The sequence below is a fragment of the Parasteatoda tepidariorum genome, chromosome 7, assembly GCF_982258835.1.
Source record: "Parasteatoda tepidariorum strain Cologne lab strain chromosome 7, Ptep-v5.0, whole genome shotgun sequence".
NCBI classification, from domain to species: Eukaryota; Metazoa; Arthropoda; class Arachnida; order Araneae; family Theridiidae; genus Parasteatoda; species Parasteatoda tepidariorum.
Window position 1 is genome coordinate 62,384,932 of NC_141761.1, and position 60,948 is coordinate 62,445,879.

General features: G+C 27.1%; 1 protein-coding gene across 2 annotated transcripts; it reads right to left on the bottom strand.

The window, feature by feature from the left end:
- Window positions 1–28,811: 28,811 nt before the first annotated feature.
- LOC107451582 (putative RNA-binding protein 46) lies at window positions 28,812–57,584 on the bottom strand. Of its 2 annotated transcripts, XM_016067736.4 has the most exons (10): window positions 56,866–57,584; window positions 54,179–54,223; window positions 50,100–50,274; window positions 45,143–45,323; window positions 41,562–41,664; window positions 38,481–38,579; window positions 38,014–38,134; window positions 34,045–34,140; window positions 31,890–32,078; window positions 28,812–28,911 (listed from the first exon to the last, which is right to left on the bottom strand). In XM_016067736.4, the coding sequence occupies exons 1-10, from the start codon at window positions 57,523–57,525 to the stop codon at window positions 28,820–28,822; spliced, it is 1,761 nt and encodes a 586-aa protein (XP_015923222.1). In that variant the 5' UTR covers window positions 57,526–57,584; the 3' UTR covers window positions 28,812–28,819. The 2 variants fall into 2 exon arrangements, with proteins under 2 accessions (XP_015923222.1, XP_015923223.1); XM_016067737.4 differs by lacking the exon at window positions 54,179–54,223 and having other exon boundaries at window positions 56,866–57,583.
- Between the last annotated feature and the right edge of the window lie 3,364 nt (window positions 57,585–60,948).

Genomic DNA, 60,948 nt, shown 5'->3' on the forward strand with positions numbered 1-60,948 from the left:
TTTTAATATGGGTTCCCATCTCTAAATTTGCTAAAAATACGAAAATTTGAAAAGTTCGAATCTTCACGGTTTGGGACGATTTATTCCTGTCACAGGAATCGCGAATGTTTTAGCAATTACTCGGGTGGTAGGTTTGTTTCTTCTATTGATAAATATATTTGTAAAAGCGGGTTTGATTTTAGATTCAAAATCTGAATTATATATTAATCTGAAATCTGCAAGCATCTGTCGAAGAAACTATGCAACATTTCGTACAAAGCACAATTTCATAGAATATTGCGCTTCCCAAAATAAATCCTTGGGAAAAATATTCGATTAAACTATCACGTAATTGCAATTTGAGATATACACACGAATTTAATCAAATATTCGATAAGAACTTCTGCTATAAAATTCTTCACTTTTCATAATGCAATTTAAAAAACCAAGCAAATCACTGCCTATTAAAAATATACATTCATACATTTATTTTAAAATTACATTCGATCGATATTTGTTTATAAATTTATTCTCACTGAGTAAATAATTTTGGTAAAATTATCTCACTGTATGGTTATCAAATTTCTGGTAAAAAGAAAACATAATTTTGGTTAATAAAACCAAAATATATGGTATTTAAACCATGCATTTGTTTGCCGGAGATTCTGGTTTTCAAAATTATAATTCTTATTACCCAGCATTTAGTAAAAAACACATTTTTGAAAAGCAAATTTAACCGAATAGTCAGTGGCGTACGCAGAATTTTTTCAAGGGGGGGGGTTCATAATTTTCAGAAATTTGTGTGAAAAATCTATAACTGGGTTTACTTAAATATCATGTAAAGTGTTTAGAAATGGTACATTGTTTTCTGGGTCATCAGTACTTTTTTTTTCAGGGAATTTCTTCAGAAAAATGGAATTTTTTAAAAAAAAATATATTTCTTTTTTTAAAATCATTATAATTCATCTTCTGGTGTCGCTAGAAGTGCCCTTTTTAATTTTCGAAATTTTTGTTCAACAAACCTATTTCGAAAATATGATTTTCTAGATTTATTGAAAAATGTAATTATATCCTTTTAAAACATTTTTACGTGGTGCATAAGAAATAATAATTTCACATTCTCAAGTTTAAATAAGTTCAAAAATTCGGAAAAATGGTTGTTGTGATTGAATAGTAAATGGTTTTTTGCCATATTCTAAGATCTCATGATAAAGTTAACAAATTTTACTACATTTACCATACATTATAAAACCACATTTTTTTTTGTTAACTTTACCAAAATTTTTGTAAAAATGCAACAGTAAAACTTTTCGAGCTTTTTGGTGCTCTCCTATAGCTAGAAACACGGTAAAGTTTACAGTATTTTGGTAGTTTCGACCATACTTTTTTTCTCAGTGTAGTCTTTCAAAAATCTAAATGTATTCTGAAACTCAATTATTCTTATGTATACTTAAAATTCATAATAAAAAAAACATATACTCCATTAAAGATATATATTCCATGCATTCTATAATCTTTGATTTTTTGAGTTATAGTTTTTGAAAGGATTTAAAAAAACCTGTTATAAAGTAAAAGGTCTAGAAAGATGTTTGAACAAAACCAAGAACCAAAAACAGCGATATGCAAAATCACAAAAAAGAAAGTATACGAATATATTAAGCAGTTTTTGTTGTTTTCAATTCCACCTTACTCAGTTTTGTTTTACTAGATCCCAATACCTTTGTTGTCTTTTACTTGTTTTAAAATAGTTTTGTGTATTATTACCATTCATATTATTTTACGATCTCTTGTGTTACTTAATTTTTGACAGAGGATTTCTGATGTTTACAGAACACTCCGCATAAAATTATCATGAAATATCCTGACTATTTTAAGGTTACTTTTTAAATGGTCTCTGAAAACCAGAACTCTAGAAACTGGAAAATTTAGTTACAAATATTTTTAAATGCTGTTATTTTATCTATTTAAACATTAAACAAAAATAATTCTTTTATTAAGCAAAAAAAAAGTTTTTTTTTACCTGTAATCTTGCAAGAAATCTTGATTTATGAGTTTTTTCATATTTTAATATTAATAAACAATAACCATATTCTTTTTTTTTTCTTCGCTAATTTTTTGGTAAATATCTTTTAATACGAAAATGATTGATTTTGGATGATTGAATCATGAGAGAGTGAAGAAAAAAAATGACCACAACTCCCAACTTCTGGCTTTGAAGGAACAATCATTTTTCCTTTATTTTTACATAATCAACAGCTGTAACTTATCCTCCTCACACGAGCGAAGAAAAAAAAAAAAAAAGATAATTTATATCCCTACCCAGGGGGAACATTACCTCTGGGGTGATGTTGACCCACCCCATGTCTAAGGGAAAGATGTCACCCAGGGGCGTAACCCTCCGACAGCATTTACCAAGACATCGTGGCATGGCGGGGGTCTATATTAGAGAAAAATCACTTTTTTCACCCATCATTTAAAGAGTGAAGTTGAGTAATTTTTACAATCGTTTTTCGTCGAATTTTTCAGGGTGAATTTAGTTTTCAGTTAAGTGAATCTTAATCGCTTTGTCCGGAATCTCGATATTGGAGTAGTGCATCACTTACTTTTGGTAGACTAACTCAGAAATTCAATTGGAAGTTATGGGGGAAGGGTCAAATCCTATTGTGACAAATGTACTTTTCTCCCCTAAAAACATAGTGACTGAAATAAAAATGGGGATTTCGAAATTGACAGACAATTGTGCGTTTCTTTTCAACTTTTCGACGTCTCAAAACTTGGCTTAGAGCAACTCAAAATCAAGAACGATTAAATGGACTCGCATTATTAAACATTCATCGAGAAATTGATTCGGATGTTGAAAAAATCATTGACAGATTTGTTAAAGTTTCTAAAAAACTCATTACATTTATTATTTAAAGATTTTGAAAACTTGAATTATTTATGTATTGTTCTATTGTTCAATTTGAAAAAAATAAATGAGAAGACTAGCATTAAAAACCCGTTTTTTTTTATATTTAAAAAGAAAATTTTTTATAAACAATCTAATTGGGGGGGGGGGAATCAGAGCCTATGACCCCCCCAGGAAGAATTTTTGGTTCCGCCCCTGATGGACAGCGCACAAGTAACGTGAACAGACTTAATGATCAGAGCTTTGCATACAAGCAAGGAACATTAAATATTGATTTCAAACAAAATTTCAGATTATTCTGAATTCGAATACACTATTTACACATTCAATCTATGTTTTTTGAGACAATACACAACAGAAAAACAATATTGCAGACGTCGAGATGTCCAATCGCGCAATAGGAAAAACGTTTTCTACTTTTCTAAATCTTATGTTTTTTTGTTTTTTTTTTTCTGGAAATGACTATGAATTTAACTTCAGTAATTTTTTCTTACTGTATTCAGTTTCCTTCGGTTTTCTTATTTACTTCAGGGAAGAGAAAATAAACCGCAAACATTCGAACTTCAAACATTTTTTTTCGTCTTCATAAGAATTTTCTTTATAATTTTGCCAGTAAAGGAATGAAAATAGTGGTTAGTTAGAATGAAACAAGTCTATTAATACAACCATTGCAAGTAACTTTTTGCCAATAAAACTGACCACGTTGGACCAATAAAAAGAAATCAAACTATTTTTCAGATTCGAAAAGATTAATTCTTACTAAAGATATTTTTTTGTGTTTAACCAGTTGCTACCGGAAATATTGAACACTTAATTTTTACTAATATGCTTGCAAAGAATTTTCAAACTCTTTTCCTTTTTTACTCTCTATCTATCATACAATATATAGTTTTCTTTCCTTAGTAATACTAAAAATAATTAATTATTTTAAAAGATAAAAACGTTAAAAGAAATATCTAAAGCTAAAAACATTTAAAAAAAATTTAAACTGAAATCATTATATAAAAAATAAAATAAAAATTAAGCAAACTGAACCTCATGACTATTTTTTTTATTAATATAAAAATATTATAATAGTTGCCATAAACTGAAAACATCACGCTTGTAGATCAAAGGAAAATCAAATATCAGAACTACGATATTTTAATTTTAGTTTTAAACAGAAATGCATTCAATCTCTGGAAAAAGTAGATAGACCCTGATTTACACTTATCTTAAAATCCGATCAGTAGGTTAAAAATTAATAAGAGTGCAACGCTTTTAGTTTTTTCAAAACTTTTAGGTCTTTATTTTCTCATCTTGACATCTCATACCTTCCATTTGCAAATAACTTCCTCAAAACTCGAAATCTTATCAGGAATAAGAAATGAGAAAACATTAGAAGTAAAATCTGCATTCCTTCCCCCAAAACTCTTCCTTTCACACCCATCAACATTGATCAAAACAACCGCACTTAACATTAAACCCCAAAAGACCAAGGAAAAAAAATCCTTCTTCCATATCATTAAAATAAAAATAAAAGAAATATCCAACTAATCAGCGACGATGGAACTTTGCTCCGGGCAAATAGATTCAGGGTATCTGCATATTTTGTCATCAGCGAATCAAAATTGATTTTTTAAACATGTGATATTCCGGAAGAAGACATCAGATGTGTTGCCATACTAATGGTTCCAATTTTGTAAGTCATCGGCTTTTTCGGAAGTATTTTGATACCCCTGTCATTAAATACAGCTTAATTCAACGCGGAATATTTTACATCAAATTTCGAATAAATTTATTCTTTTTCTTGAAAAACTCAACTGAAAAAGATTGTCAGGATAATTAATTTAATTACAGAGTGGTTATCAACAATTTACTTGATTGAAGTGGAAATCGTTTAGATTAAATTATTATAGCATCAATCGATGTGAAAACCTGATAATAAGTCATATGTTGAAAATATTTTTTATTAGGTTTTAAAGGTCAGACAGCTCCACTAGATTGAAAAATAAGCATATTTTAGAAATTTTTTCTGCACAATAAATCGAAAAAAAAGACACCCTTTATTCCACAAATAGAGAACTTCTTTAATTTTTATAAATGCTTAGAAAATTTAATTTTTATTTGTAAAAAAATGTTTAAACTGTTTCAGTATTGATAAGGAAGCGTATTTTCAAAATCAAATAAGTCATTGAAATTATTTCGAATTCGCAACTAAATTGTCTCTCATTTTTCAAATTATCACTATCACTGGTAGTTGCCTCAAAATAACGCCTCATTCAAATTTGTTTAAAAATTTGTACGTGAGTAGTTTTATACTTAAGGTTTAAAAAAATAACTTGTGGAAACAAAATAAAATAATAAATTATTTGACAAGACATGACTATTTTAAGAAACAAATTTTATGTAAAAGAAAAACTAAAAAAGCAATCTCTTCAAATGTATGTAATGTACAACACATGTAATGTACAATGTAATGTAATGTAACATGTAACGTACTACACATGAAAATAGATCATTCTTTTTTAAAACGTAAAATTTCAAAAATTGTGAGCAAAATTTTTTTAAAAATACTTGAATTAGAGTTTTTATATTCAAAATTTTCATGTTACGCCATAAAATAAGACATACTTAGATTATTTAAATGTAATGAAAAATTTCACTAAATACTCTGAGAATTTTTAAGGTAGGTTATAATTTTTAATTTTTATGGTTATAATAATAATTTTTAAGGTTTTAACAAACTTGAGAAAGGAATATTAAATAATCAAAAATATCGAAAGAATATTGAATGATCAAGAATATAAAAACATCATTGTCAAGCATCATTCAGTACTAAATTGTCGGAAGAAATAATCTTAATACAAATAATAAATAAATTCCACATGATAAGAATAATTATAAATAAATTCTGAGTACTTTTACAATAGAAATAAGAATAAAAAATAAAATCGGAATCATATAAAATAAGAATAAGACTTAAGACCATTCTTTGAAAAAATAGGCGGAATGCGAAAAATTATATTTTCATAGGAAACCAAATAAGCATTTTGATTTTCAGGTTCAATGAATAAATAAATAAATAAAACATGTGTAGAAGTGTTTTCGCTGCTGAGGCATTATCAAGGCAGGAAAACTACGTTTATCTTCTCTGACCCAGCGTAGGTAAAAATCTAACTTTCGCTTCTAAAAGTGTCAAGAAATATTTCTTCGTTAGAATATGTTTCATCAGTAGTATAGTTAAAGTTCTACGATAATCCTGATAATTTTTATTGGATATGGTTGCTAACAGTATATTTGTATTAAATGTAATGCGATAACGTGTGAAATTTAAATTAAAATGATGTTTTAACCACATCGCGCGGATTCATGTATCTGAGAGTTCCTGAAATAACCATCCATATATATTATTAATATCCCTATCAAGGAGGAATAAAAAATATCTATATATTAGGGCTCACAAATCATTATTTAATGATAAACAAAACATATTCAAGCCTCCCCAAAACACTATGAAGGAAGTTTTTAATGTAATCGTCACAACCAGTTTTCTGGAACTGGTGGATTTCCCAATAATCTCTTTGCAATCAAACAGGTATTAATATTTTCAGTTCCGTCTCCCATCGAAGCAATTTGTTCGATAATTTTTTTAATTCTTCTTCCTATAAATATTAACATGTTATGCATAATGAGCATACTTCTTACTTTATTTCATACTAAAGTAGCATTCTAAAAGGACACATAAGTGGCGGTCATTAGAGAAAACATTGTATAAGGGTATGTTTTAAATTTTATCTAACAAGTCATTGAGAGGTCAAATTCGAATTATAAATATCAGTTTGCTTTTCAGTTTGACAGGAAATAAACTCTTGTTAAATTTTGCACCTTGGAATTATAATGCAATTGCCCTTCATATATTTAAAATTCGATTTATTTAAATGCAACTATCGTTCTTTTCTTTAAAAGTAATTTGTTTTTAAAAATTATTTGTCAGGCTCAATAAATTTGTTAATGCAAAATTTTAAACCGTTATGAATATATAGCCTTTTTTTAATTTGGAATTCCAATCCAAAATAAAATTTCGGGAAGTCTTAAGAAGAAGAATGTTCCATACCTATAGGAATACTCATGCCATTTTTAATAACAAATTTGATCAAAAATCATGTATCAAATTTAATAATAAATTTGACAGATAATTTGACCAAAAAAGAATTTGCCTTTTTTTAGTGTTATCAATGTAAGAGTATTAAGTATCAGGTTGATTATATAACTTTTCTTCATTTTCAAGTCTGAGTTATTAGGTTTTGGGTAGTGTAACGAAGAATTATATTTCATTAATTAAGCAATTAATATGTTTATATAAATAATCCCCCCAAAAAATGAAGCTGTAATAATATTACTTATTTAAAAACTTCATTCGCTTCAAAAATATACGAATAATAAATAACAGTTAACATGTCTCAAGCATTTCAGAAATTGCTGCCATCATGTCCGGCAAGTCTTGAAAATGGGCTCCTATTTTTGAAGCGCTTAAAAATCTAGACTGTTATTTACTATTTGTATATTTTTGAAGTGAATGAAGTTTTTTTTATCAGGTAATTAACATACTTTTTCGTATACAACAAATATCTTAGTAAATACAATTATATTTTCTCTATCTTTTATTTTGATTGACAGATCATTAGAAATTTTTATTCATAGTTTAAAAATTTTTAATTTTCACTCCCCCCCCCAGAAAGAATATTTTTAGGATTTTTGTTGATTTTTTTACATTTAATATTAAAGTAAAAAACTTTGTTAAAAAATGACGATTAAAATATTAAAGTATACATTTTTAACTACTTTTAGTAGTTTTTAAAAAATAATCCCGTTCTCAAATTATGGAATCCCGTTTCTCTGCTACTAAAAATTTTAACTTGATGAGAAATCCTATCGTGTCAATCACAAAGAATTTTTCATTTCTTTTTTCTACAATTAGTTTGTACCACTTATCGATTTTTTGGCATACCGTTTATCAAACGACTATAATAGCTAAAGTTGTAAAATTTTTCAATTATCGTTTTATCATATTGTCAGACGTTTCAGTGTGCTTAAAACATGCCACAATCATACCGCTTGCCTTAACCTCAATGCCCCATGAAGGAGCTGTTGCAGAAATTGTTTACCTTAAAAAAACATGTTCTCGAAATTTCTGCCTCTATTGTATATATATTATGCCGTCTTAAAACTAAATTCAATTTTAGCATTTATTGCTGAATTTCAATTTTAACTTTATACTTATCAACTAGTCATTCCCTCTGTCTGTGATTTCAACTTTTAATTTTTGAGTAATTCTACATACAATTAGCAAATTCCTTCCTTCCGCTACCCGGTGTGGGCCTTAACCTTTCTTAAAATTCTATTCCAAGTTGCCCCATCTTTAGCCTTGGATCTCCATCCATAGCCTTGAGGTTGCTCGTGTCTCTTTCCAAACTGTCTAAAACGGCCTCTTTTTCGAATTCTTGGAGGTATAGCAAAGAAAATTTTTTTCGTGGTTTCTGGCATCGGGTATTCTGAAAATGTGACCAGTCCTTTTAAATTTTTGTATATTAAGAATAATTATTAAAATCGAATCTTTGTAGATTCTGCACAGTTTACTTTACCAAAAATGCATTTTACCAAAAATACGCCTTCATCATTTCCTCTCGAAAACTGCAGGTAGTTCATTATCGTTTTCAACTATTGTGTATGCATCAGCTTCATATGTTATACTTAGCAAAATCTGTATTTAAAAACCATTCTGATTTCATAGTTTAAACTTTCATGACATTTATTGTGAGATTTTAAAAAAGAACACTACAAAACTGCTAGAAAAAAATTTTCAGAAAGTTTGGTGTTCGGAATAAAGAAAAAGTTAGGAAAGGGAACACTTTCATATAAAGTTCTATGAAAACTGTCATATATTCAGAAAAGCTTGGAAGAAAGTGGGAGATGACAAGAGAAAAATTCCATTTTCGAAGTTCGATTTTGTCACCATCTGTTACTGAAGATATTCGGAAATTCGAGTGATGATGCGATATACCGTATTAGTATTCTGAAGAGCATTCGCCCCTTGGTCAAGTGTGATTCCGGAACCAGCGAAAAATTGCTTTGAGGGAACAAACTTAAGTATCACAAAGCAGATGTTGCTTTCAGTTATAGAAAATGAAATGTCGCCAAACACCATGCCAAGTGGAATGATGAGAAATCATCTTTACTCATTTTGCACGAGTCTAAAACTTAACAATTAAAAATGAATAATATTATACTATCATCCGATTCTTGAGCAAGTGAAAAAGCAGCTTCAGCTACATAAAATTTAAAATTGAGATTTTTAGATACTTGACCTTTTCGTATAAACTACATTATGCTACGAAAAAAATTATTTCAAAAGATCAAATTTTTTTATTAGTTTTCTGAAATTCTATTTTAACCTCGATAGCATTAGCAAGGGAAAGAAAAATATATTTTCTCGAAATATATTGCAAAACACTTATGTTGTTTTTTCAATTGCGTGGGAGAATTCATTTTCAAATTTTTGAAGAGGGGTTAATTTAGGCAAGTAGGAAAACTTAACATAACCAATACTTTATGTTGATGTTGAGTCGTGGTGGCTTAGTAGATCGAGCGCTCGTCTCCCAATGAGGTGAACTGGGTTCGAATTCCATCGATAGCTGGTCGATATGAATTCCGTCTCCGGGAAGCACCGACCACACTGAGAACATAAAATATCCTCAGTGGTTGACGGATCATGGTTAAGAGTTTTATTGTCATCAGGCTGTCGTATGTGGTTTTCGTGATTTTCCTCTCCATGTAACTCAAATGCGGGACAGTTCCATCAAAAAGTCCTCCACGAAGAGAAATTTCTTCCAATACTTGACCCAGGATACTTGACCCTTGTCTTCTTAACTGGGTTCAATATTACAAGGCTGCGAAGTTGAACATTGGTAGTCGTAAACTCAAAATTGGGTGGGCTTTCACCGACAGTTATAAAATGAAATCAAAATAGCTTAAAGGTAAATGAGCTAATTACAATTAGCCTAAAAAGTGTCAGACTGATTAGAAATGAAACTGATTTCAAATAGCTCAGCACATTACAAAAAAGACTGCAGTCATTTGCAAAGGACTCAATTATTCCTCTATCATACGGCACTTTTTTATTCTATTAATTCTTTTATCTTTTAATAAATTAGTTACAACATCAACATAAAGTTACTTGATTTAATTTAGAAATTCAATTTAATTATCAGTTAAAAATAGTAGTTACATAATTCAAAATTTTAAAATTTCATAGATTTCACATCACAATTACAAAAATTAACTTATCCTAAATGCTAAACCATAAATGGCGATGTCTTGTACTTTGACCAAGAAATAGAACAATTCTATAGTGACTAAACATAATCGTCGGATGCTTTATGTATATTTAATGAGTGAAATAAGGCTCTAATGGTGTTCTCTCCATGTAACGCAAATTCGGGTTAGTTCCTTCAGAAAGTCCTCCACGAAGGCAAATTTCTTCCAATACTTGATCCAGAAGTTCTCTTGTCCTCTGGATTTGGTTCAGAGTTACATGGCTGTAGAATTGAATTTCGGCAGCGGTAAACTCAAAATAGAGTCGGCTATTCAACGACTGTTATAAAATAAAATATTTAATGTTTCATGTAGAGCTTGATGATACAAAAACAAAAAACAAACTGAAGTCGGATGTACAAATGCACCAAATACAAATTTTATTAAACAGCGTGCTCCATTTTAATCACATTTCATATAAATTTCTAGAATGCTTGTCGAAAATGGAATAAAAAACTATACACATAAGGGAATGTTAATTATTAAGTAAGCGAGAATCAAATTACTAGCGAGGAAAGCGGAATAAAAAAAAATATACACATAAGGGAATGTTAATTATTAAGTAAGCGAGAATCAAATTACTAGCGAGGAAAGCTGAATAAAAAATATGAAACCATTTCAATTGTCTGATAAATGGTGTTCCTGAAATTTGCTTTTCAATTCCTTTCAGTTTCCTAAAGTAATCAGACAAGTTTGTTCGTTAAAAGGTTGCAATTGCTTAAATGTTATTTTATATTTAAGTTAGCTCTTAATAAGGCCGTTAGAGGTGTATTTACCTTCCAATTTATTAATTTTTAAATGTCAATTCGAAAATATCTTCTCACGAAAATTTTTAGCGTGCATTTTAACAAAAGGAGTATAAATATAGCTGATTTTATTTTTATATAGCTAATATAGCTGATATAGCTAAATTTTATTTTTATTAACTGCATTCATTTCTTCATCTCCGGTGATTAAATAAAAAATTTCAATGTTTCAAAAGAATCTTCCATGCTTCGATAGAGGATAAAAACAAATCAGATAGAAACAAATTTTGCAGCTCTATATTTTCATAATGCTTATTATTTCATGTTACACACTAATTATCAAATTATTCAAGTTATACATAACCGAACTGCAAACAAATATTCAGCTTTTTGTGCTGACTGTTTGAAGGAAAAAAAACCGTTGTAACATTAATTGAGGGGTGAGTTTATTCTGAAACAATGACAAGACACCAAATAGAAATTAAAATAATAAAAAAGAATTCCAAAATACGGGTTAAGTTTATAAATGGTTTCTTGTCTTTTGAATTTTGAAAACGGAACTCATTTGAAAATAATGGGTTTTCATTATCAGAAGTTTCATGTAAAATGATTGATTTATACGTTATTAAATTAGCCCAGAAACTAAATAAAACAAATTACCATTTTTAATATTTATAATAAAAGAATTTTGGGAAAGGTTTTTTAGAGCTGAGTTTTTTTTACAACGGTCTATAACAGTTCTGGATTTTAAACTTTATCTAAAACTAGCTACAATTCCAAATAAATCCAGCTCTTACAGCTCTTAATACAATTTCTTTAAGCAATTATTAACGCATAGAACAAAAGTTATTATCAGACCACGATTTAACAAGCTAATACACTATTTCTGAAATGTTACCTCTCTTACAAGATGACAAAAACATTTTGACAATAAGTTGCATAAAAATAAAGCTCCTCAGCAAAAAATTATTCAAATTTCAGATCCGTAAACTTCATTCTGACACAAATTATAACTAGAACTTTTATCATCAGATCACGGGCAGAACAAATCGCATAACACAGAGACAGAACAATTTTTTGAAACATATGAATATTTTTTTGTTCATCGTTTAACAATTTCTTTATTAATTTTCAAAATTCAAAGAAAGAATACCTTGTCTTAATGAATGTTTTTTTGTTCATCGTTTAACAATTTTTTTTATTAATTTTCAAAATTCAAAAAAAGAATACCTCGACTTAATGAATGTTTTTTTGTTCATCGTTTAACAGTTTTTTTTAATATTAATTTTCGAAATTCAGAAAAAGAATACCTCGTCTTAATGAAAGTGTTAAAATTTTGTACAAAATGTAAAAACAAGAAGTGGAAATTAATTAAAATTTTTCTACTTTTTCTAAACGCCAAACGATTTAGAACTTTTTTCTCTTTTCTGGCAACCCTTTTGGTCAACTCTCAGGAGTATAACCTTAAAAGGTATTTGAACGTGGTCAGCATTGCTCTGAGCAAAACACTTTTACATTTCCACATCTAAAAAATACAACTGAATCAGAAAAGAATTTTATTTTATTGCTTTTTGTCTTAAAGTGAAAAGTAATAGGAGTAGAGAAATGAAAAAAATCCTATCGTCTAAAAAAAACTCCAAGAGCAATGTTTTTACTAATAGAAATAATAATTAGCTTTGATTTAGAGATTCAGACATTTGATTTGAAATCACATTATTCAATTTTAAGTCTCTTAAGACGCTTAAATGATGAATAAGGCATTTAAAACGTAGCAATGTTTACACATATTTGTAGGAAAGTCCTTTTTACAATTTAGGCAGTGTGAAACGCCACATATCAGTTATTAAAATGATTTAATTTTGAAAATTGTAATTAGTACTTTTTTTCATACACCGAGATATTTCGTGTTTGAATGAATTAAAATATATTAGTATATTGTGTGATGTTTTTAACACTATAATCTGATAAAACTTTAAAATTCAATGATGATAATTAAAAATGCAGAAAAATAATAATAAAATAACTGACATTTTTATCTCCAAGTGAACTTATTCCACTTTGAATAATAACATTTGAGGAGAAATAAAAGCAAGAAGAAAGTTTAGTTCATATTTTTATGTAAATTTAATTTACTGAAATCAATTACTGTAGATAAAAAAATAATTAAAAGAAGACAATAAATGCATGAATAATTGATTTCAATAATAATAATAATTAAACATTCATGGTAAATAGGTGGTATGTAGGGCTGTAATCTCATCATATCGCTGTTCTTATTTTTCTTATAGGTCCTGACTTTGTGTATAATTACAAGGCTTTTTAAATTTAAAAATTTGAGAACAAAATTTCGGAATTATATTTTAAGTATACGACTTTTTTAAAATTGGATAACTTAGAAACTATTCAACCAATTTTGTTAAAATTTTGTATTTTACCTTTTGAAATTACATTGAATTATATTGAAATTACATTGAATTTTGAATCATTTTTTTAAGATGATTTTAATTGTTGTATTTCTTACAATTCAAGTTTTTTAGTTTTTGACTAGTATTGAATAAAAAAATAATAAATAATTTTTTAACTGCATGGAATAATATTTGGGTAGACGAATATGATTTTGTGCAAAACAAAATTTTTTAATTCACTTAAAAAAATTCCTGAGATATGGCAAAATATGGAAAAAGTTGAATTAATATTAAGGGATCTAAACTTTTTACCGCTTTTCTAGGCATATTTTCCAGTTTGCGGTTACACCCCCATTTTGAGGGTTAAGAATCCTAAAACACCGAAAAATATGTATGTGTATTCAGAGAAAGTACGTTTATGAGTCTTATTTCTTAACTAAAATAGCATCATCACTAATTAATGAGAATATTTAAAATAAGGCCCATTCTATAATTAGACGTGAAAAATCCTATCAGTAGATTAAAGGTTATTCAGAGAGTCCACTCTTCTCATTTTGCGCATTGTACAAGTACCATATCATATTCCACATCCGGCTTGCACAGACCACAGTGGTGACATGAAATATCCTCAGTGGTAGACGGATCATGGGTTAGAGTCCCCTTGCCGTCAGGTTAACAGTGGGAGGTTCTTGTGGTCTTCCTCTGCATGTAACGCAAATGTGGTTTAGCTCCATCAAAACGTCCTCCACGAAAGCAAATTTCACCCAATACTCGATTCAGGAGTTCCCTTGTCTTCTGGATTGGGTTCAAAATTACAAGGCTGCGGAGTTGAACATTAGTAGTCGTGAACCCTTAAAATTGGGTCGGCTGTTCAACGACGGTTATAAAATTAAAAAAAAGTAGTATATCATAGATATTCACGTGTTACCATATGAAAGTCATTTAAAAATACAATATATGTATAATCATATGCAAATCCTTTAACTATACAATCCATGTTTAACCATGCATGTATTCATATGGTGTATGGTTAAACATGGATTCAAGTTTACAATAACAGTGTTTGCATAATTTAAACGCAATAATTAATAAATAGAGACTACTTTCAATATTTAACTAATTTAAGGGCTGCTGGAGCTTTTTAAAACATAACAAAAACTTCGCTACTATTTAAGAATGTAAATTTTTTCACCTTTCCCTCCAACCCATGAGCAAGTCATTTAAAAATACTGTCTATGTATTTTTAAATGACTTGCAGTCAAACAGTCAATCATATGCAGATCATTTAACTATACAATCCATGTTTAACCATACATATATTCATATGCATAGTCATATGATCCAAATTTACAATAACAGTGTTTGCATAATTTAAACGCGATAATTAATAAATAGAGGCTTCTTTCAATGTTTAAAAATTTAAGGGCTGCTGGAGCTTTTTAAAACATTACAAAAACTTCGCTACTATTTAAGAATGTAAATTTTTTCACCTCTCCCTTCAACCCATGAGCAAGTCATTTAACAATACAATCCATGTATAGCAAGACTGAACATTAATCAACTTCGTAGCATTCGGCGGTATCGTTTTAACACTCATCTATTACTTCCCAGTGCAAATACTCCACCGCTTAACTCTCCAACCCCCTTTGCAACCAACTCTAAAACTAAGTCCTAAATCCTCCAACCCTGACAAATTTTACACGCAGATGCATGTCACGGGACAGAGTTATCCGGAGTTAAATCCAGTAGGTTAGATATGGATTTGAGAATGCACACGCACAAGCGCACACTTTGGGGGACAGGAGCTTATGCGGCTGGACAGATGGTCTTGGCAAGGCTGAACCGTGGTCTGTCCATTAGAGCAACACCAGAAGCTGGAAGTGTATTTGGATTGCGTAGGTTTACCTCAACCGAGAAATTTTGATTATAAAATCCATTCAAAATGGACTTAATTTCGTTTAAAAGCTTTTAAGTCGGTTTGGTTTGTATTAAAAGGAAATTTGTTAAGTTTCAATGAATAATATTGAAATTCGGTTTTTCTTCTTTCTTGATGATAAAAAAAAATAGTTTTGCAGCGCAATAAATTTTCTGCTGGGAAGAAATATTTTTTTTAAGCAGTGAAAGTCGACTAATTGTAAATAAAAAAAGAATATATATTAATAATAAGAATAATGATAAATAATAATAAATAAAAATGTAATAAAATGTCTACTGCAATTCCTTTAGCATAATTACTGTTCCAATTATTTTGTTCAATAATATAAACTACAGTAGTTTTAATCTCTTAAATAACGCAGCTTTTAATCAACCACTTTAAATATTGAGATATATTAAGATAAAGTTCATCACTCTGACCTAATCGTGCATACGATGACCACAATTCTTATGACTTTTCATCTCTAAATTTTGAAAATTTAGTAATTTTTGTTCCGTAAAGCGTTAATATTTTCTCTAAAGAGATCCTCTTTAAGAGGATCCTCTTAAGATCCTCTCTAAGGAGATCTCAATATTTTCTTAACATTAAAAGAAAGCAGTCTCAATTTACAGAAGATATTATTTATCAAAATCTATTTTCCCAATCAGAAATGGGGAAAAAATGAATTTTGGAATTTCGGAACAATTTAGTTCGGAAAAGTTGCCTATTTTAATAAGAATAAAAACGGCAGAGAAAATTTTAAAATCAGTTAATATCTTCCGCTCGCCCATCGTACTTAAAGTTAATGAAAACTTTAAAAAAAAAATCCCGTTTTTTTTCCTCACTTTTTTAGGTTGGCTAAATATTTAGAAACAAACGCGCTTTTTCATTTTTTATACTTCTTGGATAGTTGAATAAGATAAATAAACTAAATTCTGATCAATAATTTAATTTTTTATATTCTCACAACGTTCCAAAAAAAAAAAAATACCAATTTTACGGAATTTTTACTTCATTCATTATGTCAGATCAGAATAACCCATAAATATTCTTGTTTACTTCTGTACAATTATATCAAAAACGATGATTATATTTATAGTATAAACCAGGGATTTCCAACTTACATGAGGCCGGGGACAGCAATTAAAAACACCAGTCAAATGGCGGGCCGCAACTTCATCATAATTTTATATAGGACTCTTTTATGCTTGAAGGAACATTAAATATTACTGTCAGACTTATATCAAGTTGTACAAAACAAAAGTATTGAATTAGAAATTAAAATAAGAAGTAGATTTTTACCTGAGAAATAAAATTCTTTGCATATGTTAAATTTCACAGAAACGAAGAAATTAGGTTTTTTTAGCGATAGAAAAGTATTTTAAACCTATATAGATTTTTTACGAAAATTGTTCGCAAAAAAATGACAACTAATATATTTTAGTTTGAGGGGAACAAAACAAGGCGGGCCCGGATGTGGCCCGTGGGACGCCAGTTGGTAACCACTGGTATAAACGAATAATGTACTTCTCTGTAAGTGTATGTGCGAGTGCTTGGTTTTAAAGTCGGATTTTTTCTTGATTTATTCCAATAAAGATTGTTAAATGCAGATAAGAGTGCGTAAAACTATATTAGTGCCTTGAAATTTTTCCATATTATGCATTCACGTAAAATCATAAATTTTTTAAATTTCAAATCTTTTATCTCAGATTTTAGTTCTACTATAACTATACGCAAAAAGTGTTCCTGTTATATTTTTATTTAATCTTGTTTTAACATTCTGTATTATAATTTAATTAAATTTTGTGAAATCAGAGATGAAAGAAAACAATCTACGTTTCTAGCGATTTTTTGTACTTTATTCTTCTATTAGTTTAAAAGGATTAATGGTGCACGTCATCCATATAAATATGGATGACGTGGATATATTTTTTCTTTTAGGCATTAAAATAAATTTACGATCAAAGAAATGGTGAGAAATTAAAATAAAATGCAATTTTTTTTTTTACAATACGTACTTTTGACCTCACTTAACACGCGACATCTCTAAAGATTTTACATTTAAGCTTTTCATAAAACTAAAATAACACAAATAACCAAACGATTACAATTAATAATTCAATTAAAAAATTAATAATAATTCAATTAAAAACCTTAAAAGAAAATGGTAAACGCAGATCAATCTTACTAGTAGTAAGACTTTTTGTCAAAGTGCGGCACTGAAACTGTTTGGGCGAAGTGTTACCACTTTTGCTGCGCTTTGAAAGAAAGAAAAAAAGAACACGTCCCTTTTTTTATATACACTAGTATTAGAGTGGAAATTCCTTATAACTTCTCCATATCTTGAAGTAAAACATTAAATCCTACAAAAAGAAAGAAAAAAAATTTTAAATAGCAGTAAAAGTCATTTCAAGCAAAAAGCCTGAAATGAATTGAATGAACACAGAAAAATAAAAAGAAACTTCAGTATGAAAACTACAAATGATAATATTTTGCGAGTATTTAAATATTAGGGAAGATTTGAAATGTGGCTTTCAATCTTTATTGTTAGCTTGTAGAATTTTTGCTTTCTTTCCCCTTTAGTTAAAAATAGTAGATCAGAAATTAAGGATATAATATTTAACTAACATAAGACACAAAATGTTAAGAACCAGAAAAAGACTCCTAATTAATAAACAACTTTTTAACGTTTAGGGATATGCAAATAAATTTTATTTTAATCTATTTAAATTATTTATTAAAAAAAAACTTTTTGTGCGTAATAAAATAAAAAAATTTCAACTTCAACGAATAAAATAAAATTAGTTATTAGTTCACTCCGAAAATCTGCCGTTTCGCGTTCTCTCAAAATTCTGGAGAAAAGAATTCGATTTAGCTGTTATTTTCTTATTGATTCTAACAACTACAGTGACGCCATCTAACGCAGAAATTAAGAAATAAAATATATCTATACACCTTTTCTTAGCTAACTTACATAGACCGATGCTCAATGCCCGGAAGAAACCTCAATGTCACAGTGAAAAAAATTTTAAAACATTCATCCTCAAATTAAAAAATTATCGATATTTATTACATTACTCCAACAGAAAAACTATGTGAAAACGTATTAAAAAGTACTAAAAAGTCAAACATTTCATCCGTGCAATTGCTTTCAAAACTATAAAGAAAAACCTAAAACGTAACATTAAGGACTTAAATTTTAAACTGGGGGGGGGGGGTTAAGAAGCTGTTATAACCACACCCTTTTTTTCCTTTTCTGCTCAAGATTTTTCAAGATTAATACCCTCCCCCGTATTTTTATGATCAAAAGTTTGACTCCGTTGAAAAGATTTCTTCATTAGGATTCAGAAAAAGATTTGTGTCTGTTTCGTAAGTTGAAATATGGCCTTATTTTAGATCCGTGCTCTAAGGATTGTATTTTAGAGTCCGTGGGTGAGGTTTTTTCTTTCTTTTTTTTTTCCTTATTATCTTTCACCAAATTATCTTTTCACTCTTTTGAAACATTTTAAATATTTTAGCCGATTTCATTCAAAATTTGTTATTTAAAGTTTCGTAGTTTAAATAATTAAAAGTGTTTGCATTACAATTGAAATTTATTAAAATGTTTTTGATTATTATTAAGTTAAATAATTATAAGTAATGAAAAAGATCCTATAAGGATTATTTGGAATAGTATTTGGCTAAACTAATTTTATAATTGCGTGTAAAACATTTTTGATTCACTTAAATACAGTTGAACTCGTTTATAACGAGCATAAAGGGACCGTAACATTGTACTCGTTAAATCCGAGTGCTCGTAATAAACGGGTCCTTAAGGCAGGCGTGCAACCAGAAGAGGGGAGGGGGGGGGCTTTGGAGGTCAAATGATTGAGTTTACTTAAAATTTAATTAATACTTACTTACTTTATTTACATTAATTAATTTAATCAAATACTTTTCTTGCTTAATAAATTAATTCTTACTTACTAAATTTAATTAAATACTTTTATCGGTCATGACGTCATGACCGATAAGGCACGAAATCGATACGCCACCGCCTACTCTCACGTGACTTTTCCCATGCTTTAGATTAGAGCGATAAGGGCAATTAAGTTTCTGTTCGCGTTTTTTTTGATTTCGCGCGCATTTCTTATAATTTTGAAAAAAAGATAAGACTAGAAAGATGAGAAAAAAGATTGCAAGACAGAAAAATATTGCTCGCTAAAACCGGGTCTTTCTCGTTAAAAGCGACTTCTGTTCCATAGACTTAACATTGATTCAACCAAATATTCTCGTTTCCCTCGGTAAATCCGAGTTCTCGTTAAATCCGAGCTCGTTATAAGCGAGTTCGACTGTAGTTAAATAATTCCAGAAATTGAGGGTATTACGTAAAAAGCAAAATTAACATAATGAGAACCAAAGTTTTAAACTTTCGAGACCATATACCTATTTCATATTGTTTATACCCCTACATTTAGAGGTTCAAAATTCCGAATTCTCCGAAAAAATAATCAACTATACTATGTAGTTGTAATTCTGGATACCTATAACAAATATATGTCTTTGTTATTTATTATACTATGTTAAATAACATACCTTAAAAAATCATGAAGTTCGTATAATTGGAGAGAAAAAAATTATTACATGCAATGAAAAAATTCATAACTCACTTTATTCCAAAATAAAAATGTATATTATTACTGAAATTTAAAAATTAGAACAATTCAAAATAAAGCAATACAACGCATTTCGTGAAAATAAAAAAGTAATGCTTGTAATTCAATAAATTTTATCAAAAATAAAGAATGATTTTTTTTATTAAGTTTTATAATGAAATTTATCAAAACTTGAAAATTCTCTAAGAAGAGTCGGCACAATAATACTAAAACTGACCTTTTTCGATGTACCTTTCCCAAGAAATTACTTATGATATCTCTTTGATTTTTTTTTTTTTGGGGGGGGGGGAAGGATAATTAAGGGGGGGGGAAGGATTATATCAGTTGCATGCTGTGATATTGTTTTATCGTTAACAGGAATATTTCTTGAGTTATAAAAAAATTTTAATTAAACTTTTTAAAAAATTTTAAAGTTCTCAGTCATAATTTTTTTTCTGAAATTTCTGACAAAGATATGTGTCAACAGTTACAGTGTAAACATGTATATGTAAATATTTAGGGGGAAAAAAACAGTAACACTATCTTGTTTAGATGCTAAGAAAAAGTACATCGGAAAAAGTCAGTTTTAGCATTATATTATTGGTATATGCCCTACCGACTCCCCTTAAATTTAAGGGGGGGGGGGAGAATATTTTGTTTAAAATAATTAATTTTTTATCAAACAATAATTTCTGCTTGAATTTATATGTAAAGTATTGGATTCAAGAATGAATTTTGATTGCTTAAATATAAATCTTTTCAACCTATTTTTTATTTATTTATTCCCCCCTCCCTTCAGTGTGTTATATTCTTTTCGGGGGCTTCTAATCGAGGAAGTTATCCTAGGTATCCTTACACCTCGCCACGCCACTGCAAATTCCCCCTAAAGAACTTTATGAGGAAACAACATTTTGATATTTCAAAGTATGGCAAAGTAAAATGATACCCGACTCTAATTCACAGCTGCATAAATGTTTTTGAGTCGAGTCATTGAAAACCCCGTCCCACATCGATGAGTTATAAAAGATTCGCCCTCCCACCCCTAGGCCTCCAAATTACACGGGTGGTTAGAGGTATTGACAGCACAATATTGTAGCAACTCTAAAAAAGAAAGTCATTCCTTTTCAAATGCCTTACTACCCACATTGGATATGCTTGAAGGAAAATAAAAAAGCCCCAGATGCTAAAAGTACAATTTTCATTCACCGGAGTTTTCGACATTTTGTACGGCACATTTGAGCCCTCGACTATTGTACAAGGATAGGTATCCATTGCTTGATTATCTTCGATTAGCATTTTATTCGGGTGTCAGGGAAGCGAATAATATACGTCCGGTTTTTGTGGCAAGGCATTCTCCAGAGAAGAGTTTTGATGTGTGAGAGACGGACATTTTCAATTGACTACCGCTGCTTGAGTTGACAACACCTGTGGTTCTTTTTTTATTTATTCTTTTCTTATGTGTCAGTTGATCATTTAGTTGCTGTAGAAAAAAATGGTTTGGAAGAATGGTGCAGAAATTAGAAGCTGACTTAAAAGTGAGGAGTAGATATTTAGTGGAAAATACATGCGAAAGTGAAAAATAAGCATTTCTTAGAATAGATTTAGAGAAACTTAAAAAAAAAATCTTCCACTTGCAAATGAGGCGAAACAGGTCTATTGCTTAAAAGTTATGAAAAAATATCATTTCATTTTTCCCCCTATACTATTACCGAGAAATTATTGGAATGATCATCATGATTATATTTCGCACGACAGCTGAGGGTGGACCAAGGTACTGAATGATCCTCCAGGGCAACCTATTTTTCGACCTGGAGCTGGAAGTTTTTTATCCCAATCATTTTAAAATCTCATTCCATAGAATCGTGTCATCAAATTTTAAGCCTTTTTTTTTCTTTTTTTTATTAATTGTGGTCTTTAACACAAAAATTTCTTTACTTGATCTTTTGAAATTATCGAGAATAATGTAAGTCAAAAATTTTTAAAAAACGAAAAAGTTTCCTCTCGAAAAGGGCTAATATACAAGGTATGGGGTAAAATGAGTATAGAATCAAGCTCTTTCAATTTTTCTCTTCAGAAAACTCTAAAACTAAATCATTAAATTTATTTTACTGAAAATTTTGATGCATTTTATATACATTGGATTCATGTAGATAAAATATACATCATAACTTATCTATTTTGTTTGATTGTTTTCTTACATCTTCAAAAGAACATGTTTTGATATACATATTTTACCCCAGAGTGGGGTAAAGTAGGTATAGTTCCAAAATTAGTTTATAACATATTTCATTAAATGCAAATATTGTTTTTTAAAAAAGGCTCTTAAATAAATATATCATTATTATATTAAAAATGTAAAAACTAAAAAATGTTTTTTTTTTTTAAATTACTAAATTAAGGCTTTAATGTTCATGACTATCAAAATTAGGTTTCACTTCGGACGTATTTTGCTGAACTCTACACATTTTCATCAAAAAGCAAAAAAAAACCATAATGTTTTTGGTTTATTTGAAATATAAATGAGAGTGTAAAAATTAATATCTATAGTGATTATTTAAAGCGTTTTAACTATTTAAAGGAGACATACATTTTTATTCAATCGGATTATTTTAATAAAATTGTTTTATTTTCCGTGAAAAACTGCCATACGAAGGCAGAAACTTGTGTGGAAACTCATCCATATCTTTAAATATGCTCACTGACTAAGTTGTACCATTATATGATATTCTGGTAATTTTTTTAATTGTATAATATGTGTTATATTGTTATTTCCCTCTATCATTCTTCTCTTTAAAAAATAAAATTTAAAAGAAATTTTGTTTTCAGTGTTAAAATTAGAAGCTGACTTAAAAGTGAGGAAGAGATATTTAGAGAAAAATGTATGCGATAGTGAAAAATATGCATAACTTAGAATAGATTTAGAAAAACTTAAAAAATCTTCCACTTGCAAATGAGGCGAAACAGCTATTTGCTTGAAAGTTATGAAAAAAGATAATTTTATTTTTTTTCCTATACTATTACCGATAAATTATTGGAATGATCATCATATTTAGCAAGACAGCTCAGGGTGGGCCAAGGTACTGAAGATTCCTCCAGGACAACTGAAGGATTAAAACCAAATAAGTAAACTATTTTTAGCTATTTCAGTATAAAATATAGAGCATTAGATACTTACAAAAGATGTCATAGAAGTTTTAAAAAAATAAATATCCCTATGATGCAACACTCAGCTGAGCCTAACCATACACCCACTTTACCCCACCTAAAAAAAACATTTCATTATAAATAGAATTTTGAAATTTCTATGTAGATGTTCTTTAGATATCCCTCAACCAGTTTGAATTAAAATTAATAGTTTTTGCCAGTTTGAATGATATTAGAAGTAAGTTCATCAACTTCTTAAACTAACATACTGTATAAAATTTGATCATAAAACAGATAGTTTGAAAACATTAAATTTTTTAACAATTTCTAAAACTGAAATAAAAGTAATGGACGCAATCGCAATAAATGCCTCTAAAAATATTAAACAAATAATCTCAATTTAAAAGGAGAAAATAGATGCTTTTTTTAACATATACCTATTTTATCCCACCTGACCCCTGATTGCTCTTGATTTCCAAGAATGAACTAGTAACTCTGGAAAATATTGTGAATTACACACCCATTTATTATTTTGTAGCATTTGATAAATCGCTCCTATGCACTCGTCTTTCTGAATTGCTCTTTAGTTCCGACATTGAAGTTTTTCAAATGATTTTGATATCCTTCAACCTTTTTCTTTTAACAAATTTTCTCAGCTTTGGAAACATAGTCTACAAGAGATTTGTCTGAAGAAATAAATTAGAAGAAACATCTTAAAAATTTAAAGGTTCAAACAATATTCCAGTGGTTTTTGTAATTTTTAAAAGAAAGCTCAAAATGTAAGGGAATTTCCACAAATTTCATTTTGTATAATAAGACAAAATTTAATAACAAATGATACCTTACAATAATCATCCAGACACCAAACTGTGATGGTATAAAGAAAGAAAACAGGCAATAGAAAAATTTTCTTTATGGGGGATGATCCCCAACAATGTCGGTATCATTTTAATACATCTTGTTTAATAGTACAAAATGATATTGGAAAATCGAATACCATTTTGAGCTTTCCTTTAAAAAGTACAAAAACTACTTAGAAAATTGCCTGAAACTTTACAAATTTTTAAGATATTCAAAGCAGACCTTTTTCATTTGTTGCCAAAGATAATTCACTACAAAATTATGAAAAAGAATTTTCACATTTTTTGCATGCATGTGCAGTATAGAAGAACTATTTTAAATAATCATATCTTGCGCAAATTGTTACAAATTTATTTTTAATTTTATAACAATAATTTAGTAATTATTTTTAATTGCTCCAAAAATTTTGTTGAATATTGAATATTTTTACAGTAATAGCAAAAAAAAAAATTTTTAAAAAAAAATTATTTTTTTTAAATCTCTATGTCTGCATAAACATTTAAGTTTATAAAATTTTATGCAGTTATTGCAAATAATAACCAAAGTAATTGGTATAAGTCACAAGCTTATTGCTTGATGTAGGGTGCTCAGAAATACTTGTTTTTTTTTTTTTTTTTTCGAAATCTATTGTCAGTACCTGAAACATTTGAAAATTTTAACATTATAGCTAAGTATGAAAAAACGCATGTACTAATTAGCTTGAAAGTTACAAAATAATCTTTTATACATTTCTTGAGAAATTTAAAAATTTGTCAAAAACTGAAGTGTCTCTTTCATTATTGTAGGGTAGTGTAAGGTACTACACCCATACAGACAGCACCTGTTTTGGGTCTAGATTTTTAAAAAGAATTGATTTAAGATAGAGATAGAACAAAAATAGATACCTTTTTTCTTCATCTCTATTTTGTTCGACAATTTCATTTACTTTAAATAAAAAAAACTTTAAAAAATGTACTTTGCTTTTAACAAATTATTACTATTATTTTGTAATCTGAATAAAAAATAATCTGTAAGTGATGTGAAAATATGCAGCATCCACTGCCATGCTGGAGAGTTTCCAGTTCGGGGCTCGTAAGTAGTTCAAAATATTGAAAACCGGTTGAAAATTTCTTTGAGATAATTACAAAAGCAACAAAATGACTAACAAAATTAATTATTTAAGTTTAATTATTCAGCTTAATTTCATTTAAAATAGGCTGCTACTAATGTTAACTTAAAACTATAAGAATTACCTTTCCTTCAATTTTTAAAAACAGTAAGATAAGTTGATTTAATATATCATTGATAGTATAACCATTTTTATGAAAAAATTTTAATCTAAAAGGATATAAATATTTTCTTTTATTAATATACTTCTCTCTGAGAGGCAAAAATTATGGAAAAGAATTATAAAAACAGAGTATTAAGCACTAAAAACACACACAAAAATGAATAAATAACATTTATTTTCAATGAAAAAATTTTGATAGCTACAGTAATATTAGATAAAATACATTTTAGTAATAATTTAAATAGTTTAAAATACAAATAAATAGTTCCTTTCACAATTCATCAGATAAAGTAACATAAATCCAACAAAAAGTTATATCATAACAGTTTTAATCTAGAATTTTTCAATTTAGCTTTAAAAATTCATTAATACAGTTCCTAGCAATGAAAAATCAATAAGAAAAGGGAAAAATCCATTAAACTTTTATACACAATGAATAAATAAAATAAGAATGCATATAGTGTGTTAGAAGAGTTTATTCTCTAAAAATTTAAAAGTAAAAACATAACTTTACCTTAAAAGCATTGACCTAATATTCCATGCATTCATAAGTTAACAAATATAACAAGATAAAATTTATTCAATAAATATTAAGAAGACCATTTAACATAAACTTAACTAAACTTTTCTGTTTAGCTTCGAAAATTATTAATGTTTAAAAACAAGCAATGCTAAGTGGATAAAAAATATAACATAGGAAAAATTCATTATAGTTTTATGCTTATGATGTAGAAAAAAATTCCATTATTGTTTATTCACACATAAAGAATGTAATAAAAAAGGAATGTTAGAATTCAAAAGGTTTTATTTCTTAAAAATAGAAAATATTAAAATAAATAAAAATGCATAGGTTTAATATTCTATAAGTTTTATACACAAGGAATAAATAAAATAAGAATGCATATAGTGTGTTAGAAGAGTTTATTCTCTAAAAATTTAAAAGCAAAACTTAACTTTACCTTAAAAGCATTGATGTAATATTCCATGCATTCATAAGTTAACAAATATAACAAGATAAAATTCATTCAATAAATATTAAGAAGACCATTTAACATAAACTTTTCTGTTTAGCTTAAAAATTATTAACATTTAAAAACAAACAATGCTAAGTGGATAAAAAATATAACATTGGAAAAATTCATTATAGTTTCATGCTTATAATGCAGAAAAAAAATTCCATTATTGTTTAGTCAGACATAAAGAATGTAATAAAAATGGAATGTTAGAATTCAAAAGATTTTATCTCTTAAAAATAGAAAATATTAAAATAAATAAAAATGCATAGGTTTAACATTCATTAACTCAGATGTTGGCAAAAGTCAATAAATATAACAAAATAACATGTATACAATAAATATGTGAAACAAATACCCATAAGCTGCACTCTTCAAGTAAATAAACTTAAATTCAAGCATAGAGTTATTGTTCTGTATGGCAATAAATAAGAGAGGATAAATATAAAATAACACATGAGAACAAAATTAAATTTTTAGGAAAAACAATATTTATATGAAATGTCTTTTTTAGCATAATTCATTCTGAAAATAATAAGTTGTTAAAAGAACAACCCATTTAAACAATTTAAAAATCTTAAATTCTTTGTTTTTGGAACATTGATAAAATATTAAATTAAATAATAACTATGTCAAAAAAAAAAATTTTTTTTTTAAGCTTGCATTTACCCAGTTTTCTTTCATACTTAAAAAAGTACAAAATATGTTATGCAAGAACGTATTAAAAAGTATAGTGGAATATACTGATTGTTTTAAAGTCATTGATAAAAATACAACTTCAGTCGAATAATTTATAAAAATAAAATTGAGTATTAAAAAAACTTATAAAATTAAAGAAATATTATTACTTCTCTAAAAATCAGTGCTATAAGTATATAAGTGTATAAGTAGTACAGTCACATGAAAAATTTAACATTGAATAACACTTGAATATTGATATTAATAACTTTAATGGCATTATCAATAAATTATCTGAAAACTAAAATATTTCAAAAAACAATATTATACTTATTTTTTTTAATCTAAATCTTTCATGAAAAAACACGCTGAAACTTAATCAAATCAATAATTTCTTTTTGATTCCTTCTTTAAAGTACAATTTAAACACAATATTTCTAACATCAGCACATAAATTCAAGAAAATTAAGTTGAGAAATTGTGTTTCCTCAACTTCATTGAATTTTCATTACAGTCTTAAGAAAATTATTGAAAAAAAATATAAACCAGTTTGCAACCAAATGCATCATACGAACAAGCAAACATATTTATAACATTTGCATATATATTCATGATAACATTAGGTTTTATCAATGTCCTTTAGATTTTCATTACGATTTTAAGAAATTTCTTTTAAAAAATATAAATTTGTTTGCGTTAGATCAACAAAAACCAAAAAAATATATAGATTTTTCTTTTTAAATTAGAAATACGAGTTATTTGAAAAAGAGTGAACATGTATTAAATATTATAAATTTTCAATAGAAAAACTAATTAAAGTAAACAGTAATTTTTTTTAACAGTAAGTAAAATTTGAATCAAATATTATGGAAATGATTATGAAAATTTATTGAAATTATGAGCGGTGATTTAAGTTTTCAAATACTGAAAAGCTCTATTTTTAAATCCAGTTCTTATTGAAAAAATGATGGAATTTAAAGGGATTGTAAACATTATTATAAATTTTAGATACATTTTATAAGCTTAATAACAGCAACAAGTTATATCTAGATATTCAAAATTTAAATAAAGTGCTGAAACCAACAACCTTATATAATTGTTCTAAATAACTTGATCAATACTAAATTTATGACTGCAAAAATTAATCTGTTAATAAACAAGTACATATTTTAAATACAGTACAATACTAAAATTTAGAAAAAAATTCAAAGAATTTTAATATTTTTGTTTAAATTACAATAATAATATTATTACTCAACTAGTGTTCTTAACAGGGATTTTAAAGACAATTTCTTTTACCATTTATTAGCTCAACATTATAAAAAAATTTAGTGCAGAAACTGAGAACACAATTTTGATTATATTTAAAAAGAGTAACAAAAAAAATAATTAACTAAGATTTTGATGAATGGATCTGATGCTTTCAACAATTTTCTTTGAATACCAATACCTCATTAGTATATTATCAAAAAAAGGTTTTCAAAGCATATTAAGTAAGTAACAATTATTAGAAAAAAATGTTAAATGAAATATTACATTTTTGAAAATAAGAATTTGGTATAGTAATTTAACAATTTCTCCAGTTATGGTTTTCAAGTAACGCTACTTCAAAAAACTATATATATATATCAGCAAAATAGTAAAAAGTGATTTATAAATTCACTTCATATAAAACTCATTAACAAATTTGTTGAACTCAAAGTCTTCAAATATAAAGTAAATGTTAAAGGCTCTTTAACAGTAAGTAGAAAATTTATAATTTTGGCTATATCTTTGAGGCAACTAAATAATTTCTTATCAATCAAAAAGTATTCAGCATCACATAAAATATCATGAATTATTTTAAGTATAACAAAAAGAAAAAGAAATCAAGATATATACGAAATTCTTATCAATAAATTCAACAAAGATCTTCAGAGCTTAGGCTTGTTGAAAATAGGAAGATCCACATTCGAGGCAGCAGCTACAGATGCTAGCAATCCAAGAATACTATTAGGCTCAATTGCTAAAGAAAAAAAAATTACAATCTTAATCACATACATTTAATTCTTTTTAGTACTGCAATAACTTATCTCATAACAATTAAAGACAAAATCAACACAAAAGACTTGGATAAAAACTAAAAGACTTGGATAAAGCTGAAAATATTCCTGAAGTGAGCTGATCAGCCACTGAAGGAATCACCAAAGTAGAAATAAACTTATGAAACAGAAAGAAAAAAATAATAAAAAGATTAATTAAACCAAATCTCTCATTTATTTTGTTCAAATGAATGAATTTACAGCTACTTTGGCTCTTGACCGGACAATTTGAAAAGTGCCAATGAAAGATTTTTCAAAACTTTAATCATTCAAATGATTGTTAGTTGACAAAGCAGTTTTTCAGCATTAAAGAGTTTGAAATTTTGAATTTTTGAACACAGATTTTTTTTTTTAAAATCACACCCTAACGAACTTGGCAAAAAAGTGTGACAGAGAATGTCACATAAAATTTTTAAAAATTGCTGGATCAAGGATATGTAACACATAGAATTATACATAATAAAAATAAATATTTTCCATACTTACTAAGAATTTTCTTAACTTATTAATTAGCATTTAGGTTTAGGTTGGTAATTCAAGAGAGAAAAATACATCTTTTTTCTTTTTTTTCTGTAAATTCAATAACAAAAGAACAAGTTGTTTTCATTGTAATATAATGTATTTTTTTAATTATTATTTTTCTACTTATTCATTTATATTTTAAATATGGAGCTTTTAATCTCCATGACTCACCAGGCCAATTATGGGCTAATATTCTACATTTTAGATGGACTTAAAATTATTATGAAAGGCAAAAGTGTAGAACTTTTAAGCAAAACTTTTAATTTATAGAATTTTTTATACATTTATTTTGTTTTGTTAACATAAACAAGAAATTGTATTTTAAAGGAATCAAAGAAATTTTTAAGTTTCTTATTCTTATTGAAAACATAATTAGAACTCTAGGTTGTAATATCAATTTTAAAATTTATATTCTTGATGTTAAATTGCTAACTAAGAAATTTCTTTCACAAAATGCTTTTATGAAAGATAAGAAGTGCCTGATATGCTGTTTATTTTTGTTGTCAAGGTCAATAAAATATCTTCAAAACTATTTTTAATTTTCTATTTCGAAATTGGTACATCATTTTGTGAAAAACTAATTTTAATAGTTTAGCAGAACATTATTTACAATGATATAAAACTTTTAAAACATATTATTAAAATAAATAAATGGAAATATTATATGACAATAAATAAATGTTATCTTAAATTATTATTTCTTGTATAAAAATTTCAATTTTATAATTTTATTTGCTAATTTAAGTTAAAAAATTTCAAAATTCATACTTTGAAAATCACATAAATTTATGAATTTATGTAAGAGGAGAAAGTTTTCAAATTGAAAGCACTACAATTTGCAATTTTTATTCGTATAAAATGAAGTCTATTTCTTTTTTTTAATTTATATATTTATTTATTTTTAAAATTTTGCAATGTCTTAAAAAGCTAGAAAAATATAAAAAAATAGCAATTTAACAGAAATTTGTTTTTTAATTTTTTTATATCTTCTCGAGCCACCAACAAATAAAAACAGTTATATTAAGTTCATTTCAGAAAAAGTTTATCTTAAAATGTGCTGCAATAATTTCTTTCAAAACTTTTTATAAAATGCAAATTCGGTAGTTTATTTGACGTTACTATTATTAAGCAAAAACTGCTGACTTTTTAACAGCTTTCTTTAAATATTTTATAAGAAATTCTTACAACATATTTTAAGGTAAATTCATAAAAATGAACATACATCTGGAAAATTATCACTGCGACTATATCAACTTAATTTTTACAAGTTACACTCTTATTTCTTACTTTTACTAGCAGAACAATAGAAAAGTTTTTTCAAATGATTTTAAGTTTTTAAATTACTTTATTTCCAACTTTTTTGTTTAGCATTAAAAAAAATTGTATTTTATTTTTCCTAAAATTTTCTCATCTTTGTAAATTTGTTACCTACAGTAAACTGCAATTTGAGGTGAGATGCATTGGTTTATCCATAGTGAAACCAACCGTGTTAAATAGAAATAAAAGGTTAAATAAATCTTTTTATCTAGATAATTATTGCTACAAATTATTATTGTTTTACAAATACCAATAATAAAAATTATTACTATTATAATTATTAGTCATTATTAAAATATTGCATAAATGAACAATAATGAACATCAACAATTATGAACTGTGATCACAATATTACTGGCCTAGGATCGAACCCACGACCTTTCTGTAATTAACACAAAGTTACTGAGTTAATGAGACGTGCTTGCAATTGGTTAATATAAATGCATAATAATGACTATATCAGAACTTTGTCAGCAAAAATACTGATCAACAGTAACAGAAAGCTGAAGAAAATAAGGTCTAGTATTTCTATCAATAAAACAATTAGTTGGGTCAGACATTATATTTAAAATTGCAATACTGACTTATGGCAGGATCAAATCCATAACCTTCTTGTTATTAGCACAACTCTTTAACCAACTGAGCTAGGACATTCTTGGAATTGCTTGATATAAATATATAATAATACCAGTGTCAGAGCTTTGTCAGCAAAAATACTGACCAACTGTAAAAGAAAAGCCGAAAAAAATAGGGTCTAGTAGTTGTATCAAACCCATTAATTACATCAGATATCACCATTCATTTTGTTAGTAAGAGATAAACAAGGGGAAAGGGAGGCATTAACCATCATAAAGAGCAAATAACCATTTAGTGAAAGAAAGTTCACATTTTCGAAAAGAATTATCATTGCTTGAACTAAATTAACTAAACTAAAAACTTTGTCTTAGTAAATAACTTAATAATAATTAATTTTAAGTTTATAAAAATATAATGAATACTATATGCATTTAAAATAAAGCTAATCCAGTAAACCAAAAAAATAATGATAAATAAATAAACTTACGAGTATTAGGATCCAACAGAGGGGGACAATTTTCTAAATCATCAAAGGCATTCCCGTCTAAAGACTGAGCAGCATTCATAAATCCATCACCCTGCCCTCTTTCATTCAAAAAAGATGAGAATTGTCCTTGTGTCTTAAAGGGTTGAATAGGAGAACTTTTTTGCGGAGAACAAAAGTCCAAATTACCAACTGTGGGACAAAATTTCAATGAAGAATGAATGAAAGCAATTTTTTTTGAATACAAAAACAACAAATGCTTGTTTTGAATAGAGCAATTGATTTCCATGGAAGAAACAGATATTACTTACAAACAAATCAATTTCAAAATGTCTAAATGTGTACCTTAAAGGCCTGCATTCCTTAAACTTAAGCATTTATTCCTGCCCACTGCTTGAAATTCTGATATATTTCTCAAATTTAAAAGAACCTTTCTTTCAAAAACAAGTACATTTATTTTTTCCCCTCCGCATAAAGCAGATTTTAATAGAGTTCCATAACAAAGTTGACAAAAGTAAAAGATGGGTGATCATATAATAACCAAACAAAATTTCATTAATAAATAAAAATTGAAAGCAAAGTAATTTTGATGTAAGATTATTTATAAAAATAAAGAAAATTATTACTTACCACTAAAAATTATTCTTATAATTTCAATCTGTAACATTTTGAATTTAAAACATATGTATAAAAAGTTTCCTACTGCAAAATCTATTACTTACAATCCTATATAATTTAAAATAGACAGTTATTACTATTTAGTGTTTGTTTTCCTTTGATATCATTTGTCTCCTTAATTATAGTGAAAAGATTTTTTTAAGAAGAACAATATTTTCTAGACTTCAGAAAAATTACTTTATTCCTTAAAAGGCAAGTAAAAAATTAGGTAAATAATAAATTGATTACTGAAAACTACATAAGTTTATTATAATACGGCTGTTTGATATGGTTTATTTAATACTTTTGTCTCTTATTGGAACGTAAGAAATATACTTATTTTATAAATAGACAATGCATTTCTTGGCTGAAATGGGAAAATTTAACCCTTACATAAGTTTTATATTTTTATGGTTACCAAAACCGCTTAAGTCTATTAAAATAAAGTCGAACCTTGATACATTGTTACCATATGTGCCTTCGTGTTTTAATGGTTTCGTTACAAATGCTATTCTTATAATGTGAATAAAAATCCATTTAGATAGCTTTTAAAACCAGAAAATTCTAGCATCTTCAGAAATTCTGATGGCATATTAAAAATATCAAAATTCTTTTGCTTTGAGAAGGAAAATAGTAATTCCTAATGTTAATGATGAAGAAAATATAAGGATTTGTTACAGTTTTGTGAAAATGTTGAGACTTGTGGTGTGGTGTTGTCAGTTTAAGAAAAAATTGCAAATCTCAAGTAGCGCAGAGTGATACTATGAGAAAGTAAAAACGAAACCACAGCTAGTGCCAACATTTACAGAAGAGGGAGAAAGAGCAATATTCTGTATTTATATGAGTATGTGCATTAGAAATATTTAAACAAATAAATGTGTTCATATGTTTTCATCATAAATGTTTTTGCATAATGGACAAAATATTTTTCAATAATTTTTTTTATACTTATAGTAAACTTATTAATTTTCAAGTCCATTAATTTATTGCTTCAGATACATTTTCAAGTCAATACTTAATGTATGTTAACCTGCATTCCCTGTATCTATCATTCATAATGAATAGTCCCATGAGAAGCGATCGACCAAGGTTCTAGTGTATGGATAGAAAATAGTATTTTGGTAAAAAGTTAAAAACTTAAACTCACAAAGTATTTTTTAACTATGAAAAATTAGGAAAAAAATTTAAAAAATAGCTTTAAAATCAGTTACTTTAAGGAAAAATTTTGTCAACATTGGCATTAATGATACAAATACTTTGTTAAAATTTCAAAATGATCGAATAAAAATTACAGTTTTTGATTTTGAAAATCCATTGTCTTTTAAAAATAAATTAAAATTCTGGATGGCATTTATCCAGTTTAGAAATCAGACCACTCTGGTTTGCTTTAATAGAATATATGATAATAGAATAATCTTTTATGATAAAGTTATAGATTCCATTATAAAATAATAAACTTACAAAGTGAAAAAATTCAATCAATTATTTTAAATATATTTACTTGATTTTCCAGAAAACAAACCACTTCCCATAGAATAATTCTTTGAAAAAGAATTTGAAGCACTTGGTGAAGGAGGAACAACTGGACCATCAATATCTTTTAAAAAAAATAATGCATATTATTGTGAACATACATACATTTTTGTTTAAAAAAAATTTATAAGCAATGCAGATTTAGCTAATAATAGTGACTGGTAAAATTAGCTATAAACTTTAGAATTTGATAATATATATGGCGAAGAATGGCTATTTAAAGTATTGGAAACTTCATTTTTAAAAAGTTTCAAAATGAAATTACATCAAATAGTTCAGTTATTCCAGACTCTATAACAGAAAACTCTAGAATCAAATATACTGAAATCATTATGAATTTTTTTTAAATAAAACCAAAATGAATTTTTTTTTATCCAGGAAAATTTTAAATTAAATTTTAGTTAAATTAAATTTTAGTTTAAATAAAGACATTTAAAATGCAATTTTAAAGATTAAAAACAAGGTTGTGTTGCAAACTTTTTATTCATTATATTATCAGGGTAGATCACAAATACTCAGAAAAAAAACATTATTCACATTTTTTTAACTTTTTGAATTAAGTTTCACTGATTTTTGCAACCAGTGGGTATTTCATAAATAAATTTTAAGACATTCTTGTACATAAAATATATTAACACTTACAATTGTTACTAAAATTCAAAATAAAAAATTATTACAAGATCCTTTTTCTTAAATGTGGAAAGTCGGAAAGTGAATACTGACTTTCCCTGATGTTTTGAGTACTTAAATTATATTTCTTGAGATTTCCAGATTTATAAAATTCCTTTACTTTTCCCTGTCTTGTGACCAGCCTAATTATGGTAATAACTATTTTTTCATTGCACTTTTTAATAAAAACTATAATGGTTAAAATCAAACTTTCAGAATATTTCATTCAGTGAAGGTCATTGACTATTTAATCATGCTATATTTCATTGAGTAGTTTTCTAGTAATAATAATCTAAAATCTAATCTAAATACTTTACTTGATACTTGACACTATGAAAATAAATTTCACATAATTTTTCTCCCCAAGCTCTATTTTAAATTAAACTATTTTCTTAAAAGACATGAATTATATTGATAGCTATTATTTTGGAAAGTAACATATAGTTTGTCTTACTAATATTTCGCAGTTCTTATGATAGTTTTTATTTTCGGTTTTTTAATTTATTGGGTTAAAAAAAGTTTTTCAAATTAATAAAATGATGTATAATAAAAAACTATATGGGTAATTTTCTCAAAATGTTAACTTTTGCCTACAACAATTTCCATAAGAATCTTTAATTTTTTATTTCAAAAACATCTTTGCATTATTTATATTTTCCCCCACAACATTTTATAAACAAACACATAGCAATTTAAAACCAAATCTCTTATTGGTTATTTTAAATTATGTTTTTGAGTGCTTCGACAGTAATGACCATAAACTGAAAAAAAAATTCTTTAATTTAATTTTTTTTTCTTTTTTTTAATTTTAAGATATATATTTTTCTAAACTACTCCATTCCCTCTATAATAATTTAAAATATAATTTGTATTTTTCATTTAAATTGTTTATGGTTTGAAAATGAGTGAAATTGGCCTTAGTGGAATTTGTTAAATGACTCATTTCATTTTTCTGTATATCTTGTTACTATGACCAATAAAACCTTTTATCGAAACAGCCCAGTAAAATTTCAGTTAACTTTTTACTCGAGGAAAAGTTTTATTGCTGTCCAAGAACTCTACTCTTGGAAGGTTTCCCAGATTTATACAATTATATAAATATTTATACAATTTATCTAAAATTAAAAAATTTCACTGAGTAATTAAAATTGAAATTGCAAATTTCTATAATACCTAAAAAATATTTTCAGATAACCAAATTCTTATTAGTACTCACAATTTTTTATACAAAAATTAACAAAAAAAAATTACTAATTTCAGATATTAATGTTTTTAAAATTATAATTTAAAGCAATTGTGCAAATAACCTAAATCATTCAATTCTTGATAAGAGTAAAAAGTTAACACAAAAATGCTAAAGTAAACTTTTAATTAAAAATTTAAAAATAAATAAATAAAAATGGGAAATTTTTTTCTTAGCTGTTTAATTTTATTTAACAAATTTAAAACTTTGATACTCAAATATAGTTGGAACACAAAATAGAATGTATTTATACCCATCTAAAGGCTTGTAAGTAGATTATTTAAATACAGGCATAAATTTGCCTTTAAGTTTTAAAATTTTGTATTCTTATATTTATTCACAAGGTTCTTATTGTCAAATAATGATGTTCCTTATTATAGTTCAAAATCCTACAAAAAAGAAACTAGACATGTAATAACAGAACCCAATGAATCAAATATATTAAAAGTTTTTTTGAACAGTACAGTAAGCATAAAACCTTAGGTAACAGCTGTCTCCTTTAAGTACATTTCAGAAAAGTGCAGTAATTACAGGTACTGTAATTACAAAAACAATAGTTTCTGCCAAATAGATAAAAATAAATAGTTCATTTCTTTAATTAAACTATTCATATTTTATTTTTAAAAAATATTATATTTTGTACAAATTAAAACCTTTTTACTTGTTTGTCATTTCTTAAAAGAAAATTAGGGGTACAGAAATTACATTCAATAAAGTCACCCACATATCTTTTATGGGCAAATTAAGCTTATTAATCCTAAAAGAAATGGAAATCTGATGCATATATTTTTTACTCTTTGTGAGCATTTTAAGCAAAGTGTACCATTAAATAATAAAAATAAGTATTTTAATGAGAAATATTGCTTAAGGTGCAAAAGTTAACATATATTATAAACCCTCCAAGCATAGAGTTCCTTGACAACATTGTACTAGTACAAATATATTTCTCTGCCACACGCTACTTTCCAATTGAATAAAATAAGTAAAACCGGTATTTTGATGCAGAAAAACTAGCTATTTACCTTAGTATTATAGTGCAGAAATAATGTAACTAATGCTCAGAGAATGAAGATCTCTCATGGAATTAATTTACACTTAAAGCATCATAAAATGAACTGTGTGTCAACTTGTTACTTGATTTAACATATAACTATAGCACAACAGTTGCCCTCATAATTCTAAAACAATTATATCAATTTATATACTCATATTTTTTCGAGCTTTTTACACTGCCTTTTCATTAAAATATATTCACTTAGATCAATGTAAGATGCTTTTTTTTCATTCATTAATATTTGACAGTTAAATAGTATTGATAATTTCATAAAATCTAAAAATGCCTTTTATAAGAAAATATTAAGCTAAGTATAAATCAAAAATTGATATGATTTTCACAAAAAAGAAAAGTTTGTAATAGTAACAAAATTTAAGGTTGAAATGAAATGAAATATAATATGGTTACATGGTAAACTTGAAGAATAGTATATACTTAAGGCAACAAAAGTAATCAGTTATAAGTAAACTTTTGATTAACCAGGATGATCGTGAAATGCTACATCTCAGATAAAAAAATATCCCAGTAAAGCTAATTTATGCAAATTTTGATTTGAAAAAATGGAATGAATATGTGGAAATATGTTAATCTGAACAAAACTGATATTGCAAGGACATATTAATCATTATTAATGTAGACATATTCTTTGAGGACCCCCTCCCCCATTAAGGTATTTCCTATCATATCTCACCTAGTCCCACCTCGCCAGCATTCCAGAACGGAAGCAAAACCAGTTGCCTGTACCAAAGATTGACTAGATAAGCACATTTCAACAGCTCCGATCCACATTTCACTTTCTTTCTGAGATGGGGCAAATCAGATCCCAGTTAATTAAAATTGTACTATAATATAAAGTGTCATAATTTTTTTTTCATTTGTATTTTACTTAATAAAATGATAAAACCTAATAAAAATTCATCCCTTTCAATTCAAATGTAAAATAACAAAATAATATGCAATAGGAATTTTACCAGTGATACTAAGTTTTTTCAAAACATAGCTGGCACCATTATATTTAGCCTCTTCTGGAGATCGGCACACCTTATCAGACATAAATTTACGAACCATTGGTGTGAATCCTGGGATAACAACCTATATGAATTGTAGTAAATAAATCAAATAAATAAAAATATAAAATAAGATTTTTAATTTCTGTATTTGAGTTTGAAATCACTTTTATACAGTTCAATGTAATACACTAAAAAATTTGATGAAACAAAAGAATTTTTGTGTTTAAATATCTTATAATTTATCAGTTTTACAAAAGTAATTTTTGTCATATAAACCCATCTATAATAACACATTAATATGCTGATTTTGCAAAATACACCTACATAATAAGAATATCAAATTAAAAATGTTGAAATAACCAGATAGAAGTTAATCATTGAGTTATTTGGTGAATATCATTAATAAAATTTATAAAAATAATACATACTGAGCAAACAAAGAATAACTCTGATGGATCAGTTTCAATACAAGAAACATTAAAAATTGGTTCTCCCCATCCATTTTCGAGGCAAATATAATTCAGAAGCTGAAAAAAATATTCGCAATTAATTTTTAAAAAAATACAGAAAACGATTAACAGAAAAATATTATTTAAAGAAAAGTAATCCTAACAACAGTCAGTTTGTCAATCAACAGGATAATGTAATGTAAGTCTTAACAATTTCAAAACCAACAAAAAGATAGTGGTACTGTTGTCAGCATTGCACAAAGGCTATATGCCTTATGCCAGGGGTCGCCAAACTTTTTTGATCATCAACCCCTATATAATTTTTCGAAATCTCCATCGACCCCCATAAAAGTAATTTTCTGTTAATTAAAATAAAACTCTATTAGATACTGTGTTTGTACATTTATTTTATGATTTTAAACATTTATTAAAGTAATAGTACATTGTGTAACAATAGTTTTATGAAAAATATATTAATGTTGAAGTTTAAATACCTTAATATTTATTAAATAATAAGTAATTATAAATAAGTAGAAATAATAAGTAAAGTAACTACAGATTTATTGCTTCTTAATTAATGAGATGTGGTGCCTGGTGTTTTTTTTGCAAGGTTCGCTATATTGGGTTAAAAATTGGTCAATTCTAATCCCCTCAAAACTCCACAATTAATTTATTTCTGTACTTAGTTAATATTGAATTTACATGACTGAATCTGGCTTTGACCATACTAGAACTTGGAAATGCTAGCATAAATGGCTGAGCTATTTCGTAAAGTTTTACATATTTCTGCATTATATTTATATTTGTCCAAAATTTGTCTATTGATAAATTTTTAAAAAACGCCTTCGCTTCAAGATCCTTAAATAATTCAGCAAGCTCATCTTGCAGCTTGCAGGTCGATGTCCATATTTTCAATTTGAGCAGAAAATGGCTTTATAATCCAATCAGGGATGTCAATGTTTTCCAAATCAACAAAGCGCAGTTTAAAATCATCGCTCAATTTTTGAAGATGACCTGTATATATTTCCAAGTCTTCTTCTTTTATTTCTGACTGTCGCAGATTTGAAAAATACTGATAATCCTTACGTAGCAATGAAGATCTAAGTAAATTTAATTTTACTTGGAAGCCTAACAGCATTGTTTGAACTTCTATAATTGCTACATCTTTTCCTTTCAGCTTTGTTTGGACATCATTAAATTTTCCAAATAAGTCTGCTAAATAAAAAATACGGTTCTTATTGTTTTGGAGTTCATCACTCAGAACAGGGTTTATTTCCCTGAGAAATTCGGTCGTGGAGTCAAATAACTCTATGAGTCTTTGCAAGCATACACATCTAGACCACCATATAACTTCTGTGTGCAGAAGTAATTGGTTAAATAACTCGTTGTTTTCTTCACAAAGTTTGGAAAATAATCTTGATTTAAGAGGTTGGGCTTTAATTTGATTGATACACTTAATACAAAACTGCAAAGCTTTATGTAACTCTGGACTCAGATATTTTGCTACTAAGTTGTTTCTATGCAACACACAATGAATAGTACGTATACCGAGCACTTTTTCTTTGAGAAATGTAGCAAAACCCCTACCATAGCAGGTGCCCCGTCTGTGGCTACCGCTATTATATTTTCAGGTGGAATATCATAATATATTCAAATATTCTTGAAAAACAAAAATTGTCTCTCCTTTTCCATCAGTTTCAAGATATTTAGCAAATTAAAATTCATCAATGACTTGTCCTTTCATTTTACTGAAATATCTAACGTGCACCATAAGAATAGCAGAAACGCCAAAAACAGATTCATCAAGTTGAATACAGAACTTGCAATTTTTTTAGCTCTGAAACTACCGTATTTTCTACTTCTTCAGTCATTTCGTCAATACGCCGTTTTACAGAATTTGCACTTAATGTCAATGATTTTAAAACATTAACGGAGTCTTTTTTCATTACATTCTCAATGACGTCTTTAATTGCAGGTATAGCAATGTCTTCAGCGATTGCGTGTGGTTTTCCCCCTCTTTGCTATATTAGGCGAAATCTTGTACGAAGCTATTGATCCTCCTTCAGTTTCAACTTCTGTAGACTGCTCATAAAACTTCTTATAGTTGGTTGACATGTGAATTTTTCTTTAAGTTTTTTGAAAAATTCAAGTTCTTTATTTTTTTTTTTTTTTTATCTGAGTGAACCCTATCAAGATGATTTTTCAATTTTGACGGTTTCATGTAGTCAATTCCAAAAGTTTTTTCGCACAGAAGACACATAGGAATCGCTTAATTTGTTTGTTATAAATGATGTCTGATATTAAGTCAATTCTAAAAAAATTCACACATTATACCTACTCAATTAGGTATGTATGATTTGCGTATTAAGAACTGTTTTTTCTTCGACCCCCAATCGACCCTTCCGATTCGGATCGACCACCTGGCTCAGATCGACCCTCGCTTATGTTAAATAGACCCCTGGGGGTCTATATAGACCACTTTGGCGACCTCTGCCTTATGCTGACCATAATTTTACCAATTATACTGCTAACTTTATAGCTTAAAAGCTTTTTAAAATAAGCATCATTTTGAATATTGAATGTTTTCAGAATATTGAATAATAAATCAACAATACAGAATATTGGAATTCTAAATATTGAATAATATAATCAACAATAAGAGATAATAATTAATTATTCATAACTATCAACCAATACATTAATTTCTAATCACCTTTTAAAATAATTCAATTCCTATAACTTATTTGCAGTCTGCAGTAGAAGTGTTAATATACTTAATAAAGGAAAATGTCACAAAACTGAAGTGTGTATCAGTTCAGATAAATGTTTGCATCAATGAAATGAAGTTAGAAAATGTGAACCAGTGGAGAAATATTATGAGACAATGCACCATATAACCATTTGTGAGTGGATTTTATATCAAAACTAAATAGTAACTTTAAATGAATAATAGTAAAACAAGACTTAATTTACAATCTGTTTTTGTGAAAATATCAGTAAAAAGAAATACAAACATAAGTTAACACTTTGAATGCCTTAATTAAACAAAACTTTGCATACTTGAATAGGTCTGGTGACTGTAAATGGGCTCTTGAAGTTTTGAATATTGCTGCTCAAAGGAAGTCTTGACTTCAAATTGGCTCTCGAAAGAAGAGGATTATAACTAAAAATAGTTTTATTTTAAAACAATTAAAAAACTATTTATGTAAATAGGCATGTAAATAAGTATAACTCTTTATTATAAAAAATCCTTTAAGAAATTTTAAAAAAATTTTTTTATTAAAGCTTGTTTTAAAATATATAAAATTTTAAAACAGTTGTAAAATAAATGATTTTATTTCTAAAATTCAAGAAATAACTAAAAAAAAATTAGCACAATTCAATGGCCCATAATCATAAAATCTTTCTTTCTCCTTACTTTTAAAATGTATATAAATTTAGTCATTAATTTAGTTAGACAAACTTTATTTTGGACAATTTTCATTCCGTTAGGTGTTTATTTTTTCAGAAATAGTCGAAACAAAAATGAATATGTTAATCTAATAAATAGAACTTCTAGTAGAATAAGTTTCAAATTTAAAAGTAAAGTTTTAAATATAAACATATTTTTTATTAAAATATGAAGTATGGATCATAAATATTATTTAAACAAAACTCACAATAATCTGAGTTTACATAGTAAATGCTGATCTAGTAAAATAATTTATTGATAAACATGTTAATAATTCTTTTAACATTTGAGACAGCTATCGAACATTACTCTTTTTAGCATTGCTAAAAGGCTCCACCCCTTGTTGGCTTCTCATCAACCCCCGTGATTGCTTCTTATCATTTTTTTTCTTTCTCTTTTACTAAAGCTACAATTGAATTGCCATCAGCTGAATTTTCAGAATTACTAAATTTTGGCAAATCAATAACATGGACAATCAAAGTTATTATAGTAAAGATAGGCCAGTCCTGTAGGTAAACAGTTTCTGCCTATGCAGAACTTCGTTTTTTCTCAGAATCAGCTTTCATTGGCATAAACCGTTCTTCCTTCTTCATCTTCTTAAAGCTTTTTTTGTAAAAAAAAGTCAATAAAAAAGATCATTTGGTTACAAAATCTTTAATTATTACAATTTTGAGAGAGAACATTTTATTATAATGATAATTACAAAGAAATGGAAAAATTCCTCATTTTTGAAAAATAATCAAATATATTTGAAAAAAAAAAAAAAACTTAGAATGCTAGAATGAAAACAGAATGTCCAATGCAATAAAAAGACAATGAATGAGAAGTAATTTTTTTTAACAGTATACAACAATGGTCCGTATAAGCACTTAACAGTTTGAAAACAATTTTCATACTTTTCAATTTTTATATTTTTAAAAATTTCAAAGTAAATATTAAAATTTAAATTTGGCCACATCTAATCTTTCTCTCTTATTTATTTATTCATTTTTTTTCTCTGTTGTCTTCAGCAACAATGAGCTTACAAAATGTAAATTTCAAGAGAAATAAACTTCACTTCAACAAAAATTGCAAAATATGAATTTTAAAAAAATTTCTAGTCAAGTTTAAATTTCAAAATGGTCCTAATAGCACTTCAAAATTTAACTCTGTAGTTACATTTCAGTGAGGAGTATTTTGGCCCATATAGTTTTTCCTTTTACTTTAAGTTTAATAGTTAATAATTCTCGAACTGGTAATTGAACTGCAATTTTTTTCATTCCATCGAACTCCTCGTACATATTTCAACACTTTCAAAATTTTAAATTTCTAATTCTTATAGATTTTAAGCAGCAAAGTAAAATTTAACATAAAGCAAAAATAAGTGACAAAAATTCATAAAAAAGCACTTAAAATTGCAATAATTTTTGAATAAACCAGAATTTTAAAACAAAACTCCATGTTGAAGTTATAAACAAATGTCACTTTCAAATACCTAGCAGGGGTCTGTCCAGGCCGAATTTACTACCGTTTAGCGGTACCTTCACAAATTCAACTTTAGGAAAAACGGTAGTTTCACAAATTCAATTTAAGGAAAAACGGTAGTTTCACAAAATACTTTTTCTTAAAATTTTATTTTTGTATCCCTTAAGAAACGATAAATCCATATTTTTGTGTTGATTTTTTAATATAATTTTTAATCTTTCACAAATTATGTCTAAATTTTCACAAAATAGGTACCTCTCAGAAAAACCTAGGCAGACCCCAGCCTAGTTTTGCAATTGCCTTCCTGCAGTCCATAGAGTGGCTCGTATGGCATTTCTTCTAACAAGTTTAATAATTAATAACTTAAATAATTATCAAATGTTAATTTTTTTAACTTCAATATGTTCTTCCTGTACACTTCTCTACACACCTCAGTAATTTCAATGTGTTTTGCATAGCAAAACAAAATGTAAAACTAAGTTTCACACCTAAAATGCTGGTATCCGTGGCCCATACAATTTTTAAGAATAGAGAGAAACACAAATTCTTAAAGTTTATAACTTAATTAAAAGCCATTTTAATTTATTGCTTGATTAAAAATCTATCTATGATTACTTTGAATTAAAATTTTATATTTTGGCTAAAAATGAGAACTAGCCCTCATAGTCTTTTTAGAGCTTTTCATTTGAACAACTAAAAATTTTTACTCATAACATTTCAAATATCTGGAATGCTATGTTTTCATTAGTTGCTTTTCTTTAAAGAGAGAAGATAAAGTATGAGTTCTTAGAGTAGGGCAAAAATGATTTTGACTTTTTCTTGCCAAATTTAAAATACTTTTTGATACAGCAATGATATATGAGAAACAAGCAAAAAATCCAAAATAGTAGTACACAGTAGAATAATTAATATGATAATTAATAATTACTTTAATTGTATAATGCTTAATGGATCTACCAACCACCTTAATCAATTTTTGAATCTCCTTTTTTTTCTAGTAGGAATAAAGTATAGCAACTAAAAAAAAGTAGGCAGTAAATTCTTCAATAATAAGAAGTACAGATTCACAGAATCTTCATATTTTTTATGAATCTTCAAATATTTGTAAATATCCTTATCCTTCTTATCTGAATAGCTACATCCCAAAAATACACGGACAGTGGACTCAATCCACAAAATTTGAGTGTTACTTTGGCTTTTACAAATTATTTAATAACATCTGTGAGCATTTTTAATATTTCTTTTTCAATATTCATCCATGCATAAACAAAGAAAAAATTCTTATTATACAATCAAATGAAAAAACACACTTGAAAAAAATAATAATAAAAAATAAAGCAGCCATAATCATTTGTTTGAAACACCTGCAAGCAAGTTCTTTAACCTTTGACCTTACTGACTCTAAAAATACCATGTTAGAAAGGAGAGAGTTTTTTTTTAATTATTATTTCTATCAAGTAGTTTCAATTTTTTATTTATTGTTTTTAGAATTATTAAAAGGAGTAGAAAAACATCACAGGTAAATTGCAAACAACAAAACCATTGGTAGTTAAGGTAAAAAAAAAATTTATTAAAAAAAACTTATTTCAAATACAGCTTATTAAGAAAGTTCTCAAAATCCCTAACCGTGAAACCACTATCTTGAGCAAGGAATCGTAATTATTTTGCACCGCTGTGTGTGTATATATGTATATGAATTGGAAAGAGAAAAATATTTAAACATTACTTGGTCAAAATAGAGTCAGGAGATAAACCAAGGTGATCAAAACTGCTTTCCAAACTATCATAGTTTAAATGTTTATAGATGCTATGAAGTGAATCTCTCTTATCAGATGGTGATCTTAGCTTTTGGGCATCAGGAGGTTTTGCCCAAGTAACTTCAAGTGTACAACCATCAAATACACAACCTAATAAAGAAATAAAATAGATCCATTAAGGAATTAAAATAAACAATTACTCAATAAATTTAAATAGTATTTGTAATGAAAATAATTTTAGAATAAATATTTATATAGCATAATATCTATTATATATAATTCTCTTACGTGGCTCCCAAATTTTGGCTGTATTTCTTTTCCGCCGGTGGCAACGTTTGCTTTGTTTTGAAAACACCAAAGCATTCTGCCTTTTAATGATGTGTTTCTGATCTAATATATATAATTCTTTTACGTGGCTCCCAAATTTTGGCTGAAGTACTTTGTACAACTAAATAAGATTCTTTTCACAACAGTTAAATATTTACTTTATTTTCTTCATTCATAGAGAAAACAGTCGGCAAAGAATTCTGTTAGGTTAAAAAACATTTAGCTAAAAAAATAACGAATTCTAAAAGAAATAAAATAAACAACTAAAAAAATAAAAATGCTGTTGCCAGCCATGGAATTTTTTGAAAGTTAACTTAGCAACATAAATCAAAATGACATAGAAGCGCAACTAGATCAAATTAATGATACCTGATATTAACAAATCCTTCAATTCTAAAAGTGTTGTATCGCCAAATGCCCAAATTAACAATTGTGTTCTTAAAGAAATTCTATAAAATGTTTTATATAAAAAAATTTTATTCTGCAACTGCTTCTTGAAGAACTTGGCTCATTGATTAAAAATATTGTTTTAATTTTACAGTACTAACTTTACTTCTACTTTCATTATTGCTATGACCCTCTTTCATTACATTTCACAACTTCATGCTAAATTTGAGGACTTTAAGTTGTTTTGTGGTTGAATACTGACATTTAGAAATGTGTGCATAAAAAAATAATATTTAGAGGTTAAGAGTAGCCTCAGAAAAATTTGAATTGTTGCCATTGAACTTAACAATTTAAACAATCGTTTTTGTGAAAAATTGAAATGTATTGTTGACATCAAAACTAAATATATTGTGTTTCAACTTAACAATACTACCTTAATTTATACTTTAGAATTGCCTCGGAGAAATTTGAATTGTTAGCAATGACTTAAACAAAAAGTTTTATTTTAACTGACAAATACTACATTATAATTTTAACTTTTTCTATGACTATACTCATTTTCTTACTCTTTTCTTTGTTTTTTATACATTTTATTTTTTTGTGATAAAATAAAAAACTTATAGTTGTTCTGCTTCTGAACACTGATGAAAACACAAAATGATGGGCTTCATCAACAATCAAAAATATATACATTTATTTTACAGATTCCATATTATTAAGGCGGCGCCCTTCAGAGAATTAAAAATACAAAATTATCTTCATCAAAGCCGATGCTTTGCATCCGGCGTTCAGTGGCAGACTACTATTTCATATTGTTTTACAACACATGGCTTTGGTCCTCTGGTGGGAAAGACTTTAAAACAAAACTTACAACAGTTACTTTTCTCAACAACTGAAATTTAGAATAGTGTGATTAAGAAAAATATGTGAACTGTTTGCAATTTCAAATTAATATTGAAATGTACAGGTTTAGAATTTTCTACAGTGAAAAGTTTTCGGAACTTCAGTATTCAAAAAAGTATACAGAAACTAGACGTTAAGAACGTATCCAATGAGCGAGCAAAGCGAGCATTGGATTGCGAAGCAATCCGAAATGAACTGTGAAAGCAGTTCCGGGGGTTGGTGAGCGCCAGCGAGCAGGGGGCGAAGCCTCCTAGTTTATAATAATACATTATAAAGTCATTATCAGAACTTTATTAAAGTTAATAAAATAGAAAATAAAATATTTTTGACAATAATTCCAAAATAATAGAATTAAATCAAAGAAAATTTAATAAGAATATTATATAAATCTTACTCCTGAATAAAAATTGAACAGAATTATATAAATTTAAATATTTATTTTTAGAATATCAAGTAACCATTTTTAAATTCATATTCTCTAAATGTAATATATTTTTTTAAAAAATCGATGTTTTTTTAACATTTTCTAAATGCGAACACAGAATAATTTCTATAATCTAAGGGTGAGTGAAAAATAAAATACATTTCATTTTTCATTAGTTAATAAAATTTTAGGATTATGTAAAATTAAAATAAAAATGTATTGAACAACTAAATTTTAAAATTACATGGATCATGATAGATTTAATTATATGATGTATGGCAGCAATCTAGTTTTTTCGATTAGATTATTTATCACATTAAAAGCTGGTTATTGAATTTCTTATTTGACTGAATCTTTAGTACTGAACTAACTTGAAATGAAAATAGCTTTAATTATAGGAGGTTGCTAAGATGATCTAGAACAAATTGATAACAATATTTATATTTTGTAGCATGATGCATTGATTATAAAGACCATGTGTTTTCTACTACTTGTCAGATTTTTCACCAATATAATAAATTGGTATATATATATATGTATACATAAATATAAATATATATGATGGCAAACTTAGCTTTATGGTCCCTATAACAATTAAGAACCATATATTTCCTAAAACTTATAAATGTATTTTTTTTACTTAATTATTTTTTATTAAAAAATAGCAAATATTTATGCAGAACAAAAAAATTTACAAACACAATTTTAACATTTAAATATTACAAATATTTAGACAGGGTTCCCAGTCAATTTCAGAAAAAAAAATTCCTTGACTTTTCTAGGTAAATTTCAATGAAAATCCATACCATATTTTATCTATACTACGAAATTTTTCATCAGAAAATTTGGATTTTTTTTATTTGTTTTGCCAAGTATTAGATTTTTTGTGTAAAATAAATATCATTATATGAGGAAGGAAGCATTTCAGTAAGTCTAAAATGTAAAATTTTTACAATGAATAATTGTAACAGATGTTAGAATTATTTAATTCGAACCTCCATAACTGAGTATTGTTACTGACAATTTTAAGATTGGTTTTTTCCAGGAATAATGAAGGAATTTTCCAGGTTTTTATAAGAAAATTGCAACTTTCCCTGATTTTTGGAGTTGAAAGAAATTCCCTGACAATTCTAGGTTTGTTAAATATTTTTGTATTAGTTTAAATAAAATAAAAATTTATAACAATTAAAAATACAAAAACCAAAAATGACGAATTTATTCAAATAATTCTTAAAATACCTCACTAATATCATCTATATATATATCTAATAAATTATACAACTTACAACTATCCCTTCATTAATTAACCATAAATTAAAAACCTAAAAAAATCAAAAAGTTTTTCGCTTTTAAGATCTATATCCTATTTACAGATCTATACTTTATTTCAAATTGAATTGCAAAAAAATAGCCCGTGACATAACATAATTTCTGTGTAAAATAATCAGTTGACAAAGTATTAATACATTGATGAAATTCAAGAATTAAGACCAATACTAGTTACAGTATAGCAATTATTTTCGTTCTGTAGTTATTTACTATCGATTCAGAGAAAATCTTAATTTTGGCAGCACCCTATGACACAAAACTTTTATAAATCAATTTTCATTTATTAAAAAAACCGTGCATAGGACAAATAACAAAATATTTAATAAAACTATAAATTATTAAAGTTAACATTAATCAAACCACTTTTTAAAAGATAAATTACAAATTCAGATTAATGTTTACGAAAACAAACTTGTACCACAATATAGTAGCAGGTTATAGTAGACACCAAACAAGTAATTAATTTATTTTCCATGATAAATTTTGTTTATTTAGATTAGATTTATTAACTGATTCAGATACAAATGCCGAGTCGCTACCGGTTGTCTATTTCTGCTTCGATTGAGACCCGATTTGAAAATTTGAATTTCTCAAAATTCCTGAAGGGCTATTCTTACTTTACGCAATTCACACACACTGGTTGCCGTCGAGGATGGTGGTCCTTGATTTATGCCACACACTGAGAATACTCCAAAGACATGCCGTTAAAATTTTTATCAAATGCGAAGGAGATGGCTTCCCCCTTTGGTAATCAGAAGACCTGAACACGAGCACTTTACGGTAGATCTGTTGAACGAGGACCGATACAGCACACCCTTGGTCCCTTTGCAGGTTAATCAAACTTCAGTTTTTTCCGCACTAGTTTAACTTCGGAAACAGTGTCTTACACTGTGGAACGATGAGAACCGTCAAGGAAGAATGGAAACTTGTTTGGGTAAATACATAAAATTTCATAAAATGTATCTAACAGTTTAAAGTAAATTAAATTTTAAAAAATTTAATAAAGTTAAAAAAATAAAAACCTGTTACATAGATACGTGAAGACGGCCTCATTTTATAATTCAAGTAGTTTTTTATCTCAAGTCATACCTATTCAATAAATTGAAATGAACAACGCTAGCAAGGTCTGCTCAAAAAGGCATTATAAAAATTCAGACCTTTCACATTTAAAAAGAAAATTAAAAAACTTAAGGAACCTATAAAACACATTCAATCTAATTTCGAACAATAAAATTCCCTATTTATATTCGAGCATGCATGCCCGCATTTTACCATGCAGATTTATTTATAAGTAATTAAGGAATAAATACTAAGGTCAAGTGTTATTTCTCATAGAGATATTATATTGTTCTACCGATTTAGTAGTGCACAATCTTTTATAAAATAAAATTGAAGATTTATATAATTAAAGAATAAATACTAAGTACAAATATTACTGGAAATCACTATTTAAAAAGTAATACAACAAAATGTAAGTTATTAAAATTATCATTTAGTAAAAATCAGATTATTATTGATAATCGAATAATAACTGATTATTTAAATAAAATAATTACCATCAAGTTGTTTCAGGGCATTTTCAGCATCTTCTCTCTTGGAATAATGAATAAAAGCAAAATCTCGCATTTTTTTAACTCTTTCAACTCTCAAAACACCACCCATAGAAAATAAGCGAAGAAGCTGATCTTCTGTAGTTAAAGCTGACAAATTACGGACATAAAGCACTTTGACCTATATGACGGGAAAAAAATATGCAAAACATCATCATTTACTGAAAATAACGAATAAATTTTCTTAACTGCTGGAAAGGAATTAAATGTGACTGCTATTCCGATATAACTACATTTAAAAAAATATTATCAATCAAAATAAGTAATGAAAGTTTGAAAATTTAATAAAATATATCTCAAACTATATGTTCCCTTTTAAATTATAAAATAATAATAATAAGGTAGTTAAAATAGAATAAATACCCAAAAAGAATCAATCTTAACTGATGAACGAGAAGAAAATTATGTATAGGAGCATTATTATAAAGGAATAAATTATAAAAATCATTTATCAAAATTATATTTAATATAATTTTGGGGTCTGTCGGGGCCAAATTTACTTCCGTTTAGCGGTACATTCGCAAATTCAACTTTAGGAAGAATTATTTCAGAAAATCCTTTTTCTTAAAATTTCATTTTTGTATCCAGTAAGAAACGATAAATCTATATTTTTGTGTTGATTTTTTAACATATTTTTTAATTCTCACAAATATTGAGCCTAAATTTTCTCAAAATAAGTACCTCTCAGAAAAACCTAGACAGACCCCTGATTATATAAATAATACAAATAAAATCTAGTAAAAAATCCTGGAAAATATAAATACTCAAAAGTAAATGTGACGTTATATTACAAAAAGCTTTTTTGATATCGCTAAGTAAGTGATTTCAAATTTCTTAATCGCTAAACTAGTAAAGAAAATATAATTTTTGATTTCATTAAAAAAATTATGTAATCTTTTAGGAAATGGTAAATCCAAATTATAAAATTTTAACATAAAAATAATCTCGCAATGTAGGTATCCTGATAGTTTGTTCAGGAGGGCGGGCTAAAGTGATAATTAAGCTAGGTTACAAAAAAGAAAAGGAATTAAAATAATCGATCGAGTTGTTCTAGGGAGATTCTCGCTTCCCAAAATCCTTTCCTTTCTATTTTGTAATAAAAACTTTTAGAAGCTTTCATGAGCAGCGCTATGGCTCATGAATTTCTTTGCTGTTTCGAATTAAACTTGAAATGTCAAGAAACTGTTTTAGAACTGGAGCAGAACAAGGATCAGATTTATATAATTAAATAAGTAAATAAAATTAAAAATCTTTTTTTATTATTTTAAATTTTTAAGCTACTCTCCACAGTACAGTCAATAAAATAACATAGAAAGTGCAGTAAGATAAACTAAAAATATAACTATGTTAAATAGATATTGAGTTTGTTTTTATTAAAGCATACAGGAAACATGAATGAATTATAAAGAAAAGAAATCGAAAATAAGTTAGTTCAAAGTACACAGTATTGCATGATGTTCCTTAAACAGGATTATTTGGCAAGCTATGAGAAGTTGCAGTTATTCAAAAGAGAGTAGGTTTTTAAAAAGAAAGCAGCTGTGAAGAAAGAGGCAATATATTAAGAGGCAATATATTTTGTTACTCATCTCCTTTTGAATTTTATTCATAACATGAATATGAGTATCATATTTCGGAGCTTGTAAACTAAATCTTTGAGAAAGTAAAGAATTTTCTGTGAACCCATTTATGGTAGAGAAGGTAGCCGAATTTTCTACTAGGTAGTGTAAGATTTATTTTCTCCTTTACTTTCTCTCTCTACATATATTATTGAATACGAAAAATAAACCTCAATACCCTACCACAAAACGTAGTGGTATCAGAACTCGTAAAATGAAGAAGCTACAATCTGCTTCATAAAATAATCGTCTGCCTTTAGTAATTAATAATGATATGCTTATACTATTAATAAACAATCTTCTGTTTTTATTTATTTATGAAAGCAGACGATTTCTTACGAAAGCAGATGTGATTCCACATCAGGCAAAACTTGCAATGCACACGCCTGAGAAATCTAATTTTATTCAATTCAATTCAAAAAAAAAAAAAAATTTAAAAAAAAAAAAAACTAAAAAAAAAAAAATATATATATATATATATATATATATATATATATATATATATATATATATATATATATATATATATATATATATATATATATATATATATAAATATCAAATAAACTAGCAGACGATAAAAAAAAACGTTTTGTTCCTAATAGTTAATGTATTATCGAAATTGCAAAAAAATAAATAAATAAATAAATAATAATGATAATAATAATAATTTGTCATAATAAATCAATGATAACGAAAACTGAGAAACAAAAGTGGAGTAAAAAAAAACAACATGTCAATACTCGTAGGGCATTAATTTCAAGTTCCGTAATTCCGACTCCTACAACGCAATGGGATACCTGCAAGTGACGTAGTTTGGGTATCTCGATCCTGATTGGTTGTTGAAACGCGGCATTTGCTTACGTTAGCAACTGTTCTTTCCATTCTATTTCGAGTAAGCCAAGCACGTCAAGTATCAATTCTTTTATTAAGAGACACATCCTGAATTCTCTCACAAAGAATTTTTCTCCAAGATTTCAATTCTTCCACAATATATTTACACAGAGGCTTACACAAAGACGGGCTCGAAGCCTTGTGATTTATAGACAAACTAATTATGCATCGAAGTCGCCAGGTACACAAAACAAAAATATATCATGGTTCCAATGAAATACATAAACAAATTATAAATCTAAGTTAAGTAAAAGAAGTAGACGAGAATTAATTATATTTCATTTCATTCGATGTGCGATACGGCTCTATATTTAATTAACTTATCGTTAATTAATATTCTAACTTATGTAGAGAAACTTTGCTAAACTTTTACACGCCATCTTGCTTATAAACGACCAGCTAGCGCTGACGTCATAGGTCAAAAGTGTTGGTATGGCAGATCTTGTTCTTGAAGTGCAAGTACCCAATGGGCAACACTGCAAAAACGCTGAAGAATAATAGAAGAATCTTGAGGATGCACCAAATGAAGGTCAGTATAAAAAAAAATTGGATTTTTTTAAAAATCCTCTATTGCGCAAGCGCAAATTATGGTATTGAAAATGGCAGAGTGAAATTTTGCAATTTGTTAGGGAGTCAAATTCCTTGACAACTCCCGGTTTTCAGGAAAAATTACGCTTTTTAATAATTCCTGACTTTAATCTCTTTTTCTCTTACTACTTCCTGACTTTTTTCCGAATCTCGATTTCCCAGATAATTCCTGGTTTTCAATATTTCCGGTGTGAATCCGTTTCATTTACTTATTTTTTCATTCTTTCTTCAGTTTTTCTTTCTTTTCATAAATAGGGGGGAATGTTGAACAGTTGAATTTATTTTCTTTTGGTGACTTCTTTGCATTAGCGACTGAATCAACTGCGTCGGCGAAATGGAAATATACCGAAAAAAATAAAGTGCATCGGTTGGCTACATTTTTAGTCGCCCATATTTTTTTAAAAAAATAAGAATAATTTTTTATAAGACAAGTCTTAGTGTGCTTACTACGTTTGCTATACTTTTATTTTTGTCGAGTTTATGACATTAAAAAAATGTTCGGAAGGTTTTAAAAGATGAAATTTAAACTTCATTAAAAAATTAACAGAAATGGACAGTATATAAAAAAATTAATAAACCAACTATAATTTAACAACATGCTTGAATAGCTTAGCTTAGTTGGCGAGAATATTGGCATTAGCCACAACAGAAAAGAAAAGTAAAAAAAAAATGAATAAATACTAGAACAATCTTGTTTGGTGATTTATCTAAAATTTAACAATTTTCATTTTGTGAATTATTATTTTTTTTTTAAACAAACTTATGTATTTTTAGAATATAGTTTACAAGCGAAGCCTTTAGATTGTGTTTATTATTGTGATGAATAGCAAAACATAATTCGTTAGAAGAAAGATGAAAGCCATGGAAGGGAGGGAGGTAAAGTCAGTTGGAAAAGATCGAATCTCTCTCGAATAATTTTATACATACCAGATATATAGTTTCTAAAATTGTCTTGTGAGTAGATTTCAAAAACTGTTAAAAATAAAAACATTGAAGTATACTGCATTCAATAAAAATTCACAAAACATGTTTCGAGTATACATGTAAATATATATAAACTCAGTGATCAAAAAAGACATTTCTGCTCACAATAATGCAATAAAACTCTTTAGTTCAGCTCATATTATATTTTTTTACAAAGATAGTTATTAATTATGGATGGTTTTAAATCAAAAAGTAATACAAAAAAGCAACGTGAAAGAATAATTCAGATAAAATTTTGCATCGAATTTAATATCTTAAATTAATATAGATGTTAGTTTTATTAAATTACAATATAGAATTGAAATTTTCACTTTTGTAACATTAAAAATGGAATCAGATAAAAACATTAACTGTTTCAGATTGTTTATATCTAATAAAGAGTTTTAAGGGTGGTATAGATGTCGCATTTTCCAAGGAGGGAATTTTTACTCCAAACTATTCCTTCGTAATGTTTCTAAGTAGTTACTATACAAGTTTAGATTCAAGATGTAATTTTCACTTTAAGTTAAGCACAATACGCACATTTGTTTAGATTGATATACTGCTTCAAGCTCTTTAAATCTTCTACAGGTGACTGTTCGCATTTATTTTTACTTGGGTAGTCAGTCCATAAGATTTTATTTGAGCTTTAAATATATATAAATAAATTATATTTTTCATATATATGTACTATTCTTATCAATTGCTTATCAAAAAAATAATAATAATAATTACAAATTCACCATCGTTCGAGTTATTTTTTATAACATTTTTATTCTAAAGTAAATAAGATTTTAATTTTTAAAGTTTAAAAAATGGAATGCACCAATTTTAAACTAATAAATGTTTTATTTTTCATATTAACTCTATTTGGAGACTTTTAGACGTTTACACAATAATGTCTTAGTATAGGCTTCACAGAATTAGAATTTAATTTCAAAAATGTAATTTAAATTTGTAATTTGCGTCCGTACAAAATACATACACAATGTAATCAACAATTTATGACATAATAAAAGTGAAATCACCATAAAATAATTAATTTTCAACCTTTCTCCTTATTATCAAGACAGAAAAAATGATGCTAAACAGAAGTGTTTCACCGATGAATTTTACTAAACAAATAAATTTTGATTTTTAAGGTCTTATAATTGCTTAGTTAAATTGGCAAGAGAATAAAACTGTTGACAATAAATCGTTTTCGACAAATTTGTACATATTTCCGCACTTTAAAACTGGAGAAACACAATATCAATTATTCAATATTTTCTTACTGGCAATTTAATGAAAACTCATTTAAACTTGAGTCATGAAGTAACCGTGGGTCTTCTCAATATTCTATCTATATAATATAAACTAGTAAAGTATTTAGACAACGAAGCCACGTTTGGAACTTTATTTCTATTATAATGTTATTAAGCAATTAATTTTTAATAATGACTCTAACTTGCATATTATTTTCTTAATATGTAAATAATAATAATAAAGTAAATAAAAAATATTTTTCTTAAGGAATAAAATAAAATACAATAAATAAATAAAAATAAAAGAAAATTGGGGGAAAAATTATCTATAGCTTGCTACATTTTGAAACCCTGTTTGGTTACAACATCATTCTGCTAGTGAATATGACAACTTAATTAATTGCAATAAGTCGAGGTTTCCATAGCAACGGAGTTATAAGTCTGACCACTTTAGGCATTCTATTTTTGGCTTCTATTATAAACCGTCAATTATTTTCGCCAAGTCTACAAAAAATTAATGGTGATAGTTCTTCTGAGTACCACTGAATTTTTTTTTTCAATTATTTTTCAATGCTCACTTGATATTCAATATTAATAATTTTCAAAGTTATTGACCCCAATTGACCCCTGAAATTTTCTTTTCTTTTACGGAAAATACATTTCGGACCATTGAAAAGGAAAGGGAAAATGAAAAATTATCATCAAGAATCATCAATTTATTGATAATCAAGAATATTCATAAATTTATAAATATTTGTAAGCAGACTTTTAAAGAAAATAATTTAATTTAATTGTAAGTGCAACTGGTGTAAGTCTAACTGGTGTAAGTGTAACTCTTTTTTCAAAAATAGGTAAATAGTTTAAAACTGACTAAACTTTAGGAAAAACGGTAGTTTCACAAAATACTTTTTCTTAAAATTTTATTTTTGTATCCCGTAAGAAATGATAAATCTATATTTTTGTGTTGATTTTTTAATATAATTTTTAATTTTCACAAAATAGGTACCTCTCAGAAAAACCTAGACAGACTCCTGCTACCACTTCTTACTTTTAGTTTAGCCTGAATTTATTAAAATTCCAATATTATATTAAACATATTTAAATGGTTTTTTTCAATTGCGCGAACAAATTCAGATATTTTATTTATTTTTAATTTACTGTTTTTTACAATTACAATTTACTGCTTTTTATTGGCGACTTTATCGCCTGCAGCGGCGAAATGGATGAGTATCATATATAATTTATCTTAACAAATTCGTAATTATATTGCCAAAAATTATTAAGAATAATTATGACTCAATTTTAAAGAGGAAAAAAAGCAAAATGTAAAATGTATAAAACATTATTCCTTTAAAAAAATTAAATAATTCTCTACATTTTTTAAACATTTAATTCAACAAAACTTACTCTTTTCATGGTTTCATCTTCAACTTGTGCTTCAGGTTGGGCCCAGTCTACAGCAATTTCATGATCAAACAATTTCACACTATTAGATATTAGCTTACGCCTGGCCATAGCAGCTGCCCGATGGCTCTCATATTCCACAAAGGCAAATCCTCTATTTTTTGTTTTATCCGCTATACTGCTGTATAGAATAACTTTTGATACACCATCAGTAAACTTACTGATTTCATTCAATATTTCTTCTTTACTCTTATCTTTTGGTATTCCACCGATGAAAAGACGACAATTGTCAACTGATTTGCAAACCCCAATGTGACGATTTGGTCTTATCTCGTAATCATCCAATCCTTTAATGGCTTTTAATGCATCTTCATTATTTGTAAAAGTTACAAAAGCATAGCCGCGATTTCCTCCATTATATTCCATCATTAAACGGAGTTCATAAATGTTACCGAATTGCTCACATAATGGAACAAGTTCATGTTCAAAGACATCTCTTGGTAATTTTCCAATGAATATTTCAGATCCTTTTGGAGGTGGTGGGCCTATCCAACCTGGTGGTGGTCCATATTTACGCTGGCCATTTTCTTGAACTATGTTATATCCTGTTTTTTCCATTAAAGCAGTTAGTAAATGTGTATCTCTAAATATGTCTGCTGCCATTTTCAATTGAATCAAAGAGTATCTCGATTGACAAACGACGAGATCAAATTTAAATTGCGTTCTAATCAGTAATTATGAAAAATATCAAACGTATATTTTTTAAATTAAAGAACTCTCTTCCATTGGTTAATCAAAACAGTTTAAAATGATTGGTTGCTTAAAAATTTTGTCACGCCTTTTTTTTCTTTTTTTTTTTGTAAATTCTTATTAAAATGTTATTCTTAACGAACCCATCAAAAATATATTTTGAAAATTTGAAAAGCGCCATCTAATTAAGACTAATGAAACTATTATAATAAACATTTACATTTTATATCAAACAATATAAATCAGTTCTGTACTTCGGCTTCTTGTTTACTTTATAGAGCAATTTTTTTAAAATTCCATCAGGTAGGATGGAAAGTTGAAAAGAACGCAATGCAAAATAATTGCAATGGAAGAAATTAAAAAACTGAAATAAATGCATAATATGCCTAGTAATTACAATTAGCATCAAAAAATGAAATTATTTCTTTAATAAGTACTAAGAAAAACAAAATGTTTAAATAATTCATAGAATCAAATGCTAAGTCATTTTTGCAGGCTCAACTTGAAAAATGTTCTAATAAGTTTTCAGAACACATCACTTTTTAAAACTTTTTACAAGTCAATAAATAGCAAAAACCTGAGCAATATTCTTCTCGATAGAAGTTATTTTCTTAAACACAATATTTTTTGTTCGGCTTATGTACTTCAAGCAATAATTTTTAATCTCATTTAATAATTTTATATTACTATGGTCGATAAATAGAGGAGTTGGATGCTTTAAAAGATAATCTTCGTTTCCTTGTAATTATGAAAACAGTTCAGAAAGCAAGATATTTACTGAGTTCTGGATTGAGAAAATATAGTTTAAATGGAGAGTTTTTGTTGGGAACTTACTTGTAATCCTCTTCCAGTTAAATATCTGTTAATGTGTTTCTACAAGCAATATCGCACAGAAAAAGAAAAAATACCCGCTTAATTCATACAATTAAAATTATTTAATTTATTTAACATAACAGCTACAGATAAAAAAAAATAACGCTTCATTTGACTAAAATTAACTTTACTAGCAATGTAAGGTCTATTTTTTTTCCCTCGGCAAATTTTACTACAATAATGTGACTCAAAAAAAGTGCTATAAAATTATCTATCTATTTCTTTTAAATAAACAGAAATAATGTATATATATATATATAAAGCAGAAGCAAATTAACAATTTTCTCAATTAATTACGTTTGAAATCCAATAAAATTTAAAGTAATGAAGATTTTCTTCATAGTGGTAAACCTTTAGAAAAGTCTCTAAATAACAGACGTCAGTATCACACTTTCCCATTTGATTTAATTCCTATCGAAAATATCTTTGATTTAATTCCCATCGAACTGAAATCGTTAAATTGTCCCTAAATGTTAAAAATTGAAAAGAAAACGAATTTAAATTCGTTCAAGAATAATCAAGAATAAGTAAAAAATCAAGAAAATATCATCACCATTCATTCAATTTTAAACTTAAACTGACATTAAAATAAATTTCAATTAAAGATAATGTTTATGTTGACAATAAAAGTAGTTCAAATTTTTGTAATCTTACATTTCATAGAAGTCAAAACCTCGGATAGAGGGAGAAAAGTTTTAAAATGAATTCAAGGTAGGTAGGTACTTTATTTAGGTTGCACTAGAACTGCACAATTCAAAATGACAGTATTAAGAACGAGGCAGAACAACTGGATCTTATGCTTTGTTCGGGCAATGGTTTATTACTCCCAACGAACACCATTAAGAATTAGCTTGAATTCGATGAACTCTACCTTTATGTTGCAAGAGAAAAAATTATAAATTATAAATTCTTTGCTTGAAGTAAATATAAGTGTAGAAGAAGATTCTTGATTCTCATATTTTGTAAAAGTAATGTTTCGGAAAATTTTCGTCATCTGCATGATGCTTTAATAAGTATTCTGATATAAACCAGTTATTAGCTTTTGAGTATTTTATTTCTAAGTTGAGTTCTTTTCCTTCCTTTGAGCTGTGAACAAAAAAAAATAATGATCTTTTGCTAGCCATGCACTCTTAAGTCTGTGAGTTAGGTGAAATGAGGGAGTGAAGTTATCGTAAAAGATCTACGCAAACAGTTTCCGAGGGTTAGAGAGCAGTAGAATTTGAAGTCAAGCACTTTAAATTCTTAAAATAAGCAAAATTTCCTTCATTGTTGAAATTTTGAAATAATTCTAAGGGATTTAAATAGTTCATATTATTTAAATTTAATGTGTTTTCGGATTTTTCGATGTAAAAGAAAAGGTAATAAATTTATACTTTTTTTGCAACCATGTACTCAGATAACTAAAGATTTAATTTAAAAAAAACCTTTCGACTTTTTTTTTTCTTTCTTATTTTTGATTATGTTGTAGAATAATTCAATTTTGTAGTTCTTGTGTTGTAATAAAATTTGATTATACAACCCCGGAAGACAAAAATTCGTACTTTTCTGTCTTTTAAAGAAAAAAATGGCCAAATATTCTAATTTTACAAAAAAAAAAAAAAAAAAAAAAAAAAAAAAAGGAATTATTTTATTCAAGGAATTCCTTGTTAACATTTATGTAAACTTGAGTAGAAATTTTTTTAGGTTATTCAGAGACATTTCTCCCTTTCTTTTTTTCAATTTTAATGATATTTTTACTTTCTCTTCGTCAAAATGTTAGACGTGTGTGACTGAGAATTCTTTGCTATTGTATTTTTTGATTTTGTAGATGATTTTATTCATTTGCAAGCAAACTAAACCAAATTATAAATTTTCAATTTGAATTATAAGAACGATTTAAATGTTTGAGCATAGATATATGGGTTAATCTCAGAAAGAGCTAGAATTTCACAACATTTTCTTTTTTCTTAAATTTAGTTTGTATTTATTTTTACGAGAGATCTTAGCTAAAATAATGACTATTACAGTGTCTCTCTGATTGCAAATGCAAATTAGTTGAGTTATTTAATCTTCAGATAAATGATGTCCACAGGCATGATTTTTACTTTCAGATGCCCGAAAACTTTTACGTCTTTCAGCTCAAAGCTCCAATTAATATTTGAGCATTCTAGCTAGTCAGAAAAGGATCAAAGTTTTGATTAGTGAAAACTCTTTTTGGCAATAATATGATGAATTCTACTTCTGGAGATCAAAAATTAACTTAGTAATGTCATCAAATTCAGCGTAATTTTTTAAATTTGTGTCGTTTTAATTACAGTCTTACCCAGTGGCAGATCCAGGGGTGGTTTTGGTGAAGTGGAAAAATTAATTTAAAGTTTTATTTTATTTTATTTATTTATTTCAATTTTTTTTTCTTTTGCTAATACCAAATCAAACATTTCGTTGCTTTCATTGCTGTTTAATTTTTATTATTATTATTTTTTT

Excerpts from the sequence above, each read along its gene's own strand:
- LOC107451582 (XM_016067736.4), bottom strand. The coding sequence starts at position 57,525 with ATGGCAGCAGACATATTTAGAGATACACATTTACTAACTGCTTTAATG. Across the intron at positions 54,224-56,865 it reads AAGATGAAACCATGAAAAGA|TTTTTGAAATCTACTCACAA; the intron begins GTAAGTTTTGTT and ends TATTTTTAACAG. Across the intron at positions 38,580-41,561 it reads CAGTCACCAGACCTATTCAA|CTTCTGAATTATATTTGCCT; the intron begins GTATGCAAAGTT and ends TATTTTTTTCAG.